At 36.7% G+C, this 72,089-nt stretch overlaps 1 long non-coding RNA gene and 1 pseudogene across 1 annotated transcript; both read right to left on the minus strand.

Moving 5' to 3' along the window:
• Nucleotides 1-7,318: 7,318 nt before the first annotated feature.
• Nucleotides 7,319-8,079, minus strand: LOC125075660 (annotated as a pseudogene).
• A 4,026-nt stretch (nt 8,080-12,105) lies between these two features.
• LOC125075679 lies at nt 12,106-35,185 on the minus strand. Its single transcript, XR_007120226.1, has 3 exons — nt 35,075-35,185; nt 28,933-28,935; nt 12,106-12,117 (listed from the first exon to the last, which is right to left on the minus strand). It is a non-coding gene; the product is annotated as an uncharacterized LOC125075679 (long non-coding RNA).
• Between the last annotated feature and the right edge of the window lie 36,904 nt (nt 35,186-72,089).

A 72,089-nucleotide genomic window follows, 5' to 3' on the forward strand; every position in this document is an offset into this window, starting at 1 on the left:
ATGTCCGAAGCTGGGATTAATCCGAACAATTCCTCGGAACATTCCCCGTGATAAATTCTGTAGAAGATGCAGAGCGATCCAACATCTCTACGCAAAGCCAAAGGATCAAGCAGATCGGAAAGGGCTTGATCGTCGATAATTCGAGCCGCTCTACGTTGGATACGGTCAAATGGAAGGAGCTGGTACTGGGGAGCACCCGCCCAGAGGTGAGAGCAGTATTCCATGTGAGGCCGAATTTGCGCCTTGTATAGTCTTAGACGATGGGCCGACGTGAAATACTGTCTTGCCTTGCTGAGCACACCAAGCTTTTTTGATGCCAATTTGGCTTTGCCTTCCAATTGACCGCGGAACTGAACGAGACTCGAAACATCAACGCCAAGTATTCCGATACTAGCTGTAGCGGCTAACGGAATGTTCTCGAATCGTGGAGATACGACAAATGGTGTTTTTTTAGCAGTTAACGCGCAAACTTGCGTCTTTTTGGGGTTGAAGTGAACTAGGTTTAGCCGACCCCAGTTCGAGACTTTGTTTAACGAAGACTCGATTTCAGATACAAGTTTGTTCCGGTTTTCTTCGACGTTTTCCCGAGAAATATTAGCACGGCCGGTGTATGAGGTGTCTACGGTGCTGTCGTCTGCATAGCAATGAATGTTACTGATTTGCAACAAGTCATTGATATGCAGAAGAAACAGAGTGGGTGATAGAACGCAGCCTTGTGGAACACCAGCATTGACGAATTTTAAGTCAGAGCATGCACCGTCGACAACGACCTTGATGCTCCGATCTGCCAAAAAACTGGTAATCCAATTGCATAATTTCCCGGGAAGCCCATAGGAAGGAAGCTTCGAAAGAAGCGCTTTGTGCCATACGCGATCGAAGGCCTTCGCTATGTCCAGACTGGCTGCTAATGCCTCCCCTTTGCTCTCAACTGCTTCCGCCCATCTATGAGTAAGGTAAACTAGAAGATCACCGGCTGAGCGACCCCGACGGAAACCGTACTGGCGGTCGCTAATCAGCTGGTACTCCTCTAGGTACCGCAGGAGCTGGCAGTTTATAATGGACTCCATTACCTTGGAGAACAAGGAGGTGATGGCTATAGGCCTATAATTGGACGGGTCTGAGCGGTTGCCCTTTTTAGGGATCGGATGCACCAAAGCAGTCTTCCAGGAGTTCGGGACGACGCCGAATGCATAGGATTGCCGGAAAAGACGCGTTAAGACCGGCGCCAACTCGGGAGCACAAGTCCGTAGCACGATTGGAGGGATGCCATCGGGTCCACTCGACTTATGAATATCCAAGGAAAGAAGTGCTTTACGAACTGCACTTTGCCGGAATTTAACCTCCGGCATCGTGGTATCACACCGCGGGATTGTTGGTGGTGACTTTCCTCGGTCATCCAGAGTCGAGTTCGCTGCGAAGAGAGAGCCTAAAAGATCAGCCTTCTCCTTCGCTGTATGGGCCAATGACTCACCGTCCTTGTGCAGAGATGGTAAGGAAGGCTGACAGAAATTCCCTAAGACAGCCTTGGCGAGAGACCAGAACGCACGTGTTCCTGAAGGGAGGCGCACCAGCCTCTCGCCAATTCTGCCAATGTACTCCGTCTTCGCCTTAGCAATCACGTTTTTGAAGGACCTAGAGGCAGAGTTATATTCCTTTCTGATTGCGCTGGTATTTACATCACGAGACGCTGATGCGTTAGCCCAGTCTTGGTAGCGTTCCCATTTTCTGCGTGAAGCCGTTTTGCAGAAACGACCAAACCAGGGCTGGGACTTGCCACCAATGGGGACCGCAGAATACGGAATGAATAGTTCCATACCCTGAAGTACCACATCGGCAACAGAGTCAGCAACAACACTCGGATCATCCGGCGAGAAACAAACCTGCCCCCATGGGTAGGATGCAAAGAAGGACCGCATCCCATCCCAATCTGCTGACCTGTAGTGCCACACGCGGCGGCAGCCCACGAAACGAGGTCGTGAGTAACGCGCAACCGGCACTGTACTTCGGACGAGACAGTGGTCCGACGAGCCCAGAGGGGGTTCGACGATAACCTGGTAGCCATCCGGATGGGAAGTCAGCAGAAGGTCCAACAGGGAAGGTGTATGATCCTCCACGTCTGGTATTCGCGTTGGCGAGGGGACTAGTTGTGTCAAATCATATGCTAAAGCGAAGTCGAGAACAGATCTACCCGCATGATCGGTAGTGCGCGATCCAAGCCATTCGGCATGGTGGGCATTAAAATCGCCAAGAATAACGATCTCTGCGGATGGGATCTGCTGCAGTACGGAATCTGTAGCCATTTGGACGTGCTCAACCAGTCGGTCGGTTTCGGCATTACCGCTATGGGACCTATAAAGGCAAGCGTAGATTCGCGGATGGTCGTCACAATCTACACGCAGCCAGATAATTGATAGGTCCTGTCCTTCAAGGCTGCCGAGGCGTCGAGAGCAGATATCATCTCTGACGTAAACGCACACCCCAGCTCGTGGTACAAAGGAATGTTCCAATTTATACCCGGGGTAGGAAAGAAAAGTCGTATCGGCAGGAGAAGATATCTGAGTCTCGGTAAGAAAGAGCAAGGCCGGCTTCGCCGTCTCAAGGTGAAAGTGGACGGCGTTCAAGTACGAGTTGAGTCCCCTTATGTTGCAGAAGTCCACAGTGAGGGTGGTAGGGGTTGCCTTATGATGCCTGCTCCGCTTGCCCCGAACAGTGGCGAGCGCAAAATTGCCCCCCCCAGAATTCGGAGGGCAGCCTGGGCATCCCTGCTCAGGTGGTGTATGTCCTGAGCATGGATGCCCAGAGAGGGATTCTCCACCGCAGTCGCTGATGGTACCCTCCTGGGGTAATGTAACCAAATTCTGCACAACCATCATGTTTAAGGGGGGGGGGGGGGGGGGGTATCGGGCCTCCGGGACTCTCACATACCAGACGAAACGCGGTAACATAGCTACCACTTCACGCCGATTTTAAGTGAGAGAGTGGTACTTCCCCGGGCGTGCCGGCCCATTCGGCTGCAACCCGAAGGTATGCAGTGTGGCACTACCACTTTAAAATATAATTATAATACACGCCAAGAAGGATTTTAGTACAGTTGGAAAGTGAGACTTCAATAAATAGATGTTCGGCTGCATCGAATTGAGCAGATGGGGTTGACAAACTAAGTATGGTGAACGAGATGTGGGATCTTAAATAGATCGCCACCCCACCCCCTCGCTTACCAATGCGGTCGTTGCGAATAAGTCTAAAACCTGGTAATGCGTAAGACGTAGACGGTAGACATGGCTGCAGCCATGTCTCAGATATAAGTATGGCGTGAATATTATGGGAATCAAATGACGCAAGCATATCAGGATAATGAGCCGGTATACTTTGAGCATTAATATGGATGATATTAAAATTTTTCAAGCAATCTGAGAAATAAGTATCTATGGCGACATTAAGTGGAGGAGGAGATGTACTGTGGTAACTATCATCATTCGACGAATCGTCGACGACGACAAAGACAAAAAATAATCACTATCAATACTAATATTAGACGACATAACAAATATATATGGACTATAATTATATATAAAATATTATAATAATAATAAAAAAAAAAAAAAATAAAACACACAATTATAATATTAAAGTGCAATCACCAACAATCTTCTAACCCACCAGCTACATGAAATAACAAGAGAAAAATGAATGAACTATGACAAAACAAAGTTATAGTTACAACTTAAACAACAGATAAAAAAAAAAAAAAAATTAAATAAAAACACTATAACAAAAATACAAGTAATCAAAACACAGAGAAAAAAAGAACACCACAAAAAATAAAGAAAATTAAAATAATTTCTAGTAAAAATTTAAATTAAGAAAAAGTTATCAACATAAATGCCTGCATAGCAAAGTTACAGAAGGGTTTGAATGGAATCTTTACCTCACTTAAGACTAACAATTTCCGAACGCAGCATAAAAAAAAAAAAAGCTTATATGTAATCTGTTAGCTGTCAAATGTCAATTACAATATAAATTATTGTGCAATATTATGAAGTTATCGTTTTTTTCGCTTGCGTTAGCTTTGGTTGACACACGTGTTAGTGAGATATCTGTGTTTTTACAATAACTTTGTGTGATTCTTTCATTAATTTTCAGTGCAAATAGTTCGATTTTATGGTTTTCGGGTTTTACTAACATAATTCGGTTACGGTAAGTGTTATATTTTTTAATTTTTTATTATAGATAAGGTATATTAGTTTAGTTACAGTAGTTAGTTTATAATGGATGTCGATCCTCCTCCTGAACCTCCCGATCCTGGGGGCTCAGAATTACAAACTGACCTCTCATCATCCTCCTCTCGCAAACGTTCCGGGGATAATTCTACATGTTCTCTTGTTTCCTCCTCTAAGAAAACAATAGTCCACCCTACTACCGCAAGTCCTTCTATTCAAACAGTGTATGTAAATCCATCCTGCATCGATGGCCCTAAAAGTTATACAGATGACGATAAAGGTCCCTTCATAGTTCATGTCTCTCGGGAAGTTGCTGATCCAGCTGCTGGAATTTCGATACGAGCCATTAAATTCGGACAGTTCTTGCATAATCACAAGATTGGCTCAATTGTTAATGATGGTGTTAAAAATGTTGGTCGCAATAAAATTGAAATACAATTTTCATCAGCACAAGCGGCAAATAATTTTCTTAAAAACCCAATATTAGATCTTTGCAAGTATAAGGCTAGTTTACCCACATACAACGTTACCAGAATGGGTCTAATAAAAGGCATCCCAGTGGACTGGTCTATGGAGGATCTCTTGGAGTCAATTGAGCTCCCTCATGGATGTGGGGATATAATCAAATTGAGACGCCTAAACCGTAAGACTTTTAACGAAGGAGTTGTGTCCTGGATTCCAACTCAATCGGTTGTTATAACTTTTAAAGGTCAAACCCTTCCTGGTAAAATCTTTTCCTACCATACATCCCTCCCTGTCGAAACCTATAATCTCCCCACTATAATATGCTTGAACTGTTGTCGTTATGGCCACATTAAGACTCAGTGTAGATCCACTCCCAGGTGTTTTAAATGTTCCCAATCTCATACAGGTGAGTTGTGTGAGGTTGTTAAAGATAATGCTACATGCCTACACTGCTCTGGCAAACACTTTGCCACAGATAAAGATTGCCCGGAGTATTCGCGACAGCACTCTATAAAAATTGTAATGTCTCAGGATAATGTTTCTTACATGGAAGCTGCCTCTCGCTTTCCTAGTGTCCGTAGATCCTATGCGGAGGTAGCAAAAGAGTTGTTCTCCGTTCCCACATACATCCCAACTAACCCTGGTCCTTCTAAGTCCACCCCCTGTCCTAGTAAATCATACAGACAAACCATTGTCCGTTCTCCCTCCCCTAGACTTCCTCAAGGGAAGGGGTATGATAAACATGCCCATCAAGCCATAGTTGGCAATTGCCCCTCCTCCTCTCCCAATGGTTGTGCCTTAAATGTTGCTAACCCGTCCCCTTCTAATAATAATCCTAACTTATTGGAACTACTCACAAAAATCCTCTTAAATATCCTCAGTACATGCAATGAAATCCCTTTACCGTCCAACGTTGCCAATGACCTAAATCAATTATTTAACATCCTCCACAATGGCCCCAATCAGATTCCTTCAATGGAAGTGCAAAAGCGTCCGTCCTAAGAAACCTCCTCTCACTTATTAATTTGTATAAACCTGTCATTATTGCCATCTCTGAGACATGGTTGATTCCCGGTTCTCGATTTCGGATTCCGGGTTTCACCTGTTTGAGGGATGACAGAAGTGATGGGTATGCAGGTAGTGCCATCTTGATCAGGCACTCCATTCCCAAACCCCAAAAGTCCATCCTTACTATTAGACAGTTTTTTAAAATTTACGAAACTTCCACATCCTATCTTAAGGTTCCAGTCAAATCCTCTTTTTTCCACTCCATTTAGAGCTCTAGTCTATAATCCATCTATTATTACAGATCTTGGTCTTATTAAAGAGGCCCCTGATTCAAATTCTAAATTTCAAAGATTTTTTAATCAAAATTGGTCAAATCATTTACTTATATTTACTGATGCCTCAAAACTATCCCCTGATAGCTGCGTCGGCTCAGCCTGTTGGATCCCTAAATTCAAAATTGTCCTTCAATTTAAATCCCCTCCTGAAACATCCATCTTTTCTGGTGAAGCGATTGCGATTTTGGAAGCCATCCTTTTTGCCCACTCCCATGACCTCAGAAATACGGTAATTCTGACAGATTCTTTGAGTTGTCTGTTGGCAATTAAGGAAAATCCGTTTCGTAGTAGGCGAAAATTTTTTATCATCTTTAAGATCAGGGAGGCATTGTTTTCCTGTCATCGAAAAGGGCTGGAAATATCGCTTGTCTGGATACCAAGCCACTCTGGCATATCCGATAATGATGCAGCAGACTCGTTCGCTAGAGCTGCTATAACAACTGGCTCTCTTGAACATTTTAAAAATTCATCTCAGGACTTGTGTGCTCTAGCGAAAACTTATCTGGATAAATCCTGGAACTCTATTTGGAAAGTTTCATCAAAATCTAAAGGTAGATTTTACGCATCTCTACAACCAGATATTCCAAGGCGACCTTGGTTTTCTCTTCACAGGCAAGCTAATCGTTGGGTCACCACAACTATCTGCCGACTACGCCTTGGACATGCATGTACTCCCACACATCTCTGTAAAATTAGAGTCAGAGATCACTCTTTGTGTGAATGTGGCCTAGACGAAGGTTCCTTACCCCATATACTGTTTTCTTGCCCCAAACTCCTCCATCCCTTATATGACGTTCTCCCTCCCAAAGCTCCTCGCCCTATTAATGTTCAATGTTTGTTAATGTTTGTGTTCAGTCCATTTTGTAAATTTTTATGTAAATATATTGAGCGTAATAACATTAAGTTGTAAATGTTTTTGTGTTTGTTCATATATGTTATCTTAATAATAATTTATGTTTATCTAATTATTTATTATTGTGTTGTTTTAGGTTATGGGTTAACAGAGAGTCCACTTCTATTATGCCTTCAAATTAAATTAAGCCTGTAATCTCGACCGCACCGATCAATCTCCATCGTGTCTTCTCCATCGCACGTAACATTGGCGAAATAATCTGTGCCCTCTTGGCACAAATAAAAGCCAAAACAAAAAAAAAAATGAAGTTATCTTTGTTATTGTTAGTTAAAAGTGGGTAAAAGTAAAGTAAGTCAATGTATGAAAAGTGATATTAATTAATTCATGTAAGCAAAGACGCGAATACATACTGAGGCGGACTATCAATGCTCAAAACTTTACGTTAGTTTTTTCACAGTCCTCTTAAGCCTAGGATTAATGCCTTTGGATGGTTTGGGGGCTTCCTCGGCATCAGGTGACGTCTGCGGGACTGAGAAATCGCTCTCAGCACTCCGAATAGCTTGCAATTCCGCCATGGTGGTAATACGATGCCGCGAGCCATCCGGAGACAAGACTATAATGAACCCGTCTCTGGTCCAACACTTTGCAACCCCAAACCTTTGTCTTGCAGCCAGGAATGTTTTGTGGCGGCCCTTTGTGAGAAATTCGGACATGGTTATTCCGGAGCCTTTCAAACTGGACTTGGTGGACCAGACCTTATCTTTGACAGATTGGTCTATAAATTTTATCAATACTGGACGGGGCTTCTTCGTAACCATATGCCCTAAACGATGACAATGTCTAAAGGAGTCGGGGCTAATATTTGGAATATTCAAATGTTCAGCTAAAGTTTTTGAGGCACGCACAGCGACATTCTCTTTAGAATCTTCAGCAATTCCATGCAACAGAATAATTTTCTTCCTAGAATGCATTTCTAATTGGTCATATTGCCTTGATAAGAATTCGACTTGTAGTTGTAAATTTTCTAAGGCTGTCAGAACAAATGAATGAACAAATGATGAAATATATTGAACTGACTGTTAATATTCGATGTGGGGCTCGTTGCTGGGACTGAGGTCTTTAATTCTTTTTGGAATTCAGACATTTTTGTATTAAATAGTGCAGTGAGTTCTTCTATTGTGTTCTTGATAGACTCCATAGTTATAGACATGTATAAGAGGAGTAAATATTTTAGCTTACTTTGTTGTATATAGTTAAGTCACAGTTGTTATTTGATGTTGCTGTAGCTGGCAGTTGGTAAGTGGTCACATATACATATAAAGTTTAGATTTTAAAACTGATTTTATATTTTATTTATCAATAAATTAAGAGCATTAAAATTTACGACTTTGTTATTCCACGCCTACCCGCTATATCTATATATTTATTATATTATAGACATTTATGTAAGCGTAATACATATTATATTAAAATTATTTTATATTATATATATTATATTATATTAAAATTGTTTTTTTTTTTTTTATATAATATTGTAAGGATCAGAAGTGGTTAAAGATAAAAAAAAATAACAAATATGACAAACTCTGTATTTCTATTTCTTACAATTTATTTAAGGAAACAAAATGTCAATCAACACTTTAACAAAAACACACAGCAATTCGATAATAGAAATAAACGTAAACAAAAGAGTAATTAAAGGGCTCACGTGACCAGCGATCCGACCTCTCGGACTGTCGACAAGGAAATGTTCCTACAAACATCTGTTACCGCTCTTTTATACGATTCGGGTAGCAGCAAAAAAAAAAATTGTTTGTCCGATTTTAAAGAAGCTTAGCTTATAATATTATTAAGAGTATCTAATGTTGCACTATTTATACCTGCTACATAATACTATCTCTTACATTTGTGGGTTAATATAAATAAGCCCGCCATTGTGAACAATAATTTCATGAGTAAAATTACTATGTAGAATTTCTCAGTGCAATAAAGAGTATTATAATATAATTCGTGTATGAGAACTAGCCAAGTCAGACCTTAGGCAACAATATATTATCCCAAGTTATAAGAAGAAATGATATTTTATGTAGTTATAAGTAAATTTCAGAAAGGACTATTTAACTTGGCACCCATTTAGATCTCACTTCTTTTGTCGTTAAAGACAACAATCAAGGTATATATCATAATATTTGACTTGGCTCTCAATTTTACATTTATGTTTTTGATGGGATACTTTTTAACAGTGGCTACCGACAGTTCTATATGGCCAATATCCAAATTACAATTGCTTCCAGAAGAACAATTACGTACTGGAGAGGTGACAGGAATTTCATAAACAGATTAAAAATAATCATTAAAAAGTGAGCATATATGCCTGAGCATATATATGAGCCGAGATGGCCCAGTGGTTAGAACGCGTGCATCTTAACCGATGATTTCGGGGTCAAACCCAGGCAGGCACCACTGAAATTTCATGTGCTTAATTTGTGTTTATAATTCATCTCGTGCTCGGCGGTGAAGGAAAACATCGTGAGGAAACCTGCATGTGTCTAATTTCAACGAAATTCTGCCACATGTGTATTCCGCCAACCCGCATTGGAGCAGCGTGGTGGAATATGCTCCAAACCTTCCCCTCAAAGGGAGAGGAGGCCTTTATCCCAGCAGTGGGACATTTACGGGCTGCTAATGCATATATCCCTCCCCCCGCAAACAGTACGATTCAATTAAAATAGATTATTAGGTAGATCACAAGATGATTTCTTAGATTTTATAAATGACCAAAAATATTTGCTGTTACTGCGTTTCTTTAACTCAGCTTTATAAATATAGTAATCATAACATCTGATTTGCTCTAATTTTTGGCGGTCTCTCAATATACTAAATGAGTCGTAGTCAGATAACCTGCTATATATCTTCCATTTTCGATGGTATATCAATTTTTCTGAAATTATTTTTATATATGTTTTATAACTTTGACACAGACTTGGTTAGAAATTATCGAATTAATGACATTGTAGAATGAAATTTCGCAATCATTCAATATATCATGCCAATCCACTTGAGCTAAAGCTTTATTAATAGCATCATAGTCAGCGTGTCGGAACAAATGTATGTGTACTGGTATGCCTCCATCTCAGTCAACAGCTCATGTCAGCGCCATACCAAGCAAAACACATCATGTTCCTACCAAAAAATGTACTAAAATTTATAGTGATGGAATGGGAAGAGATATGGGTGTTTTGCTGAATGACATGTGTAAGGGACAATTAGTAACAAATTATAGTATGCCAGGCGCAAGTTATTCACATGTAATTAATAGTATTTTGAACTGTACTCATTGTCCTTCTACTACACTAATTATATTAGTTGGGAGAAGGGGAAATGTGAACAAAAAAATTCTTGATAATTATTACTCTAAATTATTAAATTTAAATGTAGAAAGAATATTAATGTTCACATTTCCTTATATTAAAGAAATGCCACAGGAAAATGCAATTAGGTTTAAATTAAATAATATGTTACATATAATGACCAATAGTAATTATGTATCAAAAAATGACATCAATAATAAAATAGAATTAATTGATATCATACATACATACATACATTTTGGAACATGTTCCAAATAATTTAAATTAAATTCTAAGACAATAGAGGTAGTCTCTGGCACCAATAGTATAGTTTCCATAGAAGCCAATAAAAAAAAAAGAAAATAGCTAATAATAAAATTGTAAGCCTGGTGCACCAAAATATTCAAGGAATGTTAGGGAAGGACCTAGAAATTGAATTATTTTTGACCTGTAATGATATTGATATTATGTGTTTAACCGAACATTGGCTTCTGAATTATCAGGTCATGTTTAACTTTAGTGGGCACCAGATGGCTAGTTTGTTCAGTAGGAATAAAGCTATACGCGGTGGCTCTTTAATACTTATGAGTAAAAATTTTAAATTTAAGGAACGTAAAGATATTGTGAGCCTTTCTATTGAGCAAACTATAGAAATAGCCTGTGCAGAGCTTGAGCGTGTCATTGTTGTATGCGTATACAGGCCCCCTAGTGGATTATATGAATTGTTTGAAAATGTACTGGAAAATGTTTTATCGAAATTATCTGAATCTAATAAAGAAATTATTGTATGTGGAGATTTTAATATAAATTTACTGCATAATACAACCACAAGTATTAGATTCAGATCATTGTTAAGTTCATATAATCTGGTAAATCTGTTCTTAGAACCAACTAGAATAACAGATTCCACAGCAACTTGCATAGATAACATATTTGCAACCCATATTCCACAAAATAAAATTATAATTAATAAACTAAATTCAGATCATTGTGGACAACAAGCTTTATTTAACTTCCATGTTAAAAAAATAAGCAATTCCGAAAAAATAATGTTTGTTCCTTTGACCACAAGTCGTATTGAGAAGTTTAGAAGTAATATTTTGGCTAACCCACCACACTTATCTTTTAGTGATAACCCCAATGCTTTGTATAATAATCTATTTAAATTAATTAGAAACAAGTTTGATGCAATATTCACTTCTAAAACAGTTAATACAAAAAAAAATTTAAAATTCAATGATTGGGCTACTATTGGAATTCATAAAAGTAGGCAACGAATGTACGAGCTTTACAATGAAAGGACGTACAATCACAGTGCCACTTTTGCCTACTATGTAAGTAACTATTCAAAATTATTTAGAAAAGTGTGCTTTTTGGCAAAGTCTTTAACTATAAAAAATAGAATTAAGAATGCACATGACAAAATAAAAATGACTTGGAAAATTATTAATTGTGAAACTGGTAGAGGTGGCAGTCGCAGCTCCGAATTGAACTTAAATTATAATAATAAAGTCATAAATAGTGAACGGGAAGTTGCTTCAGTTTTTGAACAATTTTTTGCTGACATACCAGTTTCTACAACTAAGTTACTTATTTCTTCTCCAGCAGTTGCCGAATCATGTAAGAAAATGTACGTGAATGCAAATCAAAATTTAATTTTACCCCTGTAAACACCAATGACATAATTTGTACATTTAAGTCATTAGACATTAAGAAAACTGCTGATCTATGGGGTATTTCTGTAAAGGTGATTAATTCAATTATTGATCTAATTGCACCTTATCTTGCAATAATATTCAATGATTGTGTTCAAAGTGGTGTATTTCCTGACCTGATGAAACATAGTAAAGTCATTCCAATATTTAAATCTGGTAGCTCTTCAGATCCTAACAACTATAGGTCAATCTCGATACTACCAACCCTCAGCAAAATATTTGAAAAAATTATTTTAAATCAATTATTAGCATATTTCAATAGATACAATCTGCTTCATAGAAAACAATTTGGATTTACGAGGGGTCGCTCGACTACCGACGCAGGTATCGAACTAATAAGAAATATCTATGAAGCCTGGGAGAGGTCGCAGGATGCCTTAGGGATTTTCTGCGACTTATCCAAAGCCTTTGATTGTGTTCAACATGAAACTCTGGTCAGGAAACTATATCACTATGGAATTAGAGAATGTGCACTCGACCTTCTGACTTCTTATCTTAACAATAGAATTCAGAGGGTTGACGTTAAAGGGACAAGGTCTCCTGGGGGTCTTAGTTGGTATGGGGGTCCCATAAGGATCAATTCTTGGACCTTTTCTATTCCTCATATATATTAATGACTTGCCCTTTCTTGTTGGGAACAAACATGATATAGTATTGTTTGCTGATGATACCTCTTTGGTTTTTAAAATTAATAGGAAACAGGTACAGTATGACGATGTAAACAATGCTATGTCTGATATAGTACATTGGTTTAGCGTAAATAATCTTAGGCTGAATAATAAAAAAACTAAAATTGTAAAATTTAGCACACCAAACGTGCAAAATGTAAAACCCGATGTACTTATCAATGGGGAATCGATGGATCCAGTTGAAACAACTGAATTTCTTGGCCTTACTCTTGATGCCAAATTACAGTGGCTCCTCCATATAAACGGATTGGCGGGTAGACTGAGTTCTGCGGCATTTGCGGTCAAAAAAATTAGATTATTTACCGATGTTGATACGACTCGCCTAGTTTATTTCAGTTACTTTCACAGTATAATGTCGTACGGTATTATGCTTTGGGGTAACGCAGCCGCTATCCATACTATATTTGTGCTGCAGAAGAGGGCTATTCGCGCAATCTATAACCTGGGAGCCAAGGAATCTTTGAGGTATAAATTTAAAGAAATTAAGATATTGACTGTTGCTTCTCAATATATATTCTGTAATGTTTTGTATGTACGGAAAAATATTAATGTTTTTATGAGAAAATGTGATTCTCATAACGTTGGTACAAGGAACAAACACAATCTTGTTACTCCTGTTACTCGACTGCATAGAGTCAGTAACTCTTTTGTGGGGCAATGTATACGCTTCTACAACAGGATCCCAGAAAGCGTTCAAAATGCTTCTGTTGCGAAATTTAAAAAAATTGTTAAGGAACGCTTGTGTGCGAAAGGTTACTATACAATTAGTGAGTTTATGTTTGATAGCACACCTTGGGAATGAAACGATCGCCTCCTGGCTGTTTCTACTCATATATAATTATGTATATAATTAATTTGACGTAAAAAAAAAGTCCCGCTGAGTTTCTTTCGCCGGTTCTTCTCAGGTCAGGGTGTTTTCTTTTTCCGAACCGGTGGTAGTGTTTAACTTGACAATCAATAAGAAAGTGTAATACTTCTATATTGAATAAAGGAATTTGATTTTGAGTTTGAGTTTGAGTTTACGCTTTTATTTCGCCTTATAGTATTTCTTTAAACTTTCTTACGCTTTCAATATCATCTCTTCTATTCAAAGTCAAAGTCAAAGTCAAAAATCTTTATTCAATATAGAAGTGTTTGCACTTGCTTATTGATTGTCAAAAATCTACCACCGGTTCGGAATTTAGCACCTCGGACCTGAGAAGAACCGGCGAAAGAAACTCAGCGGGATATATTTTTTTATTTTTTTTAACCATTTTCCATGTAGGTACAATGATAAGTATATTTTAGTTGTTTGAAACAGCCTGGAGGCGATCATTTCATTCCCAAGGTGTGCAGTCAACTAAAAAGTCATTAGTGTTGTAATATCCTTTAGCACACAAACGCTCTTTAACGACTCTTTTGAATTTTATAATTGAATAATTTTGAACGTTTTCTGGGATCCTGTTGTAAAAACGTATACATTGCCCCAAAAAAGAGTTACTAACCCTGTGTAATCGGGTACTTGGAGTAACAAGTTTATTCTTGTTCCTAGTGTTAATAGAATGTACGTCACAATTTCTGGGAAAATCATTTATGTTTTTGCATACATACATAACATTATCAAAAACAAATTGAGATGCGACAGTCATTATTTTAATTTCTTTAAATTTACCTCTTAACGAATCTTTTGGCACCAGGTTATAAATTGCACGAATAGCCCTCTTCTGCAGTACAAAAATAGTATTAATGTCAGCTGCATTACCCCAGAGTAGGATGCCATACGACATTATACTATGGAAATAACTGAAGTACACAAGGCGTGCCGTATCCACATCAGTCAAAAGTCTAATTTTTTTTACCGCATAGGCTGCAGAGCTGAGTCTATTCGCCAATTTATTTATATGGGGGCCCCATTGGAGCTTAGAGTCTATTGTCATACCAAGGAACTCTGTTGATTCTAAAACATCTAATGCTTCCCCGTTTAAACGTACACTCGTTTTGACACATCTTACATTGGGAGTAGTGAATTTAATACATTTAGTCTTTTTACTATTTAACATTAAATTATTAACACTAAACCAATTTACTATTGCAGAGAGAGTATTGTTCACATCGTCATATATTGAAAGACGTCTTTTTATTTTAAAAATTAAAGAAGTATCATCAGCAAACAATACTATCTCGAGTTTATCACCTAGTAGATGTGGCAGGTCATTTATATAAACAAGGAAGAGAAATGGTCCAAGAATTGATCCTTGAGGGACCCCCACAGTAACTGGAGACCCGGGAGATCTTTTTCCATTTACATCAACCCTCTGAATCCGATTGCTCAGATACGAAATCAGAAGACTGAGTGCAGTGTCCCTAATTCCATAATGACGTAGCTTCCTGACCAAAGTTTCGTGTTGCACACAATCAAAGGCCTTAGATAAATCACAAAATATCCCTAAGGCATCCTGTGACTCCTCCCAGGCCCTGTAAATATTTTTAACGAGCTCAACACCAGCGTCAGTTGTCGAGCGACCCCTTGTAAATCCAAATTGTTTCTTGTGTAGCAACTTGTTATTGTTAAAATGTACTAGCATTTGATTTAATAATAACTTTTCAAAGATCTTGCTAAGAGTTGGTAGTACAGAGATGGGCCTATAGTTGTTGGGGTCTGATGTACTACCTGATTTAAATATTGGTAATACTCTACTATGTTTCATGAGGTCAGGAAACACGCCACTAAGGACACATTTATTAAATATAGTGACAAGGTAGGGTGCGATTACATCAATTATTGAATTGACTATCTTGACAGAGATCCCCCACAGATCGGCCGTTTTCTTAATATCTAGTGATCTGAAGGAACTTATTACATCACTTACACTTACTGTATTAAATTTAAAGCTAATATTACATTCTTCCACATGGTTTTTTAATATTGATTCAGCAACGGTAGGAGAGGAATTTAATGAGTTAGTTGTCGAAAATGGAATGTCAGCAAAAAAATTTTCAAAAACAGTTGCAACATCCCGATCTGAGGAAAATAAATTGTTGTCAATAGATAAGCTAAAGTCGGAGATGTTATTTTTGACTCTTCCAGTTTCACAATTAATAATTTTCCATGTCATTTTAATTTTATCAGTTGCCTCAATAATTTTTTTTTTATATGCAATGATTTAGCTGTATGACATACACGTTTGAATAGTTTAGAGTAGGCACTAACATAACTGATAAATGAAAAAGACCGGTTGTATGATCTTTCACTATAAAGTTCATACAACCTCTGCCTACTCTTGTGAATTCCGACAGTCGCCCAATCATTAAATTTAAGAAAATTCCTAGAATAGACTGTCTTGGAAGTAAATATGGCATTAAATTCTGTTTTAATTAATTTAAAAAAAATGTTATAAAGCTCATTAGAATTATCATTTAATTGTAAATATGAGAGCTTTGCCATGATATTACTTCTGAACTTCTCAATTCGATACAAATTGATTGGAACAAATGTCTGTTTTAAATCGTTAGCATTATTATTTATTTGCGAATTAAATGAAGCCAACTGTCCACAATGATCAGAACTTAACATATTTATAATACATTTATGATTAGGTACACAGTTGGTAAATATGTTGTCAATACATGTTCCAGTGGATTCAGTGATTCTAGTTGGCTCTAAGAATAAGTTAATGAGGTTATATGAATATAATAATGATCTGAATCTAATACTTGTGCTACAGTTTTCTAATAAATTTATGTTGAAGTCACCACAAATAAAAATATATTTACTTGATCCAGATAATTTCAATAATGCACTTTCCAATATTTTCTCAAATGCTTCATATAACCCGCTAGGAGGTCTGTATACGCATACAACAATGACATGCTCAAGCTCTGCACAGGCTATTTCAATAGTCTGCTCAATAGAAAGGCTCACAACATCCTTACGTTCTTAAAATTTTAGATTTTTGTTAATAAGTATTAATGAGCCACCACGTATAGCTTTTTTTCTATTGAACATACTAGCCATCTGGTGACCACTGAAGTTAAACATAAACTGATAATTTACAAGCCAATGTTCTGTTATACATAAAATATCAATGGCATTACTGTTTATGAATAACTCAATTTCTAAATCTTTTCCTGTCATTCCTTGAATGTTTTGGTGCACCAGGTTTACAAGTTTACTATTATTATTGTTTTGATTATTTCTAATTTTAAAAATTAGGAATTTATCCAAGGTTAAATTACTATTAGGTAAATTAATATTAGTATTAATAATACTTGAGCCAGAGACTACCTCTTTTGTCTTAAAATTCAATTTAAATTACTTTTATTAGTGTTAATATAAATTAAATTGTTATTTTTATTATGCATATGATCCTTGGTAACATTAGGCATAAAATAATTATTGATATTGTAAGCAGTGTTGCCACCTTTGAATTTTTTAAGGCGCTAGGTCAAGAGTAAAAAGTCGCCAGATTTCAGAAATTTGGATTTAAAAAAAAACACCAAATTCCGCTAAAATTGCATTTAAATCTCAAACAAAGAAACCCTTATTTAAATTAAAAACAAACGAATATGTATGTCGTTCTTATTAATTATATAATTTTACGTATTTTTAAAATTTTGTGTTTTTTACCAGAGTGCATTAAAGAGTTTTACTAACTTACAATTTACTAAACATAAACATTATATTCGGTATACATAACTTGACATAATGAGTAGTATTGTATATGCAATAAAATAAAACCACATAAATAATGTTAATTTGTTATTCATTTGTACCTAATCAGTAGAAAAAATCAAAAGAAACAAGTAAAAAAAAATTTACAAGTTATAATTCAAGATTATCAAATGTTATATCTTCTATAACTTCGTCATCATTCACAGATGCAGACGCTACTTCTGACGACGCTGACGCCGATGCTGAAGATGTTGTTGGATGTGGTTGAATTTTGTAAGAGTACTTTGTGTTTTTGCCAATAGCTGCAATGACATGTTGTGGTAATTCATAATTGTAACATTTTGCATCAGTAACTTTTAGTCTATTTCTGATAAATATTATGGCATTTAGAAGTGGACCAGCCATCCTGTTCCGAAGTTTGTTTTTCACAATATTCATGACACTGAAAATTCTTTCGATACCCGCATTAGAATGGGGTAAAGTTAACGCAGATATGGCAAGATCAACTAGTTCTCCAAAGACATTTATTCCAGCTGCGTTTCTGTGCTCATCTACCTCAAGCCAAAATTTTATAACATCATTTGTGTTTTTCCACTGAACAAAACAGATGTTGTGCCACTGGTTCAATATCTTGTCAATTTCACAAGCATTATAGCCAAGTTCTTTAGCTAGTTCCGAAATGGAATTGTCCTTACCTTGGCATAGAATCGTTTGTGGGGCTAATCTTGACATCAACTCCAGCACAGTATAATTGGTCGGCAGCCTCTGTTGAATTTCCTTTGCTAGCTTCACATTAAATTCAATACATCGACGTTTTATGGCTGATACAGCATCAGATGTTAATGATGTTCTTTCACTTTCCGATTCAAAGAGGTATCCCATATATGGGACCGGATTAAGGTTTCGGTCGATGTCAATGTTTAAAAAATCCTTATCTGTGGTGGCTACATTCGGCAACAGTATCCTGTTGCAAACTGAACGTAAAAGTGTAATCAGCACATTTAATAATCGAAGAGGATTTGCACTTTCGCTTTCAAACGTTTTCACAGCGATCTGCACATCGTTTAGTATACTTCTCAAAAATAGCAAATACAAGTAATTAGATTTGTCCTTGTACATAGAATATAATAGATCTGCAGTGTAACATCGATCTCTCACAAGCCCAAAATGTAAAGTCAGTTCTTCCCACTGTGGCAAAATTCTTTGGACTGCTGGTTCAATGGACAACCAGCGCGTGTCACATACCTGCAAAATCTTCAAAGGTGATTCTCCGCAATTGATAGTTTCGTAAATTACTTGATATTCATTTTTACGTTTTGCAGAGTGGGAAAACCAATTGTAGGTTTCTCTAATCAAGAATTCAATATTTCTTGGTAGCGTCTGTTCTGACGCATGTGACACTGCAAGTTGCAAAGAGTGGCAAGTGCATCTGATAAGAATCAAATTTGGGATATCATTTTTCAGTATTCTGAACACTCCATTATTAATTCCAGTCATGACTGACGCATTGTCTGTTCCCAATCCAACCATTTTATTTTTATCTAGGCCATATTTTTGTAAGCAAGAAAAAAGGGCTTCAACAATTCCGACTGCATCGCTGGTTTTAAGTGGTTCTAGAGACAGAAACGAAGAAACGACTTTTTTTAGTTTTCTACTGAAATACCTGATTACAATGCCCAGTTGCTTGCTCGTACTGATGTCAGTTGATTCGTCAATGATTAGACTGTATTGTCTGTATTTCTGCTGTCCTATGTCCTCTATTAGTTCTTCAACGAAATGTGGCGCCAAGACATTTTTGATAACTTCAGTACACTTAGTACGATGCATTTTCAAGTCATCCGTTGCTTTGGAATCAGGGAAAGCCAATTTTACTAAATCGGTTAGATGATCAATACAGGAAACTGAACTGTGTTCTGTAATGTAAAGAGCGAGCATTCCTTCAGCTTTGCGAGATTTTGGATTTGTAAACTTTTCACCGGCCGTGAATTTTATCGTTTGATTGCCAGATATAATTTGCATTTTTTGTTTGTGCTTTTTTGTTTCAACATGTCTTTTCAAGTCTACTAATTTTGCTAATAATTCTGCTTTACAAAATGAGCAAAACGCCTTCGTATCATCCCCAGGTAAAGGTTTAAGCCAGGTTTGGAATTCATCTAGCGATTCCCACTCTTTTCTATACTTTTGTGCGTAATTTTTTTTCTTGAGTGGAACTTCCATTATTGGATATTATTTACAGCTTCAAGAGTTCACACACTGTTGCAAAACACGACTCTATCAAACTTTTTATTAGACTTTTCAACAACACGAACCAAATTCCGAACATAGAATGACAGATAAAAAGAAAACATTAACCAACGACTACGCCTAGGGATTCCCCGGTCATAAAGTAAGCATAGAACATTATGAAATTCCGAAATGGTAGGGTATTTCCCTCTCAAAAATGTGTTGCCAGATTACATATCTAAAAACCTAATAAGTACAACCTATAATAATAAATAAGCTAAAAACCACCAAAAAAAATAAAAGCGCTATATAATGAAAAAATACCACCAGAAGCCTTGAAAAAACACCAGTTCTGGTGGGAAAACCACCAAGGTGGCAACACTGATTGTAAGCAATTAGGTTACCAATTTGTCTTCTCGATTTTATTGGTAGGTACATAGTACCCTCTGTCAACTTAAATCTATATATGAATTTATTAATGTCAAATAACATAAAATCATTGCTACAATGTCGGGTCAAATTGTATAAAGATACATTTAAGTCATAAATATGTAAATTCTGTGCATCTGTCAAGGTATGTGAATATGGAAATGTACTAATTATAAATTTGCATTTCTTTTGATTTTGAATTTCACATAATAATTTTATATCCTTAATTAGATTATTTTTGTTCAGAGACAAGCTGTCTCCATGCATTAATACAACTATATTATTGGAATCCAGATGCATAGAACTTATCTTATTTATTTGGTATTTTTCTCGTGTACCAGCTTACTGTTCTTATTTCTTATTCGCGACTTTCTCTTTCAATTAATATTGTTAAACTTGAAGAATTTATAATAATTATATAGTTTGTTGAGCCGAGATGGCCATCAGTGGTTAGAACGCGTGCATCTTAACCGATGATTTCGGGTTTAAACCCAGGCAGGCACCACTGAAATTTCATGTGCTTAATTTGTGTTTATAATTCATCTCGTGCTCGGCGGCGAAGGAAAACATCGTGAGGAAACCTCCATGTGTCTAATTTCAACGAAATTCTGCCACATGTGTATTCCGCCAACCCGCATTAGAGCAGCGTGGTGGAATATGCTCCAAACCTTCTCCTCAAAGGGAGAGGAGGCCTTTATCCCAGCAGTGGGACATTTACGGGCTGCTACTACTGTTGTTGAGAGTTTTATTCCGACACACGATATTAGCAAGCTATATATTGGTGACCCCGACGTGATCGCGTTCGCTACGTACGTTAACCGCTAAGATGGATACCGATGAAAAATTTGAAGAGTGCTCAGCAACGGTCGATCGTGTATTCGTGCGTTTACCTCCCTTTTGGCCGGAAGACTCAGATATTTGGTTTGCTCAGGTAGAAGCGCAATTTGAGACCTCAGGTACTAAAGCCGATTCAACAAAATTTTATACCGTTGTGCAGCAGCTAGATCAAAGAATTGCGCGTGAGGTTAGGGACGTGATTACTAGTCCGCCCAGCGTTGGGAAGTATGATAAATTAAAAAACGACCTTATTAAACGTTGTTGACCCATGAAGATTTAGGAGACCGGATTTCTCCGCCATTTGCGTTCATTAGCTGGTGACCAGGTGAGTGATGATTTCTTGAGAAGCCTGTGGGCTAGCCGTTTGCCCTCACATATTCAAGCGACAATAGCTTCTCAGGCAAGCTTAAGATTAGACGACGTTGCAGACACGGTGCACCACACCCTGAGTGAGTGTGCTGCGTGGGGGCCCCAGAGGCACACCCTTGCGGCGACTATGGGCGGAGACCTCTCGCTGCCGAGCATCGTCAACGAAATGCTCGGTAGCGAGACGTATTGGTCGGAGATGCGCTCCTTCTGCGAAAACGTGATGTTGCAGAAGGAAGTCGCGGAGCAGGAGCGGGAAGAGGATGCCGCTGCAGACCCGCTCCACCGAAGACGACCCGGGGAGGAGGAAGAAGCGCTACGCGCACCTTTTCCCCCCGCCTCTATAGGCGTCGCAGGGACTAGGGGGGGTCTCAATACCCCGAGAACACCCAACGGCCAACCGTCAGGGCGTCACGGTAGCATGCGCAAGCGATCCCGTGGCGCCCGCCGAAAGACGGAGAGGGTACCGCTGGTTTTTTAGTGGGTAAACCCGGCGTACCTGGGCGCACTCGGCGTCCAGGGCTCCGGGGAGTCCCACACACCCCCCCACCTTCCATCACGTTGAGGAAGCGCGTAACGCGTTTTTCCAGCGAGAAAAAAAAAAAGAGTGTATATTAGTGCAAAGTACAGAACATGGTGAAAAACCTATATATTTTTACAGTCGCCAAACCTCTATAGAAGAAAATAAATATCATTCTTTTGAATTGGAACTATTAGCAATTGTAGTTGCTTTGCAAAAATTTCGTCACTATTTGCTAGGATATTCATTTAAAATTATTACGGATTGTAATGCCGTTCGCTATGCCTTGACTAAACAAAATATTATACCACGTATCAGTAGATGGGTTTTACAAACTCAAGAATTCACTTTTGATATTGTTTATAAAGCAGGTTCTCAAATGCAGCATGTCGATGCATTTAGTCGAAACCCGATCGAAAACGATAAGTTAGAATCTGTAGATAATGTAATGACTATAACTGAAGGTGATTGGCTTTTAGCCGTTCAGTTACAAGATCCTAATATTTGTAGTTTTAGGGATATTTTAATGTCAGGTGAGGCCGAATCTAATAAGCGTATGTTCCAAGAATATGAGTTATTAGGTAATAAAGTGTTTCATAGAACAGAATATGGTAGGCGATGGGTAGTTCCAAAGTTATGTATCTGGCAAATAATTCGCATAAACCACGATGATATAGGCCATTTTGCAGTTGACAAGACGGTAGAAAGAATTCGTTCGAAATATTGGTTTCCTAAACTAAAAAGAACTGTGCAAAAATATATAAAAAATTGATTAAATTGCATATACTATAAAATATACACGGGAAGAAACCTTGAAAATTGTATCCAATTCCGAAATATGCTAGGCCATTCCATACTCTTAATTTAGATCACTTGGGCCCTTTTGTAAAATCTACTAATCAAAACTTATACCTTTTAGTAATAGTTGACTCCTTTACGAAGTTCGTTTTTATTGTACCGGTGAAAAATACAAAGAGTAAAATTGTAGTTAATGAATAAGACAAAATTTTCAAAGTATTCGGTAATCCAAAACGCCTTATATGTGACGCAGGTAGTGCTTTTACATCTAAATTATTTACAAAATATTGTAATGACAAAAATATAAGAGCTCATATAATTGCAACAGCTATGCCTCGTTCTAATGGACAAGTAGAAAGATATAACCAGACAATTTTAGAAGCTTTACGTGCTTTAGGAGCACTGATAATAGTAAGTGGGACGAACATATTACGAAAATACAATAAGCTATAAATAGTACTGTAAATAGAACAACCGCAGCTGTACCTAGCGAGGTTTTCTTTGGATATAGAATTCGAATGGATAATGATAAAATTTTTGATTACGATGAAAATATGGAATGTTCAGTTGACGTGACTTCCTTAAGAAAAACAGTGGATGAAAACATAAAGAAAGAAGCTGAAAAACAGAGAGCATATTTTGATATGAAGTGTAAAGAAGCTACAAAATATCAACTGAACGATTTAGTTGTTATTAAAATCCCGAGCCAGTCTTATGATGGTAAGAGCACGAAACTGATACCCATCTGTAAAGGCCCATTTCAAGTAACAGAAATACTTGGACATGATCGCTATAAAGTTGCTGATATGAGAGGATCGGAAAGGAGCTCCAAAACATACAACGGAATAACGTGCGCCGAAAATATGAAAGCATGGATTCAAATTAATAATAAAGATAAACCGGATGTTGTCGAATCAAATTAAGTAAGGTAACCTTTTACAATAAAACTATAGTTATTAGTTTGACTGTGTATAAGTGATTCGAATGATTGTAATATTTATATCGTGACAGATTTATTATTTTTCGTTGTTGTGGTTAATGTATTCGCTTCGAACATACGTGAATGTAAAGTGAAATCAAGGATAATGTGTACATTCCCTGGTAAGGAATGGCTCAGGGTCGAATGGTGATACACAACTGATGATAAGGTACATCATACAGTTCAAACCATTGATAAACCCAGACACGTTAAGACGTTTCACGAGGCATTCGTTTATTCTGGTGGAATACATATTATAATATCAGCGTACACATGCGTGTAATCAGTATAGCGTACACACTAGTACTGCACTGGTAAAGCAAATACATACTGTGATGTCCTTTATTTATATCTCGAGATTATAAATAAAACCACCAAATTATCAGTAAATAGATACACAACTCAAGAGAACGTCTACCCGCTCCCGATGACAGATCGAAGTGCGAGTGAGGCGCCACAGTTGATTTGTGTACTATATTTTATTATATGTCACATCTCTTCCTTTTTATATGTTAAATAATTATTTTAATCACAAGTTATTTTAAATTTAAATACAATTATTTGGAAACAACAAAACAATATTTTTCATTTAAATCTATCTATTATTAACTAAACATCTTTATCAGAATTTTCTTCATTATCAATTACTTTCCATTGACCTTCTACTTTCTTGAGGTGAACGATATTTCAATATTCCTGGCCTGTTTCGTCATTCCTGACATTTATGTCGCTTCCCTCGGCACTGACAACAGTATGTGGTGTCGGATTAAATTCAGAAGCTAATTTATTTTCTTTTATTACATTCTTTACATAGACTTTCTCGCCAACTTCTAATTCTCTTTCTGTAGCTTTCCTCTTCCTGTCTTCATTTAATTTATTTTTCTCTTTTTTTTCCTTATCTCGGTCTCTTATTTCAGAATCATCATATTTATTTTCAAGGTCAGTTAAAAAAGGTAACTTGTCTCTGAACTGTCTTCCGTAGAACAATTTGGACGGGGTTGTTCTGTTGTTGTTCTTCCTGTGGAAGGGTGAGGTGTGCTGTTATACATCATTAAGTATCTAATAAATCATCTTTCCAATCAGATTTTTCACATTGACTGATCCTCAGTCGCTTAAGTATATCCCTGTTTTGCCTCTCTACCTCCCCGTTTTGCTGTGGCCAGTAAGGAATTGTATTGAAAAGTGTTATGCCTTGCTTAGTTCAGAAGTTTTTAAAATCCTGGCTACAGAACTGTTTTCCATTATCGGCTGTTATACTAGCAGGATTTCCTGTTCGTGCGAATATTCTTTTTAAGACTTTTATTGTGTCATAAGCGGAAATAGATTTCATAGGTTCAATCTCTTTGTATTGGCTGTAATAGTCGATAATTACTAAAAGATAATCCCCACTAGGCAGTGGACCTAAAAAATCAATAGCTGTATCTACCCAAGCTTGCGAAGGAAGTTCACGCCTTTTCATGGGTATTGGTGGGTTTGGGGCTAATGTACATCCTCTGCAGTTTTTTACAGTACTTTCGGCGTCTTTGTCAATCTTTGGCCACCAAACTTAAAATACTCGGATCGTGCGGACGTGTGCATTGTGCTAGTTAAAAAGATTAAAATATTTAAATAAAATCGCAGTTGTTGTTTTAACGAAAGTGACACTTACAAACTAATATTATTAAAGTATTAATTTGTGTGAACAAATTCATCATCTAAATCCTGTGTGTAAGCGCAGTGCTATACGCACCCGCCCCCCAACCCGCAGGAGTAAAGAAGACAATTGCAATTTTTCGACTCGCTCACTCACACGCACTTGCTACGTACTTAATACTTAAGGATGAGTACAAAGGAAGCATCGACTAGCGGGAATCTCGGACGCGGCGACACTGATGGTTCTACACCTAATTTGTCTATGCAAGATGAAGAGGAGACACATATCAATATGCATCCACGAAAACGCAAAGAGCGTTCATTGGAATATGAAATTAAAAATGACCTGTCAGATTTTCGAAAAGACATTAATAAATATCTTAAGGAATTCTCGATCGCACAAAACGAAACTTTACGCCTTATACGACAAGAAATTACTGGAATGCGAGAAGAAATAAAATGTATAAAATCTACTTCCGAAAACTTAGTTACAAAATATAACACATTAGAAAAAGAAATTAAAACACTAAAAAAAGAAAATATTACGGCACAAAATAAAATTGCGAAAATTGAACAGGATATTCCATCAACAAATTATGAACATAAAAATAAATCGCTGTCGCTTGTAAACGAAGACCTCATCCTCGAACTCAAAGATCGTTGTAATCGAGAAAAAAATATTGTCATAGTAGGTATTCGTGAATTGTGTGATAAAAATTTTACTACTCGGCGATAATATAACGAACTTGAATCTTTTAAAATTATTACTTCCATATATGATCAATGTGCGAAGCCAATAAAAACCATGCGTCTTGGTAAATACAAACCAGACAAAAATAGACCTTTGAAGGTGTTTTTTAATGGTACTGATATTCCTAAGAAAATACTCAGTAATAAGTCTAAATTAGACAAGCAATTCAAAATATATTCCGATCAAACACCGTCTCAAAAAAAGTACATGAAACAACTTACGGACAAACTACAAAAACGAAAAAATAATGGCGAAACTGATATTATAATTAAATATAAACAAGGAATACCTAAAATAATAAAATCAAAAAAAAGATTAGCTAACACTATTAAAAACACCAATAATATAAAACCGATTGATATAAATGCCCATTTTGTTTCTCACTATTTAATTCAAAAATATAGTGATTTACCATTTATATCTAATTCCTTAAAATTCTTTTATACCAACTTACGAAGCATACGAAAGGCTGGCAAGTTTGAGGAAATCGAATGTATTCTATAAGCTGTTAAGAAAAAAATTCATATTATTGTTTTTACTGAAACATGGATTAGATCGGAGGAAGATGCAAATCTATTTAAACTACAAAATTATACTCATATCTATAACTTTAGACAAACCTGAAGAGGAGGAGGAGTATCTATATTTATACATAACTCGATACAATTTGAAATAACAGAAAAAATAACAGAAAATGGGAATCACTACTTGTGGGTATTTTTGAATAATTATGCACTACATGTAGGTGGAATCTATACACCTGGTAATAGTAATGTAAGTAACTTTTTAGATATATATACCTCTCAATTGGAGAGAAGAAAGAGAACCATTGCCTTTGGTGACTTTAATCTCGATTTACTAAGTACAACTAATAATATAACTAACTATAAGAAGGTAATAGAACTTGCCGGATATGATATTTTAAACAAAATTGAAAAAGAATTTAACACTAGAAAAACCTCTACAACTAAAACTATTTTGGACCACGTATGCACCGATTTAAATAACGACAGATTTACATTTTCTATAGTAGAATCTTCTCTATCCGACCACAAACAAATGTTTATTGAATTGTTGAAACGCAAGGCACCAACATACCAACGTGTTGAATATACTGCTATTGACTACAGCGGACTCCTGAAAAATGCTTGTGAATTTGAATACATTAATGAAGAACACGACTACTACTATTTAGAAAATTTCATACTGCAGTGTATTACGAAAAATAAAATAACAAAAGTTAAATCAATAAACCTACCGAGGAATGATTGGATAAGTTAAGATATTATAAACATGATAGACAAACGCAATCTTTTATGGTCATTGGTAAAACAGAATAAAAATGATGAAGAAATTAAAAAACTGTTTGTATTAAACAAACTCTGAAAGAACTCGGGTGAATGAAATGATAAGATCATCAAAGAGTAAATATTACCAGAAGGCTTTTATCCAATGTAGAAAGAAACCGAAGAAAATGTGGGATCTACTTAACAATCTAGCTTTAAATAAACAAAAAAGTGACTGTGTTCTTCCAAAACTTAATACACAAACGGGTGCTGTGACTGATGGTAACGAGATCTGTAAGTAATTATGTCTTTTTGACGATAGGTACTAGATTAGCAAATAACATTTCAAAAAAATTTCACTCAGGCGTTATTCACACTCTAATGTACAAAGAAAACCATTACCATGAAACTGTCTTGTGTCAGCTGCAGCCGTGCACTGTCAAAGAAGTCAAAAATATAATAAATAATTTAGATTGTAACACTAGCACTGGTATTGACGGAATCAGTACAAAAGCACTTAAATGTATAAAAGGAATGGAGTTGTCACTGATCTAGTTAATTGTATAAATAAATGTTAACTACAAGGCAAATTCCCTGATAGCCTTAAAATTGCAAAAGTCACTCCAATTTACAAATCCGGTTCGAAATCTGATCCAAATAATTATAGACCGATATCAGTACTGCCTGTGATATCTAAAATATTTGAAAAAATAATATATAATCGACTAAATGATTACTTAGATAGGAAAGATTTTTTAATAAAAGAACAATACGGTTTTAGGTCACAGTCAAATACACTCTCTGCAGCTATTGATGTAATAACTAAACTCAAAACAAATATTGACCAAAAACATATATCTTTAGCCATTTTCATTGACCTTAAGAAAGCTTTTGACACCATTAGTCATGTTAAATTGTTACAAAAGTTAAGAAACATCGGTATCACCGGGTCAGCATTTAGTATTTTAGCTTCTTACCTTACGAACCGTCAACAAATCGTTAAAATATCTGATTTTAAAAGTGAGCCCCGAACCATAACATGCGGTATTCCTCAAGGATCCATATTAGGACCATTGCTCTTTTTAATTTATGTAAACAACATCACAAACTTAAATCTCTCAGGTGATTTGACGCTATACGCAGATGATACATGTATCTTTTACTTTGCTCATTCAATTCATGACATCATAGCTCAAGCACAAAAAGACTTAGACTTGTTACATGAATATTTTTGAAATAAAACTAGTTTTTAACGGATTTAATCGCGTATATTAATTATTTTAACATCCCGACGTTTCGAGCACTTTGCAGTGTTCGTGGTCACGGGCAGAATTATGTTAAAATAATTAATATACGCGATTAAATCCGTTAAAAACTAGTTTTATTTCAATGTGTAATAATCGCGAAAATCTAAGACAACATTATGAATATTTTTCTTACAATCTATTAACAATAAATACCACAAAAACATCATACATGATATTTAGTGCAAAGAATAAAAAAATACCAAATCATATTCCACTATCCATTAATAATGATATTTTACAAAGATCGAATTATGAAAAATATTTAGGTTTAATATTGGATGATAAATTAACATGGGGCCCATGTAAATAAAATAACATCAAAATTAACTTCACTAACAGGTATTTTACGTAAAATATCAAACTATGTTCCACACAAATTTAGACCCATCGTATATAATTCCCTTGTTAAACCACATTTAGAGTACCTGATAGAAATATGGGGATCTACTACAAAGACTAACATTAAAAAAATACAAATCGTTCAAAATAAACTTATTAAAGTCCTATTTCGTTACAACTACCTTACACCAACTACAGAGTTGAATAAAAAAACCGGTCTTTTCAATATTGAACAATTATTCACATTCAAGACATGCATTCTAGTAAAAAAAATACTGAAAAAACACATACATACTAATATAACATTAACACAGCGTACTTTCAGTCACAGTCTAAGGAATAAATACAAAATTTATGTTCGTCATCCACGAACAAAAACATTTGGAAAGAACAATATACTTTGAAATAAAACTAGTTTTTTTAACGGATTTAATCGCGTATATTAATTATTTTATTTTAACATCCCGACGTTTCGAGCACTTTGCAGTGTTCGTGGTCACGGGCAGACAATATACTTTTTGAGGGAGCTCAGCTTTTTAACAATTTGCCACAAACTATAAAAGAAATTGAAAATATAAATATATTTAAAAAAAAACTAAAGTTGTATATTAAAGAAAAAATCCTATAATAAAAATTGTAAGTTTGTTTATACTTTATAAGATTTTAAATTAACATGGTTATTTTTATTACTAACAGTATTTAAAACGGGATATTTACCATGTTTTTTATTTTTATTTGTTGGAGCTCGATATTTCGACATTATCTACGAATGTCTTGTTCACGAGACTCGTTTGTTTAAAATAATTTTATAAAATATGTATTTTAATTTCTTCTTTGTTTAGTTATATCTGTGTGATGCATGCTTCCAAGATACGAGAACTCTAAATTTTGTAATCTAGTATATAATATTCTGTAATCTCATTTAAGTGAATTGTAAAAATCTTATGAGAAATCAAGTTCTTTAACCACAAACCTTTGTGCGCAATCTAGCTTTCATGTTAACAATACCAGGGTGGCCTTCGTGGGCTGCTGCTAATACTTGTTTTCTCAGCTTAGTTGGTATAACAATTTTGTTCCCTCTTAATAAAACGCCATCATGTAACCAGAGTTCATGTTGAAATAGCTTATAATGATTTATTGAAACATCCCACGTGTTTTTTATCAAAGCGTCCTTAATCAATTTAAACTCTTTGTCATCATTCGATACTTCAACTATTGATTTAAGAGATAATGCTGTGGGTCGCGCATGTTGAACAATTTGGTTAACATGATGTTCGTCTTCAAAATAACTTGTTTGCGTCTCGTTAGTACTACTTTTACACAGACGAGATAGTGGGTCAGCTACATTGGATTTTCCCGGCTTGTAAATCACTTTATAATCATACGATTGTAACCGAAGGACCCATCGCTCAATCCTAGCACAAGGTTTTGATCGCGTGCCAAATATGACTTCTAAAGGCTTATGGTCTGTGACTAGTTCAAATTTTTTTCCGTACAAGTACATGTGAAAGTGTTCTATCGCCCAAACTAGAGCTAATGCTTCTTTCTCAGTCTGACAATATCGTTTTTCGACATTTGTCAGACTCTTACTTCCAAAAGCAATAATACGAGGTTCTTTGTTATCATACTGAATTAGTACAGCCCCTAAACCTACAGGACTTGCATGAGCCATAACTTGGGTACGGTCTTTCGGACCATAATAACCTAGGGTAGGAATCTTAGAGAGGCAGTATTTTAATTTCTCAAAAGCCTTTTCTTGGTCTTTTTGCCAAAATGCCGTGATATTGGCGTTTTTATGAACGTTTTCGCGTAATAATTGCCGAATAGGTTCTGTTAAGGTTGACCGATTGGGGATCCACTTTCCCACAAAGTTAATTAATCCCAGGAAACTCTGGATTTCTTCGATGGTTTCCGGTGGTCTAAATGTCTCAATTGTTTTAATGTATTTGTCAAGTGGTTTAATGCCTGATGACGAAAATTCGTGACCCAGGAACTGTATAGTTTTTGCATTAAAAACACATTTTTTTGTATTTAATAAGACATTGTTGTATTTTAGCACTGACAATACTTTTTTGAGCCGGGTATTATGCTCATTTTCATCACGCCCAAAAACAACGATGTCATCTATAAAATTTACAACTCCTTCACATGGCAATAATATTTTTTCCATAATTTTTTGGAAGTGCTCTGGTGCGCAGGATAATCCAAACATTAATCTCTTATACCGGTAAAGCCCTTTGCTAGTTATAAAAGTTGTAATTTCTCTACTATTTTCTTTAAGCTCCCCGTGGTGAAAAGCATTTATTTCTTTTATATCTAATTTTGAAAACAGTTTTGATTTACCAAATTTAGGAATGAATTGTTCTATCGTGGGCAGGGGATGATTTTCCCTGATGATAGCTTTATTGGCAAGTCGTATATCCAGGCAAATACGAATATCATTATCAGGTTTTAGAACCGGTACCATCGGAGAAACCCAAGAGGATGGTTTGTTTATAGGTTCAATTATATCCATTTCTACCAGTTCATCGATTTTTTTTATTTATCTTAGATTCCAAAGGAATAGGAACTCGACTATAAGTTTGGCAAACTGGAGGAACCGTTTTATCTATAGTAATTTCTAATTGGACATCTTTGAACCTGGGAAATTGTTTTTTGTTGTTTTGTTTTTTGTTCAATTGAATTTACATCAAAACCTAATTTTAACAAGTTAAGGGAGACAGCAGTTTCTTTACCCAAAAGATTTTTGGAACCATTTACTATAATATAAAATTTAGCAGTTATTGATTTAGAACACACTTTTATTTGTGCATCAAATAAGAGCCTAGCACTTTTAGTGGTTCTTTAGCACCGTACGCTAGAAACGTTTTTTCTGAATATTTTTGTGGATTAGAAACTGTAACATTCGATTTTTTCATGTACTCCCAAGTTGTATCGTTTATTATATTAGATTTACTACCAGAATCTATGAGCATTTTGATATTTACCCCTCCTACCTGACAGTCTACGGTTCCATCATCATCGATGTGAAATATGTAGTCTATTGACGTAGGTTCTTTATTTTTGGGTGTATCTTGTTTGTACTTTTTAACTATATTGTTGTCATTCGACCGGAGATTAGTATTTTTTCTTTTATTGGCCCTTGTTCTACAGTGCTTCTGAAAGTGACCTTTGAAACCACACTTCAAACAATTAGTATTAATTGCAGGGCAGGAACTATTATCACTTTTGTGGTTTTTACTACCACATCGGCTACAGCTTAGATCAATGTCTTTTTTCATGTAACGTTTGTTTAATTTAGTATCTATTTTATTAATACTGGAAGTAGTGTTTTGTCTATCGTGGAACTCATTTAATTAATTGATTTTTTTATTAGTTTGGATTGATCGGGCAACACTGCTCTGGGTGACATGTCAAATTTGAATTTATTTTAAATATTTCAAATTATTTAGTTTTAAGTGTTTTAATAATAATTGGTGTAGAAATTCTGGATTACAATTCTTAAAAATAGTGTCCATAGTGTTTGTAAGGCAGCTACGCCATTATATCTAAACAAAAGAAGAATCGAGTCGACTGTCATACTCTAACGGCCGCTTGACTTGAAATCTTATACGTAAACCCGTGTCTGGAAAGGTCTTCCTCAAGGCTCAGTACTCAGTCCTCTACTTTACAGCATATACACCCATGATCTCGATTTGTCTGTTAACAATTTTTGTAACATACTCCAGTATGCTGATGACACTGTTTTGTATTATAGATCTAGTTCCATAGAAAATTTAACATTTCGATTAAATTCTGCTTTGCATTACCTATCCCAATGGCTCTCTGACCATGGCTTATCGCTGTCGATAGCTAAAAGTCAAGCAGTGGTATTTACTAAAAAAAGACGTATACCTACTTTTAATTTGTTTTATGAGGGTCAACTCATTAACTTTGTAGACAAAACAAAATTTCTTGGTATTATTCTCGATCACCGACTGAACGGAATTTCACACTCTGACCATTGAGCCAAGAAATGTGAAAAATCAATTAATGCCCTTAGAGCAGTATCTGGAGTTTGGTGGGGAGCTCACCCTTATACATTGAAGCTGATCTATAACGCAATAGTTCGTAGTCATTTGGACTATGGACTGTTTGTTCTAGATCCTTTCAATAAATCAGCTTCAGAAAAATGAAACAAAATTCAGTTTAAATGTTTGCGCATAATCTTGGGTGCGATGAAATCCACCCCTACTAATGCTCTGCAGGTTGAGTGTGTTGACCCTCCTCTACATATAAGGAGGCAATACTTATGTGACCGCTTTGTCATCAAATTGTTACAGCTATCTTCCCATCCTCTATTGGCCCGATTAAACAAATTATCCCACCTTTACAACTCAAACAGTCCAAAATCCTCATTCCTATTAAACAGTTTCCTTAAGTATACCAACCTCCCTCATCCCCTTACAACTTTTCCTTCTAATCCTCTCTTTTCCACCTCCTTTAAAGCTCTTATTTATAATACCCCTGTTATAACAAATCTTGGTCTTATAAAAGGTTCTCCTGATACTAGTGTCCAATTCCAAAAAATGTTTCATCAAAATTGGCCAAATCACCTCCCTATATATACTGATGCCTCTAAGCTCTCACCGACCGGCTGCGTTGGCGCAGCTTGTTGGATACCTAAATATAAAATAGCCCTTTTATTTAAATGCCCCCCTGAAACCTCTATATTTTCCGGTGAGGCCATTGCTTTACTGGAAGCTATTATGTATGCCCAGTCACACAACATACAACAATCACTTATCTTATGTGACTCATTAAGCTGTCTGTTGGCCATTAAAGAAAATCCTTTTCGTAGCAAATTAAGACTTTCTATCGTTTTTAAGATCAGAGAGGCCCTGTTGTCCTGTCACCAACAAGGTCTTCAAGTTTTGCTGGTCTGGATTCCAAGTCATTCCGGTATTATTGGAAATGAGATGGCTGACTCATATGCTAAGATTGCTATCCAATCTGGTTCATCTGAGCATTTTGTCAATTCATCTCGAGACTTGCTCACTCTTGCGAAAACTCATATGGATAAATCCTGGAATGCTTTCTGGATTTCATCAAAATCGGTTAAGGGTAAGTATTATTCGGCGTTACAACCTGAAATTCCGAGGCGACCTTGGTTTTCATTTCACAGGCACGCTGACCGTTGGGTCACTTCCACTATCTGTCGGTTACGCCTCGGCCATTCATGCACACCTACCCACCTAGCAAAGATAAGAGTTCGAGATCACTCGCTGTGTGAATGTGGCCTAGACGAAGGTTCCGCTACCCATATCCTGTTCCTTTGTCCTAAACTTCTTCATCCCATTTACGACATTCTCCCTCCTAAAGTTCCTCGTCCTATAAATGTTGAATGTTTGTTGACGTTTGTGTTTAGTCCATTTTGTTCTTTTTTGTGTAAATATATTAAATGTAATAAAATTAAGTTGTGAATAGTCCAATTGAGTGATATATCTTATTATATATTGTTTAGTTTAGTTTCTATTACTAACCCTTAATGTTTGTGTTGTTCTAGGTTACGGATTAACAAGGAAATTACTACTACTATATTTGACTTTAAAATTTAATTGAGTTTGTTATCTCAACCATACCGATCAATCTCATTCGTGTCTTCTCCATCCTACGTGACATTGGCGAAATAATCTGTGCCCTATGGTACAACTAAAAGCCATTAAACTAAGAATTGAATTACGTAAACCCGGGGAGTATTTGGTTTTAAAGTTTTATATAGTCATTTTTATACGTTATAAACCTGATTCGAACAAGGCTTACATGTTGTGGACAACATTTGTCTTCCCCTTTGGCGTGATTACTGTCTCACTTTGCTCGACAATTAGCTGGATTTTAACATAGTCCTCAGATAGTTCTTCACAATATCTGTGCTGTGCATAGGACTCAGCTTATTTTGTAAGCTGTAATCCTTGTGTTCAGTATACACTAAGCTTATAATATTGTTTGAATCAGTTGACAAGCAAATAAGCAAATAATTTAACACATACATATTTATTAAAAGAAAATAAGAAATAATTAAAAACATTATATGTGACTCACATTGTATACATTTAGTAACTGATATAACATAATATAAAAGATCACATAAAATTCCCTAACTTTGTCCAAATTAATTGCTATTACCTTAATTGATACTATATAATTAATCACATTTTATTATATCACATAATTTTAAAGTAATCATATATTAAAATAATAATATTATATTATCTTTTTAATTATTTAAATACATATTTGAATACATTTACAGTTAAACATAATGGAGTATATTATTATGACCCGGAAAACATCGATAAAAGATATGGAAGCCAAATTCCAATTGACCCTTAAGGAATTACAATCCTCCTAAGAGTTAAACATACAACTTCTTCAAGAGCGTGAGGACAGTGAAAAAGAGATTAAAAAAATTGTGAAAAAAAACACTGAACTCAAAAGTGAGCTAGCTAAGCTGAACGAACATTGTTTAGATATTGTTAGCCAGCGGGACAATCTTCTTGAGATTGTGACCTCATTTAAAGAGTGTAGCAATGAACATGAAAGAGCTTTGAGTCGCATTTCAGAACTGGAAGTAAGTCTTATTAATGCCCGAAAATTAGAAATAGAACTAGAACAAATTAAAACAATCCAGAAATGTGATGCGACTGAAAGGTTGTATCATGAGTTAGTTACACATGCCTCTGACTCCAATACCACCTTGCAGGAGTCTGAAGCTAATCATACCTATATGAATTCACATAACAAGATAAAAAAATACTTAAAATTAAATAAATTCATTAAAAAAACAAAAAAAAAAAATAGTAATACTTATAAATATCAATATGTATACAAAATGAGAAAATAACGGTCACATTTGATTAATAAAGTAAAATCATGTAATAATAAGTTGCAAAATAATAAGTTGATATATGATAATAACATTGAACATCTGCAACTAGAAATTTCTAGCCTCCAGAGATCTTTAGAATTTGTGAATAAAAAATATGACTTTTTTTTTTTTTTTTATGTCATAAGGTGGCAAACGAGCAGGAGGCTCACCTGATGGAAAGTGACTACCACCGCCCATGGACATCTGCAACACCGGGGGGCTTGCAGGTGCGTTGCCGGCCTTTCAGGAAAGAGTACGCTCTTTTCTTGAAGGTTCCCAAGTCGTATCGGTTCGGAAAAACCGCCGGCGAAAGCTGGTTCCACAGAGTGGTTGTGCGAGGCAGAAAATGTCTTAAAAATCGCGCTGTTGTGGATTTTCGGACATCTAGGTGGTGCGGGTGATATTTGGAATTTTGACGAGATGTCCGAAGGTGAAATTCAGCAGCCGGGATTAATCCGAACAATTCCTCGGAACATTCCCCGTGATAAATTCTGTAGAAGATGCAGAGCGATCCAACATCTCTACGCAAAGCCAAAGGATCAAGCAGATCGGAAAGGGCTTGATCGTCGATAATTCGAGCCGCTCTACGTTGGATACGGTCAAATGGAAGGAGCTCGTACTGGGGAGCACCCGCCCAGAGGTGAGAGCAGTATTCCATGTGAGGCCGAATTTGCGCCTTGTATAGTCTTAGACGATGGGCCGACGTGAAATACTGTCTTGCCTTGCTGAGCACACCAAGCTTTTTTGATGCCAATTTGGCTTTGCCTTCCAATTGACCGCGGAACTGAACGAGACTCGAAACATCAACGCCAAGTATTCCGATACTAGCTGTAGCGGCTAACGGAATGTTCTCGAACCGTGGAGATACGACAAATGGTGTTTTTTTAGCAGTTAACGCGCAAACTTGCGTCTTTTTGGGGTTGAAGTGAACTAGGTTTAGCCGACCCCAGTTCGAGACTTTGTTTAACGAAGACTCGATTTCAGATACAAGTTTGTTCCGGTTTTCTTCGACGTTTTCCCGAGAAATATTAGCACGGCCGGTGTATGAGGTGTCTACGGTGCTGTCGTCTGCATAGCAATGAATGTTACTGATTTGCAACAAGTCATTGATATGCAGAAGAAACAGAGTGGGTGATAGAACGCAGCCTTGTGGAACTGAGAGAAGTGGTACTTCCCCGGGCGTGCCGGCCCATTCGGCTGCAACTCGAAAGTATGCAGTGTGGCACTACCACTTACCTCAAAAACAGATAGAGGAACATATACATGCAGCCAACAATCTTCTTGAGCTATGCACCTCGAACTTGGAAAAATTTGAATCCTTATCAAAGGAATCCATGTGTAACTGTTTGCATGCTCAAGAAGATGAGTTGGCCTCTGCTAATATTAACACAGTGTCCCAACCTCTCAAGTTGAGTCAATGTTCACCAGGGTTCTATCACCACAATAAACTGGGGTTAGAAATAAATATAAATAAAAATGTTAAAAATGTTATAGTAGTATCTGACAAGTTAGGTCAGGGCTTTGGCTCAATACTAAAAAGTGAGATAAAAAATGTAGTCAATACATGCTCACCCGGGGCAACCTATCAGTACCAAATAAATAAGATAAGTTCTATGCATCTGGATTACAATAATATAGTTATATTAATGCATGGAGACAGCTTGTCTCTGAATAAAAATAATCTAATTAAGGATATAAAATTATTATGTGAAATTCAAAATCAAAAGAAATGCAAATTTATAATTAGTACATTTCCATATTCACATACCTTGACAGATGCACAGAATTTACATATTTATGACTTAAATGTGTCTTTATACAATTTGACCCGACATTGTAGCAATGATTTTATGTTATTTGACATTAATAAATTCATATATAGATTTAAGCTGACAGAGGGTACTATGTACCTACCAATAAAATCGAGAAGACAAATTGGTAACCTAATTGCTTACAATATTAATAATTATTTTATGCCTAATGTTACCAAGGATCATATGCATAATAAAAATAACAATTTAATTTATATTAACACTGATAAAAGTAATTTAAATTGAATTTTAAGACAAAAGAGGTAGTCTCTGGCTCAAATATTATTAATACTAATATTAATTTACCTAATAGTAATTTAACCTTGGATAAATTGCTAATTTTTAAAATTAGAAATAATCAAAACACTAATAATAGTAAACTTGTAAACCTGGTGCACCAAAACATTCAAGGAATGACAGGAAAAGATTTAGAAATTGAGTTATTCATAAACAGTAATGCCATTGATATTTTATGTATAACAGAACATTGGCTTGTAAATTATCAGTTTATGTTTAACTTCAGTGGTCACCAGATGGCTAGTATGTTCAATAGAAAAAAAGCTATACGTGGTGGCTCATTAATACTTATTAACAAAAATCTAAAATTTAAAGAACGTAAGGATGTTGTGAGCCTTTCTATTGAGCAGACTATTGAAATAGCCTGTGCAGAGCTTGAGCATGTCATTGTTGTATGCGTATACAGACCTCCTAGCGGGTTATATGAAGCATTTGAGAAAATATTGGAAAGTGCATTATTGAAATTATCTGGATCAAGTAAATATATTTTTATTTGTGGTGACTTCAACATAAATTTATTAGAAAACTATAGCACAAGTATTAGATTCAGATCATTATTATATTCATATAACCTCATTAACTTATTCTTAGAGCCAACTAGAATCACTGAATCCACTGGATCATGTATTGACAACATATTTACCAACTGTGTACCAAATCATAAATGTATTATAAATATGTTAAGTTCTGATCATTGTGGACAGTTGGCTTCATTTAATTCGCAAATAAATAATAATGCTAAGGATTTAAAACAGACATTTGTTCCAATCAATTTGTATCGAATTGAGAAGTTCAGAAGTAATATCATGGCAAAGCTCTCATTTTGTATACGGATTTCAAAATCATTAATACAGTTTTTTATATGAACCAAATCAATATTTCTTTTCATTTGTTTGAATAAAATTTCACTATGTGGCAGAATAGATTTAAAAAAATCAAGCCAATATAAAAAAGTACTGTCGTTCAAATATCTTTGAAGCATATCAGCCTGATTTATAGAACTGGTATCATTTTCCGTTTCTATAATGGTGGTCATGTTTTAAAGGCTCCCTGTAGCTATGTACTGAATCAACAGTCCGCGAATTAAAGTTCCATCTCGTTTGCGGAGCAGCTGGAATCTTCTTTGATACAATAGTTTTCAAAACTTCTGTACGCTTCGGTGATCGTGAAAAAAACTTTGGAAAAGCTTGAAGGTTAGCAAAAAATTTCTGTACGGTTTTGTTTTGACTTACACTTTTTTCTATTATTAAATTTAGTTGGTGGGCGTAACAATGAACGAATGAAGCATTTGGATAGACGGTTTTTACTTTAGCCTGTACTCCACCAACTTTCCCGCTCATTACAGCAGCGCCATCGAAACATTGTGCTATTAATTGTTGCGGAGTTATTTGAAGTTCCCGTAATTCTGTTATAATAACAGAACTAAGTCCTTCAGCAGAATGGGAATGCGGCGTAAGATATTTCCAAAACCTAGCTATGTTTAAATGTTAATAATGGACTAGGTCAATGGACCTACCAAATCTAAATAAATCTTATCAAAAGCTGAATTTCCACAGTCCGTTATGGTCATAGGTCCTTTTATGGTATTTAAATATTTATAACGTTGATATTTACTACATTTTTTTTTACAAAAAGCTTAATATCATGCTCTAATCCTGGCCAAAAATATTTTTTACGAATGTTATTTAACATACGTCTTATTCCTGCGTATCTGCTAGTGGGCAGGATATGATAATCGTTTAATATAACTCTTTTCGTATCGTCGTCTATAATTTTTGTAACTCATTTAATTACGCATAAACGGGGTCCGGACAACTTACGCATTTTATTTATAACCTGAGCTAGCTCTTTAATTATTTGAAAATTATTCTCATCTTTTATTACATATAACGTATTTATTTTTAAATCGATACAAAATTATTCCATTTCCCTCACAGAGACAGCTCGTGTACACTGGGATTGGGTAAACAGTTTCACAAAAAATGTACGATTTGACGACGAGTATGCATAATCACCACGCTCTAATGATACGCATTTTTTAACCTTTTTCCATTCTTCTTCATTCACAAATACCAACTCCGTGTAATACTTCGGTAGTTTTAACATCTCTACAACTCTTGGGTGATCGGTCCAATCGTCAGTAGAAATATTAAAAACCGAAGTAGAATTACAAGGTTTTTCATCAAGCTTCTTCTTTTGTGCCCTTGTAAGTACTGACAAAATATGATCATTCATCGCCTTTAATTCTTCACTACTAATTTCTATGCGTGACAATGCATCTGCAGCTCCAATATCACACCCTTTCACATAAGTAACCTTAAAATCATACTCTTCAAGTATTAGCCGAAATTTTAACAATCTACTGGAAGGATCTGTCATATTGTATAAAAATATTAAGGGTCTATGATCCGTTTCTATAATTAACTTACCTTACTTAAATGTCACTTACCTACCCACGTACCAGCGTTGCAGAACTATCGATAGTTTGACTATCGATAGTTGACCTCGAAAACTATTCAGGATATCGATAGTACTATCGATAGTATCGTATTGATCAATACTATCGATACTATCGATGGTATCGATAGCTCTCCGTGATCAATACTATCGATAGTGCCAATACTATCGATACTATGGATAGTATCGCTAGCTCGCTGTAAGCAATACTATTGGTAGTAGCGATACTATTGCTACTATCAATAGTATGGATAGTTTTGGACTATCGATAGCCAGCGATTTTTTGATAGTATTGCTTTTTCAATGTAAGTAAGTGGTAGTGCCACACTGCATACTTTCGAGTTGCAGCCGAATGGGCCGGCACGCCCGGGGAAGTACCACTCTCTCACTTAAAATCGGCGTGGAGTGGTAGCTATGCTACTGCGTTTCGTCCGGTATGTGAGAGTCCCGGAGGCCCGATCCCCCTCCCCCCCAAATCATAATGGTTGTGCAGAATTTGGTTCTATTACCCCAGGAGGGTACCATCAGCGACTGCGGTGGAGAATCCCTCTCTGGGCATCCATGCTCAGGACGTACACAACCTGAGCAGGGATGCCCAGGCTGCCCTCCGAATTCTGGGGGGGGGCAATTTTGCGCTCGCCACTGTTCGGGGCAAGCGGAGCAGGCATTATAAGGCAACCCCTACCACCCTCACCATGGACTTCTGCAACATAAGGGGACTCAACTCCAACTTGAACGCCGTTCACTTTCACCTTGAGACGGCTAAGCCGGCCTTGCTCTTTCTTACCGAGACCCAGATATCCTCTCCTGCCGATACGACTTTTCTCTCTTACCCCGGGTACAAATTGGAACATTCCTTTGTACCACGAGCTGGGGTGTGCGTTTACGTCAGAGATGATATCTGCTCTCGACGCCTCGGCAGCCTTGAAGGGCAGGACCTATCGATTATCTGGCTGCGTGTAGACTGCGACGACCATCCGCGAATCTACGCGTGCCTTTATAGGTCCCATAGCGGTAATGCCGAAACCGACCGACTGGTTGAGCACGTCCAAATGGCTACAGATTCCGTGCTGCAGCAGATCCCATCCGCAGAGATCGTAATTCTTGGCGATTTTAATGCCCACCATGCCGAATGGCTTGGATCGCGCACTACCGATCATGCGGGTCGATCTGTTCTCGACTTCGCTTTAGCATATGATTTGACACAACTAGTCCCTTCGCCAACGCGAATACCAGACGTGGAGGATCATACACCTTCCCTGTTGGACCTTCTGCTGACTTCCCATCCGGATGGCTACCAGGTTATCGTCGAACCCCCTCTGGGCTCGTCGGACCACTGTCTCGTCCGAAGTACAGTGCCGGTTGCGCGTTACTCACGACCTCGTTTCGTGGGCTGCCGCCGAGTGTGGCACTACAGGTCAGCAGATTGGTATGGGATGCGGTCCTTCTTTGCATCCTACCCATGGGGGCAGGTTTGTTTCTCGCCGGATGATCCGAGTGTTGTTGCTGACTCTGTTGCCGATGTGGTACTTCAGGGTATGGAACTATTCATTCCGTATTCTGCGGTCCCCATCGGTGGCAAGTCCCAGCCCTGGTTTGGTCGTTTCTGCAAAACGGCTTCACGCAGAAAATGGGAACGCTACCAAGACTGGGCTAACGCATCAGCGTCTCGTGATGTAAATACCAGCGCAATCAGAAAGGAATATAACTCTGCCTCTAGGTCCTTCAAAAACGTGATTGCTAAGGCGAAGACGGAGTACATTGGCAGAATTGGCGAGAGACTGATGCGCCTCCCTTCAGGAACACGTGCGTTCTGGTCTCTCGCCAAGGCTGTCTTAGGGAATTTCTGTCAGCCTTCCTTACCATCTCTGCACAAGGACGGTGAGTCATTGGCCCATACAGCGAAGGAGAAGGCTGATCTTTTAGGCTCTCTCTTCGCAGCGAACTCGACTCTGGATGACCGAGGAAAGTCACCACCAACAATCCCGCGGTGTGATACCACGATGCCGGAGGTTAAATTCCGGCAAAGTGCAGTTCGTAAAGCACTTCTTTCTTTGGATATTCATAAGTCGAGTGGACCCGATGGCATCCCTTCAATCGTGCTACGGACTTGTGCTCCCGAGTTGGCGCCGGTCTTAACGCGTCTTTTCCGGCAATCCTATGCATTCGGCGTCGTCCCGAACTCCTGGAAGACTGCTTTGGTGCATCCGATCCCTAAAAACGGCAACCGCTCAGACCCATCCAATTATAGGCCTATAGCCATCACCTCCTTGTTCTCCAAGGTAATGGAGTCCATTATAAACTGCCAGCTCCTGCGGTACCTAGAGGAGTACCAGCTGATTAGCGACCGCCAGTACGGTTTCCGTCGGGGTCGCTCAGCCGGTGATCTTCTAGTTTACCTTACTCATAGATGGGCGGAAGCAGTTGAGAGCAAAGGGGAGGCATTAGCAGCCAGTCTGGACATAGCGAAGGCTTTCGATCGCGTGTGGCACAAAGCGCTTCTTTCGAAGCTTCCTTCCTATGGGCTTCCCGGGAAATTATGCAATTGGATTACCAGTTTTTTGGCAGATCGGAGCATCAAGGTCGTTGTCGACGGTGCATGCTCTGACTTAAAATTCGTCAATGCTGGTGTTCCACAAGGCTGCGTTCTATCACCCACTCTGTTTCTTCTGCATATCAATGACTTGTTGCAAATCAGTAACATTCATTGCTATGCAGACGACAGCACCGTAGACACCTCATACACCGGCCGTGCTAATATTTCTCGGGAAAACGTCGAAGAAAACCGGAACAAACTTGTATCTGAAATCGAGTCTTCGTTAAACAAAGTCTCGAACTGGGGTCGGCTAAACCTAGTTCACTTCAACCCCAAAAAGACGCAAGTTTGCGCGTTAACTGCTAAAAAAACACCATTTGTCGTATCTCCACGGTTCGAGAACATTCCGTTAGCCGCTACAGCTAGTATCGGAATACTTGGCGTTGATGTTTCGAGTCTCGTTCAGTTCCGCGGTCAATTGGAAGGCAAAGCCAAATTGGCATCAAAAAAGCTTGGTGTGCTCAGCAAGGCAAGACAGTATTTCACGTCGGCCCATCGTCTAAGACTATACAAGGCGCAAATTCGGCCTCACATGGAATACTGCTCTCACCTCTGGGCGGGTGCTCCCCAGTACGAGCTCCTTCCATTTGACCGTATCCAACGTAGAGCGGCTCGAATTATCGACGATCAAGCCCTTTCCGATCTGCTTGATCCTTTGGCTTTGCGTAGAGATGTTGGATCGCTCTGCATCTTCTACAGAATTTATCACGGGGAATGTTCCGAGGAATTGTTCGGATTAATCCCGGCTGCTGAATTTCACCTTCGGACATCTCGTCAAAATTCCAAATATCACCCGCACCACCTAGATGTCCGAAAATCCACAACAGCGCGATTTTTAAGACATTTTCTGCCTCGCACAACCACTCTGTGGAACCAGCTTTCGCCGGCGGTTTTTCCGAACCGATACGACTTGGGAACCTTCAAGAAAAGAGCGTACTCTTTCCTGAAAGGCCGGCAACGCACCTGCAAGCCCCCCGGTGTTGCAGATGTCCATGGGCGGTGGTAGTCACTTTCCATCAGGTGAGCCTCCTGCTCGTTTGCCACCTTATGACATAAAAAAAAAAAAAAAAAAAGTAATGTATTCGTAATGTATTCTAATCGCTACACTCAAGATTACTACAAAAAAGTTTCATTGTAATGCCACCGTCCTCTAAAAGTTTTTTTTAATGTTATGAATATTTATAATGCTTATTCATTAATCAAACACAAAAAATATTGACAACATTTTTCACATTAAAATTTTTCATTATTCCTTATTCCTTATTCTTTCTAAGGATTGTTCTTTCAGTTTTGAGAAAGGACTCAAAAGATCCTAAAAAGACTATTATCCTTTTGGAAAAAACTTAGCGGATACTTTAAAAATAGCTGAGGCAATAAATAAATCAGGTACCGAATTAGAAGGCCCACCTGTCCCGGTAAAGATAAGCAACTAACTCTGCGAGGCCTTTAAACTGGAAGGGTCCAATTCAGGCTCGCAGGAAGCTGGAATATTAGAGAACGAAGGAACCTGCTCCGACGACGACGCCGAAGATTCGGCAGTCGAGTTGATTCAGGTCGTCGCAGCATCGTTAGCAGCGCAGCAGACAATTCATTCAGACTGTTAATTCCGGTAAACTATGCAGGTAGATTACCACATTTAAAAAAGAAAATAATAATAACAGTTGTTGATGACAACTAATGATCCAATATTCTTTTGTATTCATGGTTATAAAATACAGTTTGCTCGTCTAGTTATGCTAGACCTACCTATAGCATTACAAAAATATTTTCCTACTGAGAGAAATAAGTTTTGTTGAAAACATAAATAAATTTAATGACACTTTAAATTAGAAAATTTGAGATCCGCATCAAAGTTAATAAAAACGGATGATTTCATGATGAAATTTAATCTTCAGAACGCTTATTCTTTAATTAAAAATCTCCCTGACTCGAAAAAAGTACCTTCGACACCAATTCGAATAGGATCTCGTCCAATTTGAAGTTTTACCATTTGATATAAATACGGCCCCATATGTTTCTCTAAAATATTAAAACTAGTCATGTGCCTAATTAGGCCCATGGGTTGCTGATCTATGGTATTCCTAGAATAATTTCTTTAATGGGGTAACTTAACTAAGTCGCTACGAACAGCGCTTGGATTTATTATAAACAGAGAAAAAAGCTGTTTATTTAGTATCCCAGCTAGTAAGTCTAGTTTCATCCTTGGCAATATAACTGTTTCTAAAAAAAAAAAGATTTGTATGAAAAATAAAAATTAGTCTATGCAATATTCGTGAATTTACTAGTTTTCGTGGTTTGTAGTCTCAGCCTGTCCAGCTGTCGACTACGGTGGATTATATAGATTAGATCTGTGTTATTTGATTTAAATATTTTGAATTTTGCTAAGCGTGGTAAGCAAAATAAAGGCAGGATCAATATGACCTCGTAATTTCAGACGCCTCAAAAACGGGGTGGAGTATTGCTTGCAGGAAACAGGTAGAGAGATGATGGATAAAAAAAAATAAAATAAAAAATAAAAGGTAGAAAGATGATGAATAAAAAAAAAAAATAACAATAATAACATTAAAAAAAAGACATTAACTGTCTATAATTACAAGCCGCACATGTTGGTCTAAAATTTTTGTCAAAAATTTAACAGATTGTCAAACAGTACTGCGTACAACACGACTGTCATATCCTTATAAATCTGATGTGTTTCATACAATCTCTGTAAGATTTTGGATATGGTATTATATATTGATGCGAATTTCATAACTTACACATACAGCAGAGTATATATGCTGCATATATACAGACGGGTACATCCAGAAATCGAGTGACAGTTATCAAACAATCGTTCGATTTGCTTGCAAGTATTATAAAAACAAAACGCAAGATATATGTCTCATGGTATTTATACCATGAGACATATATCGTAAACGCGTTAACTACGAATGCACCTAGATCTTTAGATCTAGGTGCATTCGTAGTTAACGCGTTTACGATTACATGGGCCAGTTATTATATTTACGCGTTTCCACCATTTTCGATCTAGACACGCGGTAGCGTGTCAGCCAAGTTCTAGTAATAGAACTGGCGAGCAGCACCGTGTGTAATATTACACGAACCATTTGGAGCCACTTTTGACCTCCTCATAACTCAAAAACTATTTGACATAAATGTGTCAAATTTGGCTCATATATTGAGACTTGGGAGATACATATGTGTTCCAAATTTCATAAACGCATCTCGAATGGTTATTTAGATATTAACGTCTAAAAATCGTCATTTTCATTTTTATCACTGACTGACCTATAGATCAAAACTATAACCTACTTCCAGGTGACCTAGAAAGTTCAAATTTAGCATGCAGGTAGATAATTAGGCCAATATAAAGGAAAAAATCTGAAACTGGTAATTTTTTATCATTTTATTATAATTTTTCATTTTATTGGGTCTATTAGGAACACTTATATACTTAGTTCCTGTAATAACTGTAATAAAAAAATGATGTAAGAACCAGCAATCAAAACTTATGACAGCCGGTCTTAATGTGGATTTTAAGGTCTTCACGTGAATATATAACAATTTGAAAACCACCCTTAAGTTTTTTAAATCCAAATATTTCCGTTTTATTACTTATGAGTATAGCGGACTTTCGTATTTATTTATAGCATTTAGCGCACATCAATGGTGCAAAATCATTATACTTAAAAAAATAATAAGAATAGGCATTTCTTATTATTTTTTTAAGTATAATTTAGATTAAACCTTAACGCGGACGTGTCTGAGCGAGTGGCAACCGCGCTCATAAGAATTATTTTAATGCCTTCCGATGGAAGCTGCCTAGTCTATTCGACTGCATATTTTTTGTTTGAGTATACTAGTATACAACAAAAAATTGGTTTCGTGAGACTGTAGTAGAGTATGTATATCGTAACTGGAATGATTTAAGTTTGTACTCTAGTGCTACAAACGAGGATCCTTACTGTTTGGAAGAACAGTATCGAGCAAGCATACTGATGTCAGCAAAGGACTGGTGAATGGGTCCAATGGAAAAATAGAGAACATTGGGGACGTTGACAACAGCAATAGCGCACGTAAAATAACAATTCAATTTAAACATAATTTAATTTGCGAACTACAAGTCAAAACCAAGTTACAGATATTAAGTAATGTACATATATGTTCAAAGGAAACAATTCTCTATTTGCTTAGCATATTCTACTACTATACACAAATCACAAGGCCTTCCAAGAACTAGCCAAGACAGACCTTAGGCAACAATATATTATCCCAAGTTATAAGAAGAAATGATATTTTATGTAGTTATAAATAAATTTCAGAAAGGAATATTTAACTTGGCACAAATTTAGATCTCACTTCTTTTGTCGTTGAAGACAACAACCAAGGTATATATCATATCATATCATAATATTTAACTTGGCTCTCATTTTTACATTTATATTTTTGATGGGATATTATTACTTACCTGCACCATGGCTAACGGATTCCTTAAAAACTTTAATTGCCAAGAAAAGCTACGCCAAATCATTATACAAAGCTGACAAATCCGAAACTAATGCTCGTAAGTATAAGAAAATAAGAAATCGCTGCAATACATTGTATAGGGATGCACAACGACGCCACATCCATAAATCTGTCGAAAACGGCGACACTGCCCGTACATGGAAGTTCCTTGAAACGATAGGAGTTGGAAAATCCTCGAAAAAGTTATCCTTAAATAACATTGATATAGAAAGCTTAAATGCACATTTCTCATCTTCGGGCAACTCTTTAGATATCGTCCAAAAAGCTACTACTTTAAATTCCATATCATATTTTCTAACTTCTAATTTTCCTCCGTTTACTTTTAATCAATTCACTGAATGTGATGTTAAAAAGAATATACTGTCAATTGCCTCTAATGCCGTCGGTAGTGATTGTATTAGTCGTAATATGATCATACCCATCCTTGACATTATCACTCCTATCATTACCCATATCCTTAATTATTCTATTTCCTCAGGCGACTATCCCACATCTTGGAAAGATGCTCAAATTATTCCTCTCCCAAAAAAATCCAATCCAACAACATACTCTGATTATCGTCCAATTTCTATCCTTCCATTCCTATCAAAAATTTTAGAAAAATTGGTTTACCAACAATTAAACACATTCCTTAATAAAAACAATCTCCTTAATCATTTCCAGTCCGGATTTCGCAGTGGTCATAGTAGGACTACTGCACTAATAAAAATTACCGATGACATTCGTTTGGGTATGGACAGTAAGCAACTTACAGTATTGACCTTATTAGATTTTAGTAACGCCTTTAATAACGTTGACTTCGATATATTACTGGAGCTGCTACGTTCTATTAACATATCTCCATCAGTAATTGATTGGTTTCGCAATTACCTGCATGGACGCCGGCATCGGATTAAGGTTGATGATACCTTATCAACTTGGCGTAATCTCTGTGCAGGGGTTCCACAAGGAGGCGTGTTGTCACCATTACTCTTTTCTATCTTCATTAATACTATCACTCACAATATATCTTCTCTCTATCACATGTATGCAGACGATGTACAAATCTATACACAGTCAACTCTCGAAGATTTACCGTCTGCCATTGCTCGTATTAATGATGACTTATCTAGAATTTTAAACTGGAGCAATTCTTACGGTATAAAAGTCAATCCAAATAAATGCCAGACTATTGTCATTGGCTCTTGGCCTCGAGAGTTGACTGGGTTAACTTACCAGCCATTACATTTGACGGAGTCAGAATACCCTACAGTCATAGTGTTAAAAATCTAGGAGTGTATTTGGATAGAACGCTATCGTGGTCTTACCAACTGCAAGAGGTTAGTAGGAAAACTTTTGCAGCTATGAGCTCGTTGCGACGACTGCGGTACTTTCTTCCCATTCCTACCAAAATTATGTTGGCTCAATCCCTACTTCTCCCCATTCTTGATTATGCTGATGCATGTTATCTCAACCTAACTGAAGACCAACTTAATAAACTTGAGAGACTTCAAAACGTCGCCATACGGTTTATATTTGGTTTACGCAAATATGACCATGTATCAGAATTTCGTCATCAACTCAAGTGGTTACCTATTCGCCTTCGCCGGAATTTACATACTCTTTCGCTTCTGTTCTGTGTGTTATTTATGCCGAATTTACCTACCTACCTACAAGAAAGATTTCATTATCTGGGGACTTCTAGTAAGTTCCTAAGATCACAACAAAATTTAACACTTAGAATTCCATCTCACTGTACAAAATTTTATAAAAAATCTATCACTGTACAAGCTGTACAATTATGGAATGCATTGCCTCTCTCTATTAAACAAGCAAAAAATCTGTCAATTTTTAAAAAGCTTGTGAAAGACCATTTCCTGGCATTGTCTTATGGTGACAATACTTTTGATATTTGATATAGTATGTACGTATGTATGTACGTATGTACGTACGTATGTATGTACGTATGTACGTATGTATGTATGTATGTATGTATGTATGTATGTATGTATGTATGTATGTATGTACGTATGTACGTATGTACGTATGTACGTATGTATGTACGTATGTACGTATGTACGTATGTACGTATGTACGTATGTACGTATGTACGTATGTACGTATGTACGTATGTACGTATGTACGTATGTACGTATGTACGTATGTACGTATGTACGTATGTACGTATGTACGTATGTACGTATGTACGTATGTACGTATGTACGTATGTACGTATGTACGTATGTACGTATGTACGTATGTACGTATGTACGTATGTACGTATGTACGTATGTACGTATGTATGTATGTATTTATATATTTTTGTATGAATATGTGTATGTATATTATATGGTAATTATTATTTAATATACATTAAACATTATAACATTTGACACCACCCTTCTCTGAAATCATGACTGTGTTTCTAAGCCCATAAGGTTGTCTGGTAGAAATCGCTACCTAGCGATAAGACCGCCTTATTGTGCATCTACTTTTATTTTGTATATATTTCATTTTTATTGTTAAATTACTGTGTTACTGTGGATTATAATAAAGTATATTATAAATAAATAAATAAATAATAAATAAATATTGGACAACATCACATACATTACTCTGATCCCAATGTAAGTAGCTAAAGCACTTGTGTTATGGAAATCAGAAGTAACGACGGTACCACAAACACCCAGACCCAAGACAACATAGAAAACTAATGATTTTTTCTACATCGACTTGGCCGGGAATCGAACCCGGGACCTCGGAGTGGCGTACCCATGAAAACCGGTGTACACACTACTCGACCACGGAGGTCGTATATTATTATTATTATTATTATTACTACTTGGTGGTAGGGCTTTGCATAATGTTGTCTTAGATTTTCGCGATTATTACACATTGAAATAAAACTAGTTTTTAACGGATTTAATCGCGTATATTAATTATTTTAACATCCCGACGTTTCGAGCACTTTGCAGTGTTCGTGGTCACGGGCAGACTAAGGTGACATTTGTCTGTTCGAATTAAAAAGAAATATTATTTACAACTACCGCCAACGATTTCTTAATTGGTATCTTGAGTAGCGTTCCGGTTGCACGCAGAAGGCACTAACTGTATCTTTAGGTCTTGCAGTCTGTTGGATTTGGAATTTTAAATTTTTAATAAGTGGATCCCAAGTGTTAGAAAGTCTCCAACCATCTTCTCTATTGAAGTTCGGATGTTTTTGAATTTCAATAGCCTCGCGTATCATTCTAGGAATGAATCTGTGTTCTCTAGCGAGGATCTGTGGTTTATCAAATCGAATAAAATGGTTAGGTTTATCCAGAGCATGTTCACAGACTGCAGACTTTGAAGAACGCCTATTTTTGACATCTCCTATATGTTCCTTGACCCTAGTACCGATACTTCTCTTTGTTTGGCCTATGTAAGATAAACCACACTCACATTCGAGTTTATATACTCCCGCAGTTTGTAAAGGGATATTACTCTTGATAGGTCTCAAGAACTGGCTCACTTTCTTATGAGGCTTGTAAATGGTTTTAATCGAAGCTTATTTCAATGTGTAATAATCGCGAAAATCTAAGACAACATTATGTGAACCAGTACGGACTGGAAACATCAAATAAAATTCGCCGGTTGGAGTACCTAAAAGTCAAACATGCCCGATTCGTAACGTCCATGAACTTCCTGAAAAGATGCCGTGACAATAATCTTATTCCGGTTTGTGTAAGGATCGCACCTAAGAAGGACATAAAGCATGGTGATAAAATACTCAATCAGGCAAGTAAGAAATTATTGTTACAACTCATCCGAGAACATCGATTTGACGCGCGACGGTTAACGGATCAAATTGACAGCCTAAGTAAAGAACTCGAGTCACGATTATCTAAAACAGATTGGCAAAAATGCTACGATTTTACTAATAAACGAGCCGCTATAAAATATAATAACTTAAAATTAAAACAAATAAAAAAATTCGAAAAACTCAGCGGAGTAAAATCAAATTATAAGAATTTCAACAATGGCAACACCGGGGAAATTCAAAAACCTGCGCGTGCGTCACTTGTCAATCTGTCAAAACAAAGTTTAGATGAATCGACTATTGCGGTATTAAATAAAGGATTAAACTTTGCACCGGCTCCATCCACAATACCGTTTGAAGACATTATTTGCAATGTGGAGGAGTGTCTTTTCAAAAATAACATCACAAAGGAAGACTCGGAAGCTATTCGACAGGACATTTCGAGTGTTTTACGTCGAAGCCGGCCACCGAAAAGAAACCTTACTCGTGATGAATCTATAGCACTGAAGAACTTACGCAATAATAAAGACATTACAGTCCTCCGAGCAGATAAGGGAAACGCGACCGTTGTGATGGATACGTGTGAGTATAACCAGAAAATTTCAGCGATTTTATCGGATGTAAAAACTTATAAAAAAGTAACTAAAGACCCTACCAATAATATTCTTAAAAATACATCCGCGTTAATATCCAAACATCAAGAAAAATTAAATCTGGACAAAAAATCACTCGTGCCTACATGTGCAAAGCCACCTAAACTGTATGGGTTACCTAAGATCCATAAAACTGGTGCTCCGCTGCGTCCTATTGTAAGCCAAATCGATACACCAACATATAGATTGGCTCAACACATAGCAAGGATATTATCACCCCTCCGAGTACACACTGCGGCGTATGTCAAGGATTCTTACCAGTTTGTCAAAGTCAAAGTCAAAAATCTTTATTCAATATAGAAGTGTTTGCACTTGCTTATTGATTGTCAAAAATCTACCACCGGTTCGGAATTTAGCACCTCGGACCTGAGAAGAACCGGCGAAAGAAACTCAGCGGGATATATTTTTTTTCATTTTTTTTTAACCATTTTCCATGTAGGTACAATGATAAGTATATATTAGTTGTTTGAAACAGCCTGGAGGCGATCATTTCATTCCCAAGGTGTGCAGTCAACTAAAAAGTCATTAGTGTTGTAATATCCTTTAGCACACAAACGCTCTTTAACGACTCTTTTGAATTTTATAATTGAATAATTTTGAACGTTTTCTGGGATCCTGTTGTAAAAACGTATACATTGCCCCAAAAAAGAGTTACTAACCCTGTGTAATCGGGTACTTGGAGTAACAAGTTTAATCTTGTTCCTAGTGTTAATAGAATGTACGTCACAATTTCTGGGAAAAATTGACTTTGACTTTGACTTTGACTTGTCAAGGATTCTTACCAGTTTGTTGGTGGAATCAAAGACCTTAAATTAACCAACAACGAGACAATGGTTAGTTTTGATGTCCAGTCATTGTTTACATCCTTACCCATACAAGACTGCATCGAAATTGTCAAGAGGTAGCTACAGACACACAACATGCCTATTGAATATGCAGAGCTGTTACATCACTGCCTCACATCTGGTTATTTATTGTGGAATGATGAATTCTATGTACAAGTTGACGGAGTAGCCATGGGTTCCCCAGTATCCCCCGTGGTCGCTGATTTATTCATGGAAGACCTAGAGGAGAGGGCTCTTCGCTCCGGACCAATAACACCTAGGTTTTATAAACGGTACGTAGATGACACTTTCACAATACTACCTAGTGATCTGACATCTGCATTTTTAGTACATCTCAATTCTATAAATAAAAACATTCAATTTACTATGGAATTAGAGGCAAATAATTCTTTAGCTTTCCTTGACATCCTTATTATCAGGAATCCTGACAATACATTAAGTCACACAGTTTATAGGAAACCCACACACACTAATAAATACCTCAATGGTGACTCGCACCACCACCCTAGTCAGTTAGCTACCGTTGGCAAATCTTTGTTTCAGAGAGCCCACCATCTCTGCGATGCTGAACACCTAGAGGACGAGCTACTTCAGGTCAAGCTTGCACTCCACCAGAACAAGCTGCCCGTGCCTCGCCAGCATCGCAGAAGCCGTATCAAGCCACCCACAGTTGAGCGACAACCTGCATTTCTACCATATGTGAAGGGAGTTACAGACAGGATTGGCAATATCTTGAAGCGAGCTTCGATTAAAACCATTTACAAGCCTCATAAGAAAGTGAGCCAGTTCTTGAGACCTATCAAGAGTAATATCCCTTTACAAACTGCGGGAGTATATAAACTCGAATGTGAGTGTGGTTTATCTTACATAGGCCAAACAAAGAGAAGTATCGGTACTAGGGTCAAGGAACATATAGGAGATGTCAAAAATAGGCGTTCTTCAAAGTCTGCAGTCTGTGAACATGCTCTGGATAAACCTAACCATTTTATTCGATTTGATAAACCACAGATCCTCGCTAGAGAACACAGATTCATTCCTAGAATGATACGCGAGGCTATTGAAATTCAAAAACATCCGAACTTCAATAGAGAAGATGGTTGGAGACTTTCTAACACTTGGGATCCACTTATTAAAAATTTAAAATTCCAAATCCAACAGACTGCAAGACCTAAAGATACAGTTAGTGCCTTCTGCGTGCAACCGGAACGCTACTCAAGATACCAATTAAGAAATCGTTGGCGGTAGTTGTAAATAATATTTCTTTTTAATTCGAACAGACAAATGTCACCTTAGTCTGCCCGTGACCACGAACACTGCAAAGTGCTCGAAACGTCGGGATGTTAAAATAATTAATATACGCGATTAAATCCGTTAAAAACTAGTTTTATTTCAAAGGTAGGGCTTTGTTCAAGCTCGTCTGGGTAGGTTAGATATTCTACCGCCAAATAACAGTACACTAGTACTAGTAGATTTTTGACAATCAATAAGCAAGTGTATACACTTCTATATTGAATAAAGATTTTTGACTTTGACTTTAATCGTTAATTATACTTTATCACAAAATTATATCATGCCTTAAATGCTAACACCTTGCTGCTCCAGGAAGAGTAAAAAGTAAAGTAAGTGTTCTGTACCGAGCTTCCATCACTTATATAAGCCAAACTACAAATCACGTGACTCACAATAATGCACAGAAAAGTCAAAGTACCCTCTTATTTAATATCAATATTATCAACACAATTCGAAAATAACTTAAATTAAATTATTATTGTTACAGAAATAATTAAAACATATAATACATAGTGTAAGTCTTGTTTGTAATTGTCTAATTATTTATTTATTTCTTAATTAATCTGATACGTGCATACGCTTGCAGTCATTTAATACTACAGGTAGCGCCGCTTCTTTTTTTGAAAGACCCAGGGAAAATACGCTGTTAATTACGGTGCAATTAAAGGAAAACAATTATTTTAAAATTCAAATTAAGTTTTATTTTAAAAAACACTCAAAAATTACAATTATTATATAGTTTAGTAAATTTTACATAAAAATCAGTCTGTATCTGATAATATCATTTCCTCATTCTCATTTTTGTCAATAGTCTGAATTAATCTTTTTAACATTTCGTCACCTGGCTTGAAATTAAGGCAGTTTTGGCCGTGCATTTTTATGGACTGTTGAGTTAAGAGATTTCCTCTTATAGACCTTGTTATTAATTTGTTCCTTTTTTTAGTTTTTATACCGTTTACTTTGCTAACTATTCGCTCCCATTCTGCATTAGAATGTGGCAATGACAACATTGCAAGCATAAATGAGGGCAATCTCTTAAAAACTTTGTGTCGTTTCATTTCGTTGCCTATTTGGGATACTTGCTGCCAAAATTTGTCAGGTGGACTTGCATCTAAATCATTTGGCAAGTGTACCTGTTACCTGTACCATTCGTCATCAAATCCTTGCTGTTCATTTAATGTCTTTGGAATCAATCTGGGGAATATCGGAAACATAGGTGCAAGACTGAAATTTGAAGATCCTGAAATTTGTGTTTCTGAAGGTAGACCCTCTGGTCTAGTCTATCTAAATTTGAAATCGCTGTCATAATGGAGTCATTTATTGGATATCTTTTACGGATAGTACTGCACGCTGCAACAATATTTTTTTTTACAATTTTGTCTGAAAAATTACTTTCGATTTTCTTCAACCAGCTCTTATGTTTTTGCAGCTTTAAGTTTCAGATAATTGTCCCTTAAATCTATGTTATGTACTTCTTGAGTTGGATCAATTATTTCTATATCTGTAGAATTTATATAGCTGGCAGGACAAATGAGAGCTAATAACTTTATATAAAGCTGTCATCTTTGGATTTAATTTTGTGATAACAACCGATTCACTTTGAAAGTATTTATTAACTATTGTGAATTTAGACAGCATCCATCCCATAAAATAAAATAAGGTTTTTATAACGATGTCGTTCAGATGGGCATGGATATTACATTCTGCATCTGAGAGCCATTTCGTATCAAAAAAGAGACGCAATGCATCCCTCTGCTGTAATATTCTATGAACCACAGCATTTAGTGACAACCAGCGTGTTTGTGACAGCCTTAAAATTCGATGTACATCTACCTTAACAAATATTTGAAATTCCACGAATTCACTTTGCCTTTTGCTGCTGCTTTTGAAATAATTATAAGTATTTCATGCCAGCTTCTAACAATTGTATGGAAGTTCTTTAGTAGCATCGGCACAAAGGTGTAACGAATGACAAATGCACTTCAATATGGTGATGCCTGGACAAAGGTGTCCGAATGGACTAGAAACGGAATTACGACATCCCATCATTGTATTGTGTGACTATTCCCTGCCTATCTTAGTTAAAATATAATTTTACGTTTAAATTTCTTATATTTAAATATCGGTTTGGCTCGTGATTTCGTCTAGTTAGTTAGGATCCATATAACGTTGACTTTGTGTAATAACCGTGTTCTTTTAGAGCGTGAGAGATTATAAGTTCAATTGACTATAGAGGAGTCAAATAAAACCAGGTTCATCTTTTAAATGCGTTTTTAATATAAATATTTTGTTTAATTAATTTGAATAATAATAATCGAATGTATATGAGATACCGGTCCCATTTACTTTAACACCTCTTACGAGTAGCTGATGGATGTCGCTCCTACCCATCATTATATATTTAACTATTTTGAAAAATATAAAAGGGGGAGGAGGTTGAAATGGCCCCGCGCCCGCCATCAACTATAGATTCCAACCATAGATCGGCGAACCTTCCTCGAACATGGGAAGTGCAATTTTATAGTGTGCAAACACTTTGTTAAATAATATATGAACTAGAACTAAAGTCCAGCAGGTATCACAGCCGTAGCTGAGGTGTATAAAAGACTAATAGTCTTATAAATAAAACTAGTCCGTAGTCCAGCGGATAGCACAGTAATAACTATGTTATTCAAATCGACGATTAGACTTATAAATAAATCAACAAACTAGACCGTGGTCCGGTGGGTTTCACAGTCGTAACTGCGGTGTTTATAAAGTAGCCAATGCTACAACAATAATAATAAAAATAAGGATCAAAGTCCCATAAATAGTCAATCAGTCATAGCTGAGGAAATCTGTAGTCAATGGGTTTAACCCTGGATTATCATTGCATTAAATCACTGTTTCTCATACCAGTTCAAGTGCACGACCATCAGGCGGCCTAATGCAAGCAAAACGTTATTCGTTACTATATCCACCGTCGCAGAGTGTCGTTTTATCGTAAGATAATACGTATTAATTCCAAACATAGTGGAATAATATTCAATGAAACTCATACATTACCGCGTAGGAATCATTTAAGTGGATTTAACATAATTTGTTATATTTTCTACCGTAGTAGGTTATAAAGTATGAATATATATCATAAACGTATAATCGTATTCTTCTTATAACTAAGACTTATAACTAAATCGAACGTTTTCTTAACTAGCTTATAAATCTTGTATACGCTTCGCGTATCACGTTTTACTTAAATCTATAACTATACAGTGGATATACTTAACTCTACAACAGGCACACACCCGACAGTCGATTACCTAAACCAGCTTCGAACTCAGATCATTATTTTCACGTGATAATCAACTTGAAAGAGATATACGCAGTCTTATTACTATACTAGGTGCCCTACTACAATGTCTCTTAAAATATCCTTAACATTGAGCTTAGGAGGCGTCCCTAAAAGGACGAACATTTTGCTCAATGTTCACCAGGGTTCCACAACCACAATAAACTGGGGTTAGAAATAAATATAAATAAAAATGTTAAAAATGTTATAGTAGTATCTGACAAGTTAGGCCAGGGCTTTGGCTCAATACTAAAAAGTGAGATAAAAAATGTAGTCAATACATGCTCACCCGGGGCAACCTATCAGTACCAAATAAATAAGATAAGTTCTATGCATCTGGATTCCAATAATATGGTTGTATTAATGCATGGAGACAGCTTGTCTCTGAACAAAAATAATCTAATTAAGGACATAAAATTATTATGTGAAATTCAAAATCAAAAGAAATGCAAATTTATAATTAGTACATTTCCATATTCACATACCTTGACAGATGCACAGAATTTACATATTTATGACTTAAATGTATCTTTATACAATTTGATCCGACATTGTAGCAATGATTTTATGTTATTTGACATTAATAAATTCATATATAGATTTAAGTTGAGAGAGGGTGCTATGTACCTACCAATAAAATCGAGAAGACAAATTGGTAACCTAATTGCTTACAATATCAATAATTATTTTATGCCTAATGTTACCAAGGATCATATGCATAATAAAAATAACAATTTAATTTATATTAACACTGATAAAAGTAATTTAAATTGAATTTTAAGACAAAAGAGGTAGTCTCTGGCTCAAGTATTATTAATACTAATATTAATTTACCTAATAGTAATTTAACCTTGGATAAATTCCTAAATTTTAAAATTAGAAAAAATCAAAACAATAATAATAGTAAACTTGTAAACCTAGTGCACCAAAACATTCAAGGAATGACAGGAAAATATTTAGAAATTGAGTTATTCATAAACAGTAATGCTATTGATATTTTATGTATAACAGAACATTGGCTTGTAAATTATCAGTTTATGTTTAACTTCAGTGATCACCAGATGGCTAGTATGTTCAGTAGAAAAAAAGCTATACGTGGTGGCTCATTAATACTTATTAACAAAAATCTAAAATTTAAAGAACGTAAGGATGTTGTGAGCCTTTCTATTGAGCAGACTATTGAAATAGCCTGTGCAGAGCTTGAGCATGTCATTGTTGTATGCGTATACAGACCTCCTAGCGGGTTATATGAAGCATTTGAGAAAATATTGGAAAGTGCATTATTGAAATTATCTGGATCAAGTAAATATATTTTTATTTGTGGTGACTTCAACATAAATTTATTAGAAAACTATAGCACAAGTATTAGATTCAGATCATTATTATATTCATATAACCTAATTAACTTATTCTTAGAGCCAACTAGAATCACTGAATCCACTGCAACATGTATTGACAACATATTTACCAACTGCGTACCTAATCATAAATGTATTATAAATATGTTAAGTTCTAATCATTGTGGACAGTTGGCTTCATTTAATTCGCAAATAAATAATAATGCTAAGGATTTAAAACAGACATTTGTTCCAATCAATTTGTATCGAATTGAGAAGTTCAGAAGTAATATCATGGCAAAGCTCTCATATTTACAATTAAATGATAATTCTAATGAGCTTTATAACAATTTTTTTAAATTAATTAAAACAGAATTTAATGCCATATTTACTTCCAAGACAGTCTATTCTAGGAATTTTCTTAAATTTAATGATTGGGCGACTGTCGGAATTCACAAGAGTAGGCAGAGGTTGTATGAACTTTATAGTGAAAGATCATACAACCGGTCTTTTTCATTTGTCAGTTATGTTAGTGCCTACTCTAAACTATTCAAACGTGTATGTCATACAGCTAAATCATTGCATATAAAAAAAAAAATATTGAGGCACCTGATAAAATTAAAATGATATGGAAAATTATTAATTGTGAAACTGGAAGAGTCAAAAATAACATCTCCGACTTTAGCTTATCTATTGACAACAATTTATTTTCCTCAGATCGGGATGTTGCAACTGTTTTTGGAAAATTTTTTGCTGACATTCCATTTTCGACTACTAACTCATTAAATTCCTCTCCTACCGTTGCTGAATCATTATTAAAAAACCATGTGGAAGAATGTAATATTAGCTTTAAATTTAATACAGTAAGTGTAAGTGATGTAATAAGTTCCTAGTAGTAGTCAATTCAATAATTGATGTAATCGCAACCTACCTTGTCATTATATTTAATAAATGTGTCCTTAGTGGCGTGTTTCCTGACCTCATGAAACACAGTAGAGTATTACCAATATTTAAGTCAGGTACTACATCAGACCCCAACAACTATAGGCCCATCTCTGTACTACCAACTCTTAGCAAGATCTTTGAAAAGTTATTACTAAATCAAATGCTAGTACATTTTAACAATAACAAGTTGCTACACAAGAAACAATTTGGATTTACAAGGGGTCGCTCGACAACTGACGCTGGTGTTGAGCTCGTTAAAATTATTTACAGGGCCTGGGAGGAGTCACAGGATGCCTTAGGGATATTTTGTGATTTATCTAAGGCCTTTGATTGTGTGCAACACGAAACTTTGGTCAGGAAGCTACGTCATTATGGAATTAGGGACACTGCACTCAGTCTTCTGATTTCGTATCTGAGCAATCGGATTCAGAGGGTTGATGTAAATGGAAAGAGATCTCCCGGGTCTCCAGTTACTGTGGGGGTCCCTCAAGGATCAATTCTTGGACCATTTCTCTTCCTTGTTTATATAAATGACCTGCCACATCTACTAGGTGATAAACTCGAGATAGTATTGTTTGCTGATGATACTTCTTTAATTTTTAAAATAAAAAGACGTCTTTCAATATATGACGATGTGAACAATACTCTCTCTGAAACAGTAAATTGGTTTAGTGTTAATAATTTAATATTAAATAGTAAAAAGACTAAATGTATTAAATTCACTACTCCCAATGTAAGATGTGTCAAAATGAGTGTACGTTTAAACGGGGAAGCATTAGATGTTTTAGAATCAAAAGAGTTCCTTGGTATGACAATAGACTCTAAGCTCCAATGGGGCCCCCATATAAATAAATTGGCGAATAGACTCAGCTCTGCAGCCTATGCGGTAAAAAAAATTAGACTTTTGACTGATGTGGATACGGCTCGCCTTGTGTACTTCAGTTATTTCCATAGTATAATGTCATATGGCATCCTACTCTGGGGTAATGCAGCTGACATTAATACTATTTTTGTACTGCAGAAGAGGGCTATTCGTGCAATTTATAACCTGGGCCCAGAAGATTCGTTAAGAGGTAAATTTAAAAAAAATAAAATAATGACTGTCGCTTCTCAATTTGTTTTTAATAATGTTAAGTATGTACGCAAAAACATAAACGATTTTCCCAGAAATTGTGACGTACATTCTATTAACACTAGGAACAAGAATAAACTTGTTACTCCAAGTACCCGATTACACAGGGTTAGTAACTCTTTTTTGGGGCAATGTAAACGTTTTTACAACAGGATCCCAGAAAACGTTCAAAATTATTCAATTACAAAATTCAAAAGAGTCGTTAAAGAGCGTTTGTGTGCTAAAGGATATTACAACACTAATGACTTTTTAGTTGACTGCACACCTTGGGAATGAAATGATCGCCTCCAGGCTGTTTCAAATAACTAAAATATACTTATCATTGTACCTACATGGAAAATGGTTAAAAAAAATAAAAAAATATATCCCGCTGAGTTTCTTTCGCCGGTTCTTCTCAGGTCCGAGCTAAATTCCGAACCGGTGGTAGATTTTTGACAATCAATAAGCAAGTGTAAACACTTCTATATTGAATAAAGATTTTTGACTTTGACTTTGCTACAAACGACACTTCTCGTATAAAGCGAATAGTGCGCCATATATGTATAGTGATGCCAGCCTGGATGAAATCCATTATTTGGGTCCTTCACTACATGAACGTATCACTTCAGCATTATTACAGCTTCCGCAACGCCCTGCAACATTCGGTCGTGATTCCGGTACTACCGATTGATGAGAGACATTAATAAAGACATCGTAACGTCAACCAGCCATAGCTCAGTACCACATAGCACATTCACTACTCTAGTAACCCGGTTAGACAGAGTGAGGGACATTACCGTATCGCCAAAGACGTTATACAGTAACCTCAAACCCCGAAACTATCTCACGTAGGCAGCCTCATTGGTAACAGAAGGAGGGAAACTACCGTATCGCCGAAGACGTTATACAGTAACCTCACACCTCGCAACTGCATCACCTAAGCAAATTCAAGACGACATCGCCACGAGGGACACTAATGCAGCGACTCTCGGTCGAGCCAAACAGCCTCAGACCACGCGTCGAATCATCAAGAATCCACCAGAGTATATTCAGTACAGTACTCGTGCGCGATCATTTTGCATGTGCATAGTACAAATATATTATAAAAGTTTTGTTATTTAACAATAAAAATCTTAAAACATCAACATCATTAGATCGTTGTCGTTGTGATCGTATCAAACAGTTATACCAAACTTGGATCTGTTTACTGATAATAATTGTGGAGTTTTAGAACGACCGGTTTACGAACTTACGTCCGTCGATCGACACAGTTTTACATGAAGATTATTGTTTTCGACCGCTATACGAACTTACATCCGTCGATCGTCACAGTTTTACAATATAATATCGCTACAACTTGCTCCGCTTACGGTTTACAAGAATCTGCAACATGGGAGACAAAGTTGACAAGCAATATGTTTAGGTTTTTTACAAATTAATTACTATTGAAAGAAGTTCAATCATTATTTACAGCCTTATTGCTATTTGTTAATATACTTGATTTAAATTTCATAATTAATAGTCATCGAGGCAACCCTCTACTATCAGTATGTATCGCCCAGTACATACTTTTTTGTAATTAGATATTATCGCAGAACGGCTACCATCAAACCGTTTCTATATCATATTAATTTCATTATTATATTTTATTCGAGGTTAACCCCGACCTTCTTTATACGAATTCTATTATAGCCTTCGTAAGTTCTAAGCCTGTTACAAATGAATTATAAACACAAATTAAGCACGCAAATATTCAATGGTACTTGTCTGGATATGAACTCGCAATATCTGGTTAAGATTCATGTTTTCTAGTGACTGGACCATCGCAGCTCTTAATGTACGGTAATACTAACTAAGCAATACTGAGCTGTTCTCCATTCTTCTTAGATGTTCTGAGTTATAAATTGTTATTCTAAACACAAACTACAATTTGTGTTTATAAACAAATAAGAACTAGCCAAGTCAGACCTTAGGCAATAATATATAACCCCAAGTTATAAGAAGAAATGATATTTTATGTAGTTATAAATAAATTTCAGAAAGGACTATTTAACTTGGCACAAATTTAGATCTCATTTTGTAGTTGAAGACAACAACCAAGGTATATATCATAATATTTAACTTGGCTCTCATTTTTACATTTATGTTTTTGATGGGATCCTGAATATTTTAAACTATGATTCGCAATGTAAACAATAATTCTGATAAAAAATTTCAAAGAATAAGTGGGTAAAAAAGAAAAATATTTACGAAAAGTTAGAATGAAAATTAGACCTATTTTTTCAATATGCGCTTAGATTATCATGAGGTATATATTATTATGAGGTATCAACACTTTATCACAACTCTTTTGAACTGGAATATTTTGAGGTGGAGACTTGCAAGTTGGAATCAATTCGAGATCCGTTAAACATTCGATGCGATGTTTTGAACCATCTGGAGCTATAATGTGTATCCATCCATCTCGACTCCAGCATTTACCAATACCAAAGCGCTTTCTTGCCTCGAGGAATACCGCATGCCGGGATTTAGTCAGAAATTCAGACTCAGTTATACCTGTACCTTTGAGTCTAGTTTTAGCAAACCAGACCTTGTCCCTCGTTGTAGCATCGGAGAATTTTACCACAATAGGTCTAGGTTTGTTCTGAGAAGGCTTACTTAAGCGATGACAACTTTTTATACAAGCAGTGGAGAAAATTGACAAGTTTAAGTGCTGTGTAACAAGGCCTACAACACGAGCTGTAGTGTCTTCTGAACGAACTTCCGCAACTCCATGAAACAAGAGCACCTTACGACGTTTGTGCATTTCTGTACGATCTAATTACCTTGCAAGGAATTCAATCTGCCTTTGTAGACCACTTAAAGCAGTGAGAATTAATGTCTTGAAATTGTTAAATTCAGATGCAAGAGAGGTTGTAGTCACTGGTGATGATGTTCTGTGTAAGTCTTGCTGGAATTCATTCATTCTGTCATTAAAAATATTGGCCATCACAGCAAGAGATTCTTTTAAGGACTCCATATTGTCATTAAGTGTCAATGACTAGTTATAAGGCACGGAAACTTGTGTTTTGAAGTAGTAGATGAATTTTAAAAGGAATAAGCTTCTCGGTGGGTGTGGCAGTTAATCACATGTACATATTTTATTAACACAAACTATTTAAAGTGAATATTAACTATTAAATATGAAATAATTTGCAAGAGATATGCAAAATTAATGTTGATAATTTTTTCACTCCTACCCGAAAAAAAGTTATATTTATTTATTTATCCTTTATTGCACCCAAACTTAAAACTAAAAATTACATTATTGCTACACAAAGTTGCATGAGGTGCAACAGGCGGCCTTATCGCTCAGCAGCGATCTCTTCCAGGCAACCTTTGGGCAGAGGAACATAATATTTACATATATGGGAAGGGTACAGTAATTTAAGTCATACTATAATACAAACATAATATAATATTACACAATACACAGATAACAATAAATATATATAATATAAATATACATATACTATAATAAATATTTACATAAATAAATACATAAAATATATATATAAAAAAAGGAGATATAACAGAACAAAAAATTAACAACGACAACACGACTGATTAATGCAACAAGTAAAAGTCCTTAACCATTCTTTTAAAAACGGCTAGGTAACGACTGTGAGCGTCTAATAGCTAAGGGTAGTAAGTTCCAAATTCGAGAAGCTTCAACAGTGAAGGACTTAGCATAATAAGAAGAAGAGTGGGAAGGAATGGAGAGAATTAAATTTTCATTTGAGCGAAGAGCGCGCTTATGAGTCTCCCTGAGGAGAGTGAAACGCTCTTTAAGATAGAAGGGTGTCGCTGGATTAAAAAGAATAGAATAGAGAAGAGATAAAATGTGAGTATTCCTGCGAAGGCGAATAGGGAGTCACTTGAGTTTTTGGCGAAATTCGGAAACATGATCATATTTGCGTAAACCTAACGGTAGATGGTAGATTTTTGCTAAGTAAGGTGCACTTACCGTAATTACGGTGCACATGGCAACACTGATGCCTAATGGCTTCTACGGCGTCACTGGGCGGGGGCAGCGGCGCGGGCGCGGCTTGGACCGACCGAAATGGACCAAAATGGACCAATATAATTTAAACCCTATTTCATATGATCGACTACATTGCTGAAAGCTCAACTTACATTGGTCTTCATAGTTAACCAAAGTTTCAGTAAGCCGAGTTTAATAAAACAAACCCTATATTAACATATAATATTAGTGAAACCCCGACTTAACTATAGTATATTAGTGAAACTGCATCCAAATCAGTAATATATAGTATATAGTCTATCCGTAGTATTTAAGGATATTTAATTGACGGTACCCTCTTCATTACAGGACGACAGCAAATATATTACCTTTGATGGCTTTGGTTTGAAAGAAAACAAGGTGAATGGACCATCGTAGCAAAATATTGAACTGCCGACCGGCCTCGTTCTACTGTTTCTCAGTTTCTCTGGAATCTCTCTTTTATTCCTTCGAAGTGTACCCACTATCGTCAACTGATATGGCTCGAGTTGCACACTTTTTGCCAAAGGAACCGACGTAAACTGTCGTAACATTCCTATTTGTATCATAAATTGCGCGTGTTAATTCTTTTACAAAATATTCACCTAAAGGTAGATCTCCTGTATTAGTCCCTTTTCCCAAGTATGGTGTAGCTTCGATCATGTTATAGGTCCCACTATCGCACGTGATCTCAATTTTTATTCCGTATTTTGCGGGTTTATTTCGAATGTAGATACGAAATTTACACCTACCTCGAAAACCCAGTATTTTTTCGTCAATGTATGTAACATTTGTTCTAGGAGTATAATTATTGCGACATTGTGAGATAAGTATATTCCAAATTACTCTAATAGGTGTAAATAGGTCGCTTTGGGTCCTTTGCAATCGTAAATCTCTATCATCAAATCGTAAACATCTTACAAGAAAATCAAATCTTTTGTGGCTCATTAAAGCGACATACCCATATCCGCAATAATTTGAGTTGAATAACTCATCTGAGGTTAGATGATAATCTTTTAGAGCAGCACTTAGAATAAGAACCCCAACTAAGGCTTTTATTTCTAAAAGATTTGTATCGCCTTGTGTTGGAGTAACAGTCTTATATATAGCCCTTTTGAAAGATATTTCGACATTAGTCCATTTCACAATTTCTTCAAAAATCTCGACGGTAAAAAACTTTTCAAAACAAGATACTTCATCCTTCCTTCCTCGCCGAAGTTCTTTCCTTTGATTGTAGCCCAATAGTAGCCAAAAGATTTTTACCTCGTACGTTCCTTTCAGGAAGTTGTAAGTTGCTACTTTGCGTGGTCTCTGAAGGTGCTGTATTTGAGTTGACTGGTTAACCATGCTCCACGTCGGTAGGTAAGTCTAGTGGTGGGTTTACATACATTTCCTCGGAATCTGATTGTTCATAATTTTCATCACCTTGCAAATCATCTTCCACCATAAAGTCTTCAGTTTCGATGGCAGAACTATCATCAAGGGCACCGCCAGTAAGTTATTGTAGTAGTAGATTTATTATTTCATCTCCTTGTAACGAAGACATGATATAAATCTAAAAAAACCACAAATTTATTTGAAAATAAACACGAGCACTCGATTAAAATACTGACGTTAAAGCTAACCACCCGTCGAAACGCCGGGCAAGGGTTAGGTACTTCAAAAACTATGACACTTACCTGTTTGCTGCGTGCGCCACTGCAACGGTAGTTTAAGTGGTAGTGCCACACTGCATACCTTCGGGTTGCAGCCGAATGGACCGGCACGCCCGGGGAAGTACCACTCTCTCACTTAAAACCGGCGTAAAGTGGTAGCTACGCTACCGCGTTTTGTCTGGTATGTAAGAGCCCCGGAGGCCCGATCCCCCTCCCCCCCAAAACATAATGGTTGTGCAGAATTTGGTTTCATTACCCCACGAGAGTACCATCAGCGACTGCGGTGGAGAATCCCTCCCTGGGCGTTCATGCTCGGGACGTACAACACCTGAGCAGGAATGCCCAGGCTGCCCTTCGAATTCGGGGGGGGGGGGTCCAATTTTGCGCTCGCCACTGTTCGGGGCAAGCGGAGCAGGCATCTAAGGCAACCCCTACCACCCTCACTGTGGACTTCTGCAACATAAGGGGACTCAACTCGAAATTGAACGCCGTTCACTTTCACCTTGAGACGGCGAAGCCGGCCTTGCTCATACTTACCGAGACTCAGATATCTTCTCCTGCCGATACGACTTTTCTTTCCTACCCCGGGTGTAAATTGGAACATTCCTTTGTACCACGAGCTGGGGTGTGCGTTTACGTCAGAGATGATATCTGCTCTCGAGGCCTCGGCAGCTTTGAAGGACAGGACCTATCATTTATCTGGCTGCGTGTAGATTGTGACGACCATCCGCGAATCTACGCTTGCCTTTATAGGTCCCATAGCGGTAATGCCGAAACCGACCGACTGATTGAGCACGTACAAATGGCTACAGATTCCGTACTGCAGCAGATCCCGTCCGCAGAGATCGTGGTTCTTGAAATAAAACTAGTTTTTAACGGATTTAATCGCGTATATTAATTATTTTAACATCCCGACGTTTCGAGCACTTTGCAGTGTTCGTGGTCACGGGCAGACTAAGGTGACATTTGTCTGTTCGAATTAAAAAGAAATATTATTTACAACTACCGCCAACGATTTCTTAATTGGTATCTTGAGTAGCGTTCCGGTTGCACGCAGAAGACACTAACTGTATCTTTAGGTCTTGCAGTCTGTTGGATTTGGGATTTTAAATTTTTAATAAGTGGATCCCAAGTGTTAGAAAGTCTCCAACCATCTTCTCTATTGAAGTTCGGATGTTTTTCACTTGTCTTGATGTTTTTCACATTGTCACCTTAGTCTGCCCGTGACCACGAACACTGCAAAGTGCTCGAAACGTCGGGATGTTAAAATAATTAATATACGCGATTAAATCCGTTAAAAACTAGTTTTATGTCAATGTGTAATAATCGCGAAAATCTAAGACAACATTATCGTGGTTCTTGGTGATTTTAATGCCCACTGTAAAATGCTTGATAACACCAACCACTATCACTAGATATACACTAACCAATGACACTCGTGCGCACGCTACGCCGGTCAAACACTGAATGCCCCTCACCCCGCCCCTGTATTATAAACCTGTATACTACATCCCTTCCTTCTTTTAAGAAAACAAATAATTGCATATAATCAGGTTGTAGCTATTTAATGATAATCAAACACTTTCATCATAATAGATTTGATGCTTACGATGATACATATACAAGGGAACAATCAGTTTTCAGCGTCAGGATGCATTTCACTATTTTCACTTTGATCGACAACTTTCCAATTATTATTTTCTACTCTTTTTAAATGAATAACATTTCTACGATATTCTTTTCCTGTTAAGTCGTTCCTTACTCTAACGTCTCCGCCATGTACATCTGTTACCGTATGAGCTTCTGGGTTAAAGTTTGGTGTTAGTTTATTTTCCTTGGTCATGTTTTTTATATAGACTTTTTCACCGATTTCTAAATTACTATCCACAGCTTTTCTTTTCATATCAGCATATTCTTTTCCTTTGTCTTTCTTTTCTTTGTCTCTATCTCTTACCTCTGAATCTGTTATTTTATTTTCAATATCTGCTGCTATTGGTATTTTATCACGGAATTGTCTACAAAAGAATAGTTCTGCTGGGGTTTTCCCAGTTGTAGTATGAGGTGTGCTATTATACATTATCATGTATTCTAAAAGATCATCTTTCCACTCTTTCTTTTCTAGTTGACTAATTCTTAATCGCTTAAGCACATCTCTATTCTGGCGTTCGACTTCACCATTCATTTGCGGAAAATAGGGGATGGTATTATTTATTGTAATGCCACATTCCTTACAAAATTCCCTAAAATTCTCGCTAGTAAATTGGTTACCGTTGTCACATGTCAGCGTCACAGGGTATCCGAGCCGAGAAAATATTTCTTTAAGTGCATTAATCGTTCCTGCGGCTGTAACATTCTTCATGACTTTTATCTCCTTATACCGACTAAAGTAATCTACAAGAACGAGTAAATAATCATTTGATGGCAGTGGTCCTAGGAAATCGATCGCCACATCAATCCAGGGCTCAACTGGGAGAACTCTTCTTTTAATCGGATGAGGTGGATTTGGTGCTGAAACAAGGGTACACCCTTTGCAAGCCTTAACTCTATTCTCAGCATCCCTGTCGATCTTTGGCCACCACACCTTGGTTCTAAGGCGTGTCTTCATGGCTACTATACCGGGATGTCCTTGATGAGCAGCTTCGAGAACTCTATTACGAAGTTTTTTCGGGATAATAAACTTATTAGCCCTTAATGCTATATTGCCATGGAAACAAATCTCAGTTTGAAAAGGTTTATAAGCAATAACCGATTCATCCCACTTATTATCGAAAACTGAGTTTTTTAATGCTGTAATCTCAATGTCTGTCGCACTGGCTGAATCAATTTCGTTTAGGGGTACTGCAACTGGTCTGCTATATTCGATAATTGAATTAAGATAGTTTTCACTGTCGAATGGTATCGGTTCATTTGATAAACAAAGCCGAGAAATTGCGTCTGCGATATTGTCTTTACCCGGGCGGTAGACAACCTTGTACTTGTAAGCTTGCAACCGAAGTACCCAGCGTTCAATACGTGCACAAGGTTTAGATCGGGGCCCAAAGATGGTCTCCAAGGGTTTGTGATCACTGATGAGATCAAACTCTTTGCCTTTAGGCATGTCTTTTAAGATATATTTTAAAGTGCTCCACAGCCCATACCAATGCCAACGCTTCCTTTTCGGTTTGGCAATATCTTTTCTCACAGTCAGTAAGGCTCTTATTACCAAACGCTATCACACGAGGGCCTTTACGATCTATTTGTATGAGCACCGCCCCTAGTCCAACTGGAGAAGCATCTGCTATTATTTGTGTCTTATCTGCCGGATTGTAATAACCTAGTGTTTTTATCTCTGACAACTGTTGCTTAAGGCTTTCAAATGCCTGGTCTTGTATACTCGTCCAAAACTTTTGAATGTTTGCAGATTTATTCAATTTAAGTCGAACTAGTTGTCGAAGGGGTTCTGTAAGCGATGCCAAATTAGGAATCCATTTTCCTACGTAATTAACTAACCCAAGAAAGCTCTGTATTTCTTCAACAGTGGATGGCCTTCGCGCAGACTGAATTGCCTGGATATATTTAGCTAAGGGTTTTATCCCTTCTGCTGTTAGTTCATGTCCTAGAAATTCTATTTTATTCGTTTTGAAGATACACTTAGCTTCGTTAAGGAGAACATTATTATCCTTTAGTAATTGCAGTACTTTGTTGAGACGTCTGTTGTGCTCCTGTTCGTCAGACCCATAGATGATAATATCATCTATGAAGTTAGCAGTACCTTCGCAACCTAATAATAACCTCTCTAATACTTTTTGGAACATTTCAGGTGCACATGATACACCAAATATCAGTCTTTTATAACGAAACAATCCTTTACTGGTGCTGAAAGTGGTAATATATCTGCTGCTTTCATCAATTTCTAATTGGTGAAAAGCATTTTTTATATCGAGTCGGGAGAAATACTTGGCTTGCCTAAAATTTGGCAATAGTTCATCCATTGTAGGGAGTGGGTGATTTTCTCTAATAATGGCCTCATTTGCTCGTCGCATGTCAATACAGATCCGAACCTCACCATTTTCTTTTAATACTGGTACCATTGGAGAAACCCATGCTGACGGTCCATTAACCTCTTCAATAATGTCAGCTTCTTTAAGTTCGATAAGTTTTTTGTTCACTTTTTCTTCTAAGGGGATTGGTATTCTCCTATACGGTTGGATAACTGGTGATATTTCTTTATTAATGGGAATTTGAATGGTGACATCTTTGAATTTGGGAAAGGTGCTGATATTATTGACAGGGATACCAACTCGAAGAGCATTAAGTTGTATTGCACTGACTTTACCTAGAAGATTACGGGTACCATTCCGAATTACATAAAAAGTTGCGGTTTTAGTAATTCCACCGTCGATAGTTATATTGGCGTCAAATGCGCCTAAAATATCCAAGGGTTTTTGACTACCGTAAGGCAATAATATTTTATCAGGATTCTTGATTTGATTAAACGCCTTTACCTTTTGACCTTTTAAATATTCCCATGTCTTATCTGTGATAATGTTGCATTTACTGCCAGAGTCAATCAGCATTTCAATGACAACACCCCCGATTTTACAATTAACAATTGCATCATCATCTAAATGAAATATGTAGTCTACTTCCTCTGTGTTTTTGTAAGATTTATTAACTCTTTGTCTTTTGGTTCTATCCGTTTTTCCATCGTTATTTGTTTGTGTTTTCCGTTTCTGTAATTTAGTCCTACAATAGTCTTTATAATGTCCGACAATCCCGCATTTTAAACATTTTCTTTCTCTTGCTGGACAGCTGCCATCAAAAGACAGGTGTCTACTACTGCCACACCTGAAGCATGTCTTTGAAGAGCTCTGATTTGTAGAAGGAAATTTCCGAGTATCCAATTTATTAATATCTGATTTATTTGTGTCACATATTTTACTCGAACCTGGTTTGTCAAACATATCAAGTTGCCTGTTGACGGTTTCGAGTGTGGTGGCGATTGTAATAACCTGTTGAAGAGTGACACTATCACCCGCTGATAGGATTTTCTTCCTTAGTTCTGCGCTTTGGCCTTTTTCGACGATTTGGTCTATTAAATGTTCATCCTTAGCAGCATATTGGCATTTATCAGCTTGATTTCGCAGTCTTACTAAAAATGTTTCGAATCTTTCTCCTTCCTCTTGTTTCATAAGTCGAAAGATGTACCTTTCATAATATCGACTTTGTTTAGGGGAGAAATATCCATCTAATTTCTCTATTGCAATTTTATAAACATCTACATTATCAATTTCGTCTACGTGAGCTCCGGGCAGGTTGTAATATACTTCTTGAAGAGCAAGACCACCAATATGCAAGAGGGTAGCTCGTTTTTTCCCACTTGAGTCAATATTGGCAGCTAGGAAATATATATCAAGGGCTCTTTTCCATTTTTCCCATCTGACCCCCACTGAAACTGGGTCACCTTCACAATCAAAATGTTCGAGACCTGGAAGCGCTGATGTTATCTGAGCCATAATGGGGCGATCTGTAACAATCGCATAACTGCTTATAATTTGTTTAAAGTTACACAAAGGTACTTGTAACCCAACCATTCAAACAACCTGTCCACTTAAACAGAATGGTCTATCTTATTGACCTTCTTAGCCTCTCATATTGACTATATAAACCATAACGATATTTACAAGATTCAATAATACAACGAAATAGCCTTTCTTATTGACCATTCATTAACCACACGGTCTCTCATATTGACCTTTTAACAACAGTCTTTCT

The sequence above is a fragment of the Vanessa atalanta genome, chromosome W (genome assembly GCF_905147765.1).
Source record: "Vanessa atalanta chromosome W, ilVanAtal1.2, whole genome shotgun sequence".
Classification (NCBI taxonomy): domain Eukaryota; kingdom Metazoa; phylum Arthropoda; class Insecta; order Lepidoptera; family Nymphalidae; genus Vanessa; species Vanessa atalanta.